At 42.6% G+C, this 71,203-nt stretch overlaps 5 protein-coding genes across 12 annotated transcripts; 3 read left to right on the forward strand and 2 right to left on the reverse strand.

Annotated features, from left to right (window-relative positions):
* Positions 1-2,267: 2,267 nt before the first annotated feature.
* LOC127319691 (uncharacterized) lies at positions 2,268-6,320 on the reverse strand. The gene is made up of 4 exons (XM_051349658.2): positions 6,152-6,320; positions 2,922-3,065; positions 2,728-2,820; positions 2,268-2,645 (listed from the first exon to the last, which is right to left on the reverse strand). The coding sequence occupies exons 1-4, from the start codon at positions 6,239-6,241 to the stop codon at positions 2,613-2,615; spliced, it is 360 nt and encodes a 119-aa protein (XP_051205618.1). The 5' UTR covers positions 6,242-6,320; the 3' UTR covers positions 2,268-2,612.
* A 12,328-nt stretch (positions 6,321-18,648) lies between these two features.
* Positions 18,649-24,071, forward strand: LOC127319684 (uncharacterized). Its single transcript, XM_051349651.2, has 4 exons — positions 18,649-18,896; positions 20,849-21,084; positions 21,641-22,923; positions 23,660-24,071. Exons 1-3 carry the CDS (start codon positions 18,737-18,739, stop codon positions 22,223-22,225), a joined length of 981 nt encoding a protein of 326 aa, XP_051205611.1. The 5' UTR covers positions 18,649-18,736; the 3' UTR covers positions 22,226-22,923; positions 23,660-24,071.
* A 689-nt stretch (positions 24,072-24,760) lies between these two features.
* On the forward strand, positions 24,761-25,758 carry LOC127319656 (F-box protein SKIP19-like). Its single transcript, XM_051349626.2, has 2 exons — positions 24,761-25,092; positions 25,443-25,758. Exons 1-2 carry the CDS (start codon positions 24,761-24,763, stop codon positions 25,756-25,758), a joined length of 648 nt encoding a protein of 215 aa, XP_051205586.1.
* Positions 25,759-31,551: 5,793 nt separating this feature from the next.
* LOC127319697 (uncharacterized) lies at positions 31,552-35,995 on the reverse strand. The gene is made up of 4 exons (XM_051349666.2): positions 35,679-35,995; positions 35,050-35,414; positions 32,925-33,160; positions 31,552-32,372 (listed from the first exon to the last, which is right to left on the reverse strand). The coding sequence occupies exons 1-4, from the start codon at positions 35,861-35,863 to the stop codon at positions 31,785-31,787; spliced, it is 1,374 nt and encodes a 457-aa protein (XP_051205626.1). The 5' UTR covers positions 35,864-35,995; the 3' UTR covers positions 31,552-31,784.
* A 192-nt stretch (positions 35,996-36,187) lies between these two features.
* On the forward strand, positions 36,188-44,250 carry LOC139830457 (uncharacterized). 8 transcript variants are annotated; one of them, XM_071818533.1, is made up of 9 exons: positions 36,188-36,388; positions 37,461-37,554; positions 37,983-38,483; positions 38,655-40,621; positions 40,908-40,978; positions 42,027-42,092; positions 42,204-42,304; positions 42,586-42,940; positions 43,102-44,250. In XM_071818533.1, the coding sequence occupies exons 3-4, from the start codon at positions 37,989-37,991 to the stop codon at positions 39,705-39,707; spliced, it is 1,548 nt and encodes a 515-aa protein (XP_071674634.1). In that variant the 5' UTR covers positions 36,188-36,388; positions 37,461-37,554; positions 37,983-37,988; the 3' UTR covers positions 39,708-40,621; positions 40,908-40,978; positions 42,027-42,092; positions 42,204-42,304; positions 42,586-42,940; positions 43,102-44,250. The 8 variants fall into 8 exon arrangements, with proteins under 8 accessions (XP_071674634.1, XP_071674632.1, XP_071674635.1 ...); XM_071818531.1 differs by having other exon boundaries at positions 42,610-42,940; XM_071818534.1 differs by having other exon boundaries at positions 42,207-42,304; positions 42,610-42,940.
* The last annotated feature ends 26,953 nt before the right edge of the window (positions 44,251-71,203 follow it).

Here is a 71,203-nt window from a genome sequence, read left to right on the forward strand (position 1 = left end):
TCCAAGACACAAATATAAAACAAAGTACTGTAGCAAAATAACACATGGGTTATCTCCCAAGAAGTTCTTTTCTTTATAGCCATTAAGATGGGCTCAGCAGTTTTAATGATGCACTCGCAAGAAATAGTATTTGAAGCAAAAGAGAGCATCAAGAGGCAAATACAAAACACATTTAAGTCTAACATGCTTCCTATGAAAGGGAATCTTGTAAAGAAACAAGTTCACGAAGAGCAAAGTAGCAAGCATAGGAAGATAAAACAAGTATAGCTTCAAAAATTTCAGCACATAGAGAGGTGTTTTAGTAACATGAAAATTTCTACAACCATATTTTCCTCTCTCATAATAATGTCCAGTAGCATCATGAGAAAACTCAACAATATAACTATCACATAAAGCATTCTTATCATGAGTCTCATGCATAAAATTATTACTCTCCACATAAGCATAATCAATTTTATTAGTAGTTGTAGTGGGAGCAAATTCAACAAAGTAGCTATCATTATTATTCTCATCAAGTGTAAGAGGCATAGTATAATCACAACAAAATTTACTCTCCATAGTAGGTGGCACCAAAAGACCAGTATCATTATAATCATCATAAATAGGAGGCAAAGTATCATCAAAGAAAATTTTCTCCTCAATGCTTGGGGGACTAAAAAGATCATGAAAACCAGCTTCCCCAAGCTTAGAACTTTCTATATTATTATCAACAATGGTGTTCAAAGCGTTCATACTAATATTACTACCAGCATGCAAATAAGATTCCATAGGTTTTTTAATTTTCGCATCAAACAATCCATGTTTTAAATCAGGAAATAGAGTAAGAAGATCATTCTTGTCCATTATGCCAAACTAGTGTAAACAAGAAACAAAAAGATGCAATTGCAGGATCTAAAGGAAATAGCTTCGAGTACTTACGACAGCGGAAAATAGCTTGGTAGCCGAGGTCCGGAGTGTGAGTACCTTTTACCTTTCCTCCCCGGCAACGGCGCCAGAAAAGTGCTTGATGTCTACGTTCCCCCTCCTTTCCTGTAGACAGTGTTGGGCCTCCAAGAGCAGAGGTTTGTAGAACAGCAGCAAGTTTTCCCTTAAGTGGATCACCCAAGGTTTATCGAACTCAGGGAGGAAGAGGTCAAAGATATCCCTCTCATGCAACCCTGCAACCACAAAGCAAGAAGTCTCTTGTGTCCCCAACACACCTAATAGGTGCACTAGTTCGGCGAAGAGATAGTGAAATACAGGTGGTATGAATAAGTATGAGCAGTAGCAACGGTGCCAGAAAATAGCTTGCTGGCGTGTAGTTGATGGTGGTAGTATTGCAGCAGTAGTAACGCAAAGAAACAAGAAACAAGCAGTAGTAACTCAGCAGTATTTAGGAACAAGGCCTAGGGATTACACTTTCACTAGTGGACACTCTCAACATTGATCACATAACAGAATAGATAAATGCATACTCTACACTTTTGTTGGATGATGAACACATTGCGAAGGATTACACGAACCCTCAATGCCGGAGTTAACAAGCTCCACAATAATGCTCATGTTTAAGTAACCTTATAGTGTAAGATAGATCAATAGACTAAACCAAGTACTAACATAGCATGCACACTGTCACCTTCATGCATATGTAGGAGGAATAGATCACATCAATATTATCATAGCAATAGTTAACTTCGCAATCTACAAGAGATCATGATCATAGCATAAACCAAGTACTAACACGGTGCACACACTGTCACCTTTACACACGTGCAGGAGGAATAGAACTACTTTAATAACTTTGCTAGAGTAGCACATAGATAAATTGTGATACAAACTCATATGAATCTCAATCATGTAAAGCAGCTCATGAGATTATTGTATTGAGGTACATGGGAGAGATGAACCACATAGCTACCGGTACAGCCCCGAGCCTCGATGGAGAACTACTCCCTCCTCATGGGAGCAGCAGCGGTGATGAAGATGGCGGTGGAGATGGCAGCGGTGTCGATGGAGGAGCCTTCCGGGGGCACTTCCCCGCTCAGGCAGCGTGCCGTAACGAGAGACTCCTGTCCCCGGATCTTGGCATCGCGATGGCGGCGGCTACCAAGGTTTCGTGGTTTTCGCCGAACGTATCGTGGTTTTTGATCCAGGGGCTTTATATAGGCGAAGAGGCGGCGCAGGAGGGTCGAAGGGCGACGACACCATAGGGCGGCGCGGCCAGGGCCCTGGGCCGCGCCGGCCTATGGTCCTGGGGGCCCTTTGGGCCCCCTCTGGTCCTTCCCGGGTGTTCTGGATGCTTCCGGTGAAAATAGGAACTTGGGCGTTGATTTCGTCCGATTCCGAGAATATTTCGTTACTAGGATTTCTGAAACCAAAAACAGAAGAAAACAGGAACTGGCACTTCGGCATCTTGTTAATAGGTTAGTTCCAGAAAATGCACGAATATGACATAAAGTGTGCATAAAACATGTAGATAACATCAATAATGTGGCATGGAACATAAGAAATTATCGATACGTCGGAGACGTATCATCTTCTTCAGTTAAATTTTCATTTTCTTCCGGATTATGTCGGTTGTCATTGCTTGCACTTGTGGATGCCTTGTCATGTGATCCCCCAGCTTTAGTTTGTTATTGATTGTCTATTGTTCCAGCATCATATACCTGCATGTAATGTATTTTTTTCAATAAATATAAATTGAAAGTGTACAATGTATATATGATTTGGTTCTTATTTTTTTTGTACCTCGTCTAGCTGTATGTCGTTGAACATGCTGACATCCCATGGATTATCCTCTTCGTCTCCGAGCATTGTAGCAGAAGAATCTTTAATGTTATCCTTCATATTCAGCATACACATAAATATGACAGATTAGATTTTATTAGAAGCAACTATGAATTTTTTGAAACTTGTGTTTTTCCTGATTAGTATTGTAATACCTGCTCATCTTGTTTTTCATACACTGCAGGATGTGTTATATCACCAAGTAGCAGACCTGTGTAAGTGAATCCTTCCTGTAAGAAGAAGTCGTCGTTCATAGCAATTGATGTTTTGTAGCTTCCCGATCCCGTCATAGATTCTTTCTGCATATAGACATATTTATATATAATATCAATTGAGTAGAAACAAAGGAAACAAAGAAATAGAAACAGATATAATTTTTAGTCTCTGTCCTTCAGAATTCAGTCTTCGGTTTCATTTGCTTAGCTCAGTCCCCAGTCTTCATTTTTAAGTATATTTTCTTATCTCAGTCCTCAGTCTTCAGTTACTCGCTGATTCTTCATTCTTTGTTCGTCATTCTTCATTTTCTTAGCTCAGTCCTTAGTATATTATTTATCTGTGAATCTCAGTCTTCATTTTAAAGTCTATTTTCTTATCTCAGTCTTCAGTCTTCAGTTACTCGTTGATTCTTCATTCTCTGTTCCTCATTCTTCATGCCTCATTACTTGTCACTTATTCATGAATTATTTGCTTTTCTCAGTTTTAGTCTAAGTTTTATTCTTCAGTTTCTCGCTCATTCTCCGTTTCTCAGTTTTGCAGTTTCATTAGTTTTGCATTGTCATTCTTCATTCTTTGTTAGTTTTATTCAGTTTTATCTCAGTTTTATTCCTCATTTAGAGCAGTGGCATACTGTCTATTCAGTTTTCAATCATCTTCAGTTTCTAGTCCCTGAGTTTCTCAGTCCCTCAGTTTTAGTCTAAGTTTTATTCTTCAGTTTCTCGCTCATTCTCCGTTTCTCAGTTTTGCAGTTTCATTATTCAGTTTTTGTTTAAGATCAGTGTCAAGTCTTCATTTACTCGCTCATTCTCCGTTTCTCGGTTTTTATTGTCACTTATTCTTTAATTCTTCAGTTTGTCGCTCATTCTTTAGGTCATTCTCCATCCCTCAGTTTTGCATTGTCATTCTTCATTCTTTGTTAGTTTTATTCAGTTTTATTCCTCATTTATAGCAGCGGCATACTGTCTATTTAGTTTTCAATCATCTTCAGTTTCTAGTCCCTTAGTTTCTCAGTCCCTCATTTAGAGCAGCGGCATTCTCTCGGTCCCTCAGTTTTCAGTCTTTCGGTCTTCTTTGTTTAGTATTTTATTTCCTCAGCTTCATGTCTTTCATTTTTCTTCGCCACGTTTTTTTATTTCCTCAGCTACTTAGCTGCTTGAGCAGTGGCATTGTATCTTTTTATTGTCTCAAACTCTATGTTTACATTTCGTACCAGATCCACTCAGACCTACGGCTGCAGTTGCTTGTCTCCATCCGTGCGCCAACAGGACCCATTGCAGCCCTCCTCAAGGTAGCTCTCTCTCCGATGCTCTCAGTCTCTGTTTTTGTCTCTCATTCTCCACTACAGACATGCATCCAGACAACATGTTATGTCTCAGTACACTAGTTATTTTGGTTTCAGTTTTTTCTTTGTCTCAGTACGCTACCTCCATCTTTGATTTCTCCATCTATAATTTCTAGATCAGCTTACTAAGCATAGAAGACTATTTGTCTCAGTCCTATCCTATATTAAGTGTTTCTCTCTTTCGGTGTATTTATCTCAGTTCTTAGTCTGTCATTATTCGTTAATCAGTCATTATTCATTAGAATAGCAACACTTCTTTGTTTAGCTTCTACCAAGACCAGGCGACATTATTCTTCGATTTTTAAGCTGAATTTTTTTTGACCTCTGCTTATTTTGCATTCAGATGAAACAGAGCAGAGAACACGAAGAACTGGCTCATAGGCAGGAAAGGCTTGATCATCGCTATTATCATGATGATCTTGGCCTTCATCCTCATTACTTCTTAATCTACAGATAAGAGACTTGTGAATTTAGCTTCAGTTTGTTTCAGTCCTTATTCTGCTTCTTCTATCTAAGTCTTTTCCTCCTTTTCCATAGACGAATAAGTTAGTCTTTAACCATAGCTTTTCTCCTTTTCCAAATTTCTCTGTAAATATTCTTACTCTTTTATTCTTTTGCAGGGACAAGGAGTATTCCTAGGAAAAGGAGAAGCATGAAGAAGACGTAGTGCCCGCTCCTAGTCCATCTAGTAGACACCAATGGCTTTTTTTCTCCGTCCCTCTGTTTTTTGCAGTGTCATTCTTGAGTCATGTTGGCCAGGTACGTTATATGTAGCACAACACAAAGGTGAGAGGTTAATCCTAGGCCTGTTGTTGTTTTGGTTGTAAGTTAACTAAAATGAGAATGTCCCTGTACACACAACATATGGGATATCCCTGTACACACAACAGATGGTGGTTTTATCTCTGCCATCTCATTTCCTATTTCTTATCTAAACTCTCTCCGTTTTGTCTTTGTGCACACAGTTCATCTTTTCTTAAGTTTATTTTCATTTTTTCTTGCAGAAAATGCAGGGCATTACAAGATGCTAGAGTGCAAATAAAATTCACCAATGTTTTTCTTTTTTGGCAATGTTTTTCAGGTGAGAAAGTGCTTCGCCCTTATCTACTATCAGTCAAGTTTCCGGTTGTTCCTAGCTTCATGTACACGGTTGTTTCTCAGTGTTGTTTTATTAGCCTCAGATTTTTTTATTAATGTAGCTGCTGTTTGTGTGTTGTTTTGGAGATTTCTACAAGCTGGCCGGAGCGCACTGGACCTGCTGTGCCGAGAACCTGGGCCTGGAGAAGGGATACGTCAAACACATACGCGGTAGTCTCTTCTTTTGTTTCTTTCTTTCCCGCACCGTCAAACACATATGCGGGAGGAGATCCAAAGGGCTCCCCAGCATCATTTTTGTTCTTCAGTTTAATCATTGTTCTCCAAAGTCTAAATAGGCTTTCTGTTTATTCAGTTTTCCTTTTCTTAGTTTGCAATTCACTTATTTTCAGATATTGGAAGGCTTTCATTGTTGCCAGAGAATGGAGAATGTGCAGTATGATAACCAAAGTGAGTGGTCCTATGCTTTTTGTTGTTGTTTTTAATCATGTCATTCAGTGCATTGGACAAAATGGTAATCAGATATGTCTTGAGTTCAGTTTCCATGAGGATATGGACGCCATGATTTGAATCTTGAACTAGTTAGTTGTCAACCCCATGTGCTGACTTGTGTTATCTTTCAATTTTGATTTGAGCAAGTCAGTTTCTGGTTTGGTCAGGTACATGATTTTGATCAAGAAACACAGTTGCACTAAAACAGAGGAGATGTATGAAGAGGAGGTGGAGACACACCTGTGCTGAGACGGGAGGAGATCCAAAGGCCTTCCCAGCAGCATCGTTCTCCATGTCCACGTAGGTCCCTCCCTGCTCGTTGCCATCCATGTTTCTTTCGATCTATCTTGTTCTTGCCCTCTATTCTTCCAGATCTATTTTCCCCCTTCCTTTTCTTGATCGCGTTTTCCCGGCGGCCTGGGCGTCGACAATGTATTTTCTAGATACTTTACGTGAGGAGGAAGAAGGAGAAGAAATGTGACGTGGAGACGTAGTTGTTAGATTTGTTCTACAAGGCCTAGTTCTGGCCGTAGAAGCTACAGCCGGACTGAAAAAACCAGAAAAAAACCGGACTGATGTTTTTGGGCCAGACTGAGTGGTGAATGAAAATGGACTGAAAGGGACTGAACGTGGGAACGCAATTGGGCTGGGGAAATCTGACTTGAATCCAATTGCATTTTCAGCTAGATGATGATTAGACACTCCCTAAAAGAAAGAGAAATTAATTACTTAATACAAACCTTGACTGGATAATAGATTAGTTTCTGGCAAAGTATTTGAAACAAATCCTTCAACTACATCTTCTACAGAATAACTATCAGAGACCTCTGCATTAGAGATAGCTATATTGAGTAAACCATCGTTAAACTCGTTAACTCTTTCACTGGTTCTTACTACACAACAAAAGAAGAATCAGGTTACTTTTACAAAAAGAAAAGACCTACAGAGTAGATATTATAGATATGAAATGCAAAATAAAACATGCACATTATCGGTGTGAAAAAGGAAAGTGTAATGTAAGCTCATATACAGAAACAGCTCAGCACAAATTTGTGAAACCTGCTATTGACCTACAACAAATGCTGAAACGAAGCCGCCAAACGCTTCGCCCTCCTCGCGTCGCCCCCTCCTGGCAACCGAAGAGGCGAAACCCTAGCCCCGCGCCACCGCCGCTCCCCTACCCACTCCCCCCTCCTCATCGCCCCATAGACGCTGCTGAGCTTGTCTCACGTCGCCGGTGAAGGGGGCGGCGGGGATCTGAGCTCTCGCGCCCCGCACAGTGTGTAGGTGGAGGATCGCCGCGCCGGGATCGACTTGACCGAGGCGGCGGCGCTGCAGTCTCCTCTTACTCCGATGGCCGGCGGCCTGAGGTAAGAGAGATCTCGGCGGTTTTCTTCCTTGGTGGGGGCTCCAGATACCAGGGCGGCGGCCCTGGGCTGGTGGGCGGCGTCGTCTCTCCAGCGGGGTGGCGCGCGCGTGGGTGCTGACCGCCGTGCTCGGCTGCGGGGGCAGAGGCTCGGTGGAAGTTGTTGGTCTGGCGTGCTGATCTCTCTGGCGTTGCGCTCACCAGATCTGAAGGCCATACTTTTGCTGCCAGTTCTGTGGTCGCGCCGATCGCGGGAGCTCAACTGGGTGCGTCTCGGTGGGTTGTCGGGCGGGGGCCTCCGGGAGAAATCCCTGGCCAGAGGCCACGACGGCGGTGACGCCTGCGGGCATCACTCCCTCGCTGGAGGCGCGGTCGAGGTGGTTCCCCTCCCCCTACCAATCCCTTGTGCCCGGGTGAAAACCCAATTCCCCCTCGGAATGGGCGGCGTCTACGCCTCTGGCGTGGTGCCTTTCTTAAAGGCGCCGCTTTGGGTAAAGGGGGCAGTGTGATGTTGGTCCATCTTGGAGGCAGTGGCTGGCATGTTTCTTTTGTAGCGTTCTTCTTCGGTTCTCCGGCGAGGGCGCCTTCGTTTGAGCGGCTGTTCCTTCGTGGCACCATTAGCTTGCGTCAGGCCGGGCGAGTTCTCATGTCCGGCGGTGGTGTTAGAATCGTGATGCTCTCGGCTGTTCTTGGTGGCCTAACCTGGCCTCTGCTCTTTGGTCTCAGTGTCCCTGTCTTCCGTTCGAGCTCTAGGGTGAGCGACTCCGGCTGGCGGTACGGCGCCCTTCGATCCAGGGTGAGGGAGCAGGGGCTTCCTTCGGCTTCGGAGACGGACCACGACCTTTGTCCATTTGATGTACGTGCATGACGGTTCTCCTCCTCGACGACGAGCCCCTTCCGAGTGTTAATTGCTGCTGCTCCAAGTGTAGGGCTTTGCCTTGGTGGCTGGGGACTCTGACGATCAAGCTATGTGTCGTGTTTTCGGTGTGTACTTGTGTGTGTCGGTGTCTTGTAAGCTGTTCTATCAGCATCCTGTAATTCTGTGCCGTTCGTGGCTTTATTAATCTAAAGCTGGGCTTAGGCCTTCTATTTAAATGCCCGGCGTTGGAGTGAAGCTATATTGGGTGTGAGATGTTGGGATCAACGGCTGGCCACGGAATAAGCCTAGGGGAACCTCGAAACAGTACACATCCTAGCGAATTTGCACCGCCCACACCCCCAAATTCATCCGAAAAGACCCTAATCAGAACGAATCTTGTAGTGCACATATGGGAAGAAGAAGGGAACTATACTGACCTTCAACCGCCATGGATGGGGAGGAATGAAGTAGAGCCTGATGGCGTGTAACTCACACGTTCGTTGGGAACCCCAAGAGGAAGGTATGATGCGCACAGCAGCAAGTTTTCCCTCAGAAAGAAACCAAGGTTTATCGAACCAGGAGGAGCCAAGAAGCACGTTGAAGGTTGATGGCGGCGGGATGTAGTGCGGCGCAACACCAGGGATTCCGGCGCCAACGTGGAACCTGCACAACACAACCAAAGTACTTTGTCCCAACGAAACAGTGAGGTTGTCAATCTCACCGGCTTGCTGTAACAAAGGATTAACCGTATTGTGTGGAAGATGATTGTTTGCAGAAAACAGTAAAACAATATTGCAGTAGATTGTATTTCAGTAAAGAGAATTGGACCGGGGTCCACAGTTCACTAGAGATGTCTCTCCCATAAGACAAACAGCATGTTGGGTGAACAAATTACAGTTGGGCAATTGACAAATAAAGAGGGCATGACCATGCACATACATATCATGATGAGTATAGTGAGATTTAATTGGGCATTACGACAAAGTACATAGACCGCCATCCAACTGCATCTATGCCTAAAAAGTCCACCTTCAGGTTATCATCCGAACCCCCTCCAGTATTAAGTTGCAAAGCAACAGACAATTGCATTAAGTATGGTGCGTAATGTAATCAACAACTACATCCTTAGACATAGCATCAATGTTTTATCCCTAGTGGCAACAACACAACACAACCTTAGAACTTTCTGTCCTTTGTCCCAGTGTCAATGCAGGCATGAACCCACTATCGAGCATAAATACTCCCTCTTGGAGTTACAAGCATCTACTTGGCCAGAGCATCTACTAGTAACGGAGAGCATGCAAGATCATAAACAACACATAGATATAACTTTGATAATCAACATAACAAGTATTCTCTATTCGTCGGATCCCAACAAACGCAACATATAGAATTACAGATAGATGATCTTGATCATGTTAGGCAGCTCACAAGATCCGACAATGATAGCACAATGGGGAGAAGACAACCATCTAGCTACTGCTATGGACCCATAGTCCAGGGGTAGACTACTCACACATCACACCGGAGGCGACCATGGCGGCGTAGAGTCCTCCGGGAGATGATTCCCCTCTCCAGCAGGGTGCCGGAGGCGATCTCCTGGATCCCCCGAGATGGGATCGGCGTTGGCGGCGTCTCTGGAAGGTTTTCCGTATCGTGGCTCTCGGTACTGGGGGTTTCGTCGCGGAGGCTTTAAGTAGGCGGAAGGGCAAGTCAGGAGGGGGCACAGGGGCCCCACACCATAGGCCGGCGCGGCCAAGGGGGGGCCGCGCCGCCCTAGGGTTTGGGCACCCTGTGGCCCCACTTCGTTTCGTCTTCGGACTTCTGGAAGCTTCGTGGCAAAATAGGCCCCTGGGCGTTGATTTCGTCAATTCGAGAATATTTCCTTACTAGGATTTCTGAAACCAAAAACAGCAGAAACAAAGAATCGCACTTCGGCATCTTGTTAATAGGTTAGTTCCAGAAAATGCACGAATATGACATAAAGTGTGCATAAAACATGTAGATAACATCAATAATGTGGCATGAAACATAAGAAATTATCGATACGTCGGAGACGTATCAGCATCCCCAAGCTTAGTTCTGCTCGTCCCGAGCAGGTAAAACGATAACACAGATAATTTCTGGAGTGACATGCCATCATAATCTTGATCATACTATTTGTAAAGCATATGTAGTGAATGCAGCGATCAAAACAATGTATATGACGTGAGTAAACAAGTGAATCATAAAGCAAAGACTTTTCATGAATAGCACTTCAAGACAAGCATCAATAAGTCTTGCATAAGAGTTAACTCATAAAGCAATAATTCAAAGTAAAGGTATTGAAGCAACACAAAAGAAGATTAAGTCTCAGCAGTTGCTTTCAACTTGTAACATGTATATCTCATGGATATTGTGAACATAGAGTAATATAATAAGTGCAATATGCAAATATGTAGGAATCAATGCACAGTTCACACAAGTGTTTGCTTCTTGAGGTGGAGAGAAATAGGTGAACTGACTCAACATTGAAAGTAAAAGAATTGTCCTCCATAGAGGAAAAGCATCGATTGCTATATTTGTGCTAGAGCTTTGATTTTGAAAACATATAGAGAGCATAAAAAAGTAAAATTTTGAGAGGTGTTTGTTGTTGTCAACGAATGGTAATGGGTACACTAACTAACTCGCCAACCGGACTTTCAAGAGCGGCTCCCATGAATTTTTATTTTTGTGTGGCACTCCTTCCAACCTTTCTTTCACAAACCATGGTTAACCGAATCCTCGGGTGCCTGCCAACAATCTCATACCATGAAGGAGTGCCTTTTTATTTTAGTTTTATTATGATGATGACACTCCTCCCAACCTTTGCTTACACAAGCCATGGCTAACCGAATCCTTCGGGTGCCGTCCAACAATCACATACCATGGAGGAGTGTCTATTTTTTTGTTAATTAATTTGGGACTGGGAATCCCATTGCCAGCTCTTTTTGCAAAATTATTGGATAAGCGGATGTGCCACTAGTCCATATGAGAGTCCGTCAAAAGTAAATGACAAGGTTGAAAGCTAAACACCACATACTTCCTCATGAGCTATAAAACATTGACACAAATCAGAGGTGATAAATTTTGAATTGTTTAAAGGTAGCACTCAAGCAATTTACTTTGGAATGGCGGAAAATACCATGTAGTAGGTAGGTATGGTGGACACAAATGGCATAGTGATTGGCTCAAGTATTTTGGATGCATGAGAAGTATTCCCTCTCGATACAAGGTTTAGGCTAGCAAGGCTTATTTGAAACAAACACAAGGATGAACCGGTGCAGCAAAACTCACATAAAAGACATATTGAAAACATTATAAGACTCTACACCGTCTTCCTTGTTGTTCAAACTCAATACTAGAAATTATCTAGACGTTAGAGAAACCAAATATGCAAACCAAATTTTAGCATGCTCTATGTATTTCTTCATTAATGGGTGCAAAGCATATGATGCAAGAGCTTAATCATGAGCACAACAATTGCCAAGTATCACATTACCCAAGACATTAATAGCAATTACTACATGTATCATTTTCCAATTCCAACCATATAACAATTTAACGAAGAAGAAACTTCGCCATGAATACTATGAGTAGAAACCAAGGACATACTTGTCCATATGCTACAGCGGAGCGTGTCTCTCTCCCATAAAGTGAATGCTAGGATCCATTTTATTCAAACAAAACAAAAAACAAAAACAAACCGACGCTCCAAGCAAAACACATAAGATGTGATGGAATAAAAATATAGTTTCAAGGGAGGAACCTGATAATTTGTCGATGAAGAAGGGGATGCCTTGGGCATCCCCAAGCTTAGACGCTTGAGTCTTCTTAATATATGCAGGGGTGAACCACCGGGGCATCCCCAAGCTTAGAGCTTTCACTCTCCTTGATCATGTTGCATCATACTCCTCTCTTGATCCTTGAAAACTTCCTCCACACCAAACTCGAAACAACTCATTAGAGGGTTAGTGCATAATAAAAATTAACATATTCAGAGGTGACACAATCATTCTTAACACTTCTGGACATTGCATAATGCTACTGGACATTAGTGGATCAAAGAAATTCATCCAACATAGCAAAAGAGGCAATGCGAAATAAAAGGCACAATCTGTCAAAACAGAACAGTTCGTATTGACGAATTTTAAAATGGTACCAGACTTACTCAAATGAAAATGCTCAAATTGAATGAAAGTTGCGTACATATCTGAGGATCACTCACGTAAATTGGCATAATTTTCTGAGTTACCTACAGGGGAAAACAGCCCAGATTCGTGACAGCAAAGAAATCTGTTTCTGCGCAGTAATCCAAATCTAGTACTTACTTTTCTATCAACGGCTTAACTTGGCACAATAAAACACTAAACTAAGATAAGGATAGGTTGCTACAGTAGTAAACAACTTCCAAGACACAAAATAAAAACAAAGTACTGTAGGTAAAAACATGGGTTGTCTCCCATAAGCGCTTTTCTTTAACGCCTTTCAGCTAGGCGCAGAAAGTGTGTATCAAGTATTATCGAGAGACGAAGTGTCAACATCATAATTTGTTCTAATAATAGAATCAAAAGGTAACTTCATTCTCTTTCTAGGGAAGTGTTCCATACCTTTCTTGAGAGGAAATTGATATTTTATATTACCTTCCTTCATATCAATAATAGCACCAACAGTTCGAAGAAAAGGTCTTTCCAATATAATGGGACAAGATGCATTGCATTCAATATCCAAGACAACAAAATCAACGGGAACAAGGTTATTGTTAACGGTAATGCGAACATTATCAACTTTACCCAAAGGTTTCTTTGTAGAATGATCAGCAAGATTAACATCCAAATAACAATTTTTCAGCGGTGGCAAGTCAAGCATATTATAAATTTTCTTAGGCATAACCGAAATACTTGCACCAAGATCACATAAAGCATTACAATCAAAATCTTTAACCTTCATCTTAATGATGGGCTCCCAACCATCCTCTAGCTTTTTAGGAATAGAGGCTTCACGCTCTAGTTTCTCTTCCCTAGCTTTTATGAGAGCATTTGTAATATGATGTGTAAAAGCCAAAATTATAGCACTAGCATTAGGACTTTTAGCAAGTTTTTGCAAGAACTTTATAACTTCAGAGATGTGGCAATCATCAAAATTCAAACCATTATACTCTAAAGCAATGGGATCATCATCCCCAATGTTGGAAAAAATTTCAGCAGCTTTATCACAGGCAGTTTCAGCAGTTTTAGCAGTTTCAGGCAGTTTTTCGCGCTTTGCATTAGAAGTAGAAACATTGCTAACACCAATTCTTTTATTATTAATAGTAGGAGGTGCAGCAACATGTGTAGCATTAGCATTACTAGTGGTGGTAATAGTCCAAACTTTAGCTACATTCTTTTCTTTAGCTAGTTTTTCATTTTCTTCTCTATCCCACCTAGCACGCAGTTCAGCCATTAATCTTATATTCTCATTAATTCTAACTTGGATGGCATTTGCTGTAGTAACAATTTTATTATGATGATTCTCATTAGGCATAACTTTCGATTTCAAAAGATCAACATCAGCAGCAAGACTATCGACTTTAGAAGCAAGTATATCAATTTTCCCAAGCTTTTCTTCAACAGATTTGTTAAAAGCAATTTGTGTACTAATAAATTCTTTAAGCATGGCTTCAAGTCCAGGGGGTGAATTCCTATTATTGTTGTAAGAATTCCCATAAGAATTACCATAGCCGTTGCCATTATTATAAGGATATGGCCTATAGTTGTTACTAGAATTGTTCCGGTAAGCATTGTTGTTGAAATTATTATTTTTAATGAAGTTTACATCAACATGTTCTTCTTGTGCAACCAATGAAGCTAATGGAACATTATTAGGATCAATATTAGTCCTATCATTCACAAGCATAGACATAATAGCATCAATCTTATCACTCAAGGAAGAGGTTTCTTCGACAGAATTTACCTTCTTACCTTGTGGAGCTCTTTCCGTGTGCCATTCAGAGTAGTTGATCATCATATTATCAAGAAGCTTTGTTGCTTCACCAAGAGTGATGGACATAAAGGTACCTCCAGCAGCTGAATCCAATAAATTCCGCGAAGAAAAATTTAGTCCTGCATAGAAGGTTTGGATGATCATCCAAGTAGTCAGTCCATGGGTTGGGCAATTTTTAACCAGAGATTTCATTCTTTCCCAAGCTTGAGCAACATGTTCAGTATCTAATTGTTTAAAATTCATTATGCTACTCCTCAAAGATATAATTTTAGCAGGGGGATAATATCTACCAATAAAAGCATCCTTGCATTTAGTCCATGAATCAATACTATTCTTAGGCAGAGATAGCAACCAATCTTTAGCTCTTCCTCTTAATGAGAAAGGGAACAATTTTAGTTTTATAATGTCACCATCTACATCTTTATATTTTTGCATTTCACATAGTTCAACAAAATTATTAAGATGGGCAGCAACATCATCAGAACTAACACCAGAAAATTGCTCTCGCATAACAAGATTTAATAAAGCAGGTTTAATTTCAAAGAATTCTGCTGTAGTAGCAGGTGGAGCAATAGGTGTGCATAAGAAATCATTATTATTTGTGGTTGTGAAGTCACACAACTTAGTATTTTTAGCGTTGGCCATTTTAGCAACAGTAAATAAAGCAAACTAGATAAAGTAAATGCAAGTAAACTAATTTTTTTGTGTTTTTGATATAGCAAACAAGATAGCAAATAAAGTAAAACTAGCAACTAATTTTTTTGTATTTTGATTTAGTGCAGCAAACAAAGTAGTAAATAAAGCTAAGCAAGACAAAAACAAAGTAAAGAGATTGAGAAGTGGAGACTCCCCTTGCAGCGTGTCTTGATCTCCCCGGCAACGGCGCCAGAAATTTAGCTTGATGGCGTGTAACTCACACGTTCGTTGGGACCCCAAGAGGAAGGTATGATGCGCACAGCAGCAAGTTTTTCCTCAGAAAGAAACCAAGGTTTATCGAACCAGGAGGAGCCAAGAAGCACGTTGAAAGTTGATAGCGGCGGGATGTAGTGCGGCGCAACACCAGGGATTCCGGCGCCAACGTGGAACCTGCACAACACAACCAAAGTACTTTGTCCCAACGAAACAGTGAGGTTGTCAATCTCACCGGCTTGCTGTAACAAAGGATTAACCGTATTGTGTGGAAGATGATTGTTTGCAGAAAACAAGAAACAAAGATTGCAAGAGATTGTATTTCAGTAAAGAGAATTGGACCGGGGTCCACAGTTCACTAGAGGTGTCTCTCCCATAAGACAAACAGCATGTTGGGTGAACAAATTACAGTTGGGCAATTGACAAATAAAGAGGGCATGACCATGCACATACATATCATGATGAGTATAGTGAGATTTAATTGGGCATTACGATAAAGTACATAGACCGCCATCCAACTGCATCTATGCCTAAAAAGTCCACCTTCAGGTTATCATCCGAACCCCCTCCAGTATTAAGTTGCAAAGCAACAGACAATTGCATTAAGTATGGTGCGTAATGTAATCAACAACTACATCCTTAGACATAGCATCAATGTTTTATCCCTAGTGGCAACAGCACAACACAACCTTAGAACTTTCTCACCTTGTCCCAGTGTCAATGCGAGGCATGAACCCACTATCGAGCATAAATACTCCCTCTTGGAGTTACAAGCATCTACTTGGCCAGAGCATCTACTAGTAACGGAGAGCATGCAAGATCATAAACAACACATAGATATAACTTTGATAATCAACATAACAAGTATTCTCTATTCATCGGATCCCAACAAACGCAACATATAGAATTACAGATAGATGATCTTGATCATGTTAGGCAGCTCACAAGATCCGACAATGATAGCACAATGGGGAGAAGACAACCATCTAGCTACTGCTATGGACCCATAGTCCAGGGGTAGACTACTCACACATCACACCGGAGGCGACCATGGCGGCGTAGAGTCCTCCGGGAGATGATTCCCCTCTCCGGCAGGGTGCCGGAGGCGATCTCCTGGATCCCCCGAGATGGGATCGGCGTTGGCGGCGTCTCTGGAAGGTTTTCCGTATCGTGGCTCTCGGTACTGGGGGTTTCGTCACGGAGGCTTTAAGTAGGCGGAAGGGCAAGTCAGGAGGGGGCACAGGGGCCCCACACCATAGGCCGGCGCGGCCAAGGGGGGGGCCGCGCCGCCCTAGGGTTTGGGCACCCTGTGGCCCCACTTCGTTTCGTCTTCGGACTTCTGGAAGCTTCGTGGCAAAATAGGCCCCTGGGCGTTGATTTCGTCCAATTCCGAGAATATTTCCTTACTAGGATTTCTGAAACCAAAAACAGCAGAAAACATCAACTGGCACTTCGGCATCTTGTTAATAGGTTAGTTCCAGAAAATGCACGAATATGACATAAAGTGTGCATAAAACATGTAGATAACATCAATAATGTGGCATGGAACATAAGAAATTATCGATACGTCGGAGACGTATCAGAGCCCCAAGGAACCAGTACTCCAGCGAAGAGAAATCAGAACTCGGGCGAAGAAGGGGCGGATGCGGAGGAACAAACTGGGCGGAAGAATCGGGTGAGGAAGACTCGGTCGCTCAGCGGCGGAGATCGGGAAGAATAAGAATACTAGCGAGATATTGGGCCGGCCGAAAAGGTACGTGGGGGTGTGCGGCACTCCGTATACATCGACCCGACCTGGTCGGTGTATAGGATCCGCCCCTCCCCTCCACTCCGTTTTCTCTAATGGCATCTCCAGCGGCGCGACGCATTTCGGATGCCTAAATTGTCTGCTGGCGTCCGTTTGCGTCGCCTGGCGGACGCCAAAATGATCGCGAGGGACGAAATGTCCGTTTGCGTCGGGGGCTACCTCCAGCGGTCCGACGCATTTTGGACATGCAAGTGTTTTTTTTGTGCTACTTCTTTTCATTTTTGTTGAATGATCAAGTTTAAACGCGAAAAAGTAGTACTCAATGATGTTATGTTGCTCTAATCGAATAGATTATAGCCTAAACAATTAACCGGATACTTCAATGGAATAGATTCAAACATATTTAACATACAAAGAAGAACAAATTTAAAAACATATAAACTATAACTAATTTTTGGCCTTCTTGTTAGAGGCCCTACCTCGTCGTCGAAACTCCTGCGTCTCTTGCTTGTCACCTCGTCGTCGAAACTGGAGGACGACGCGCCCGTCGAGGAGTTGAAACTGGAAGAAATGGCGTCGTCGTCGGTGAACGGACGACGACGCGCCGCCCGCGCCAGCGCCCTTGCCCGGGCCCTGGACTTCTTCCTTGCAGCCGCCTTGTCGTCCGCCGCCCCTGCGCCTCCAACCGGGCGAACTTGGTGTCGGAGTCCTCCTCCTCCTCCTGGCCCTCCTCCTCATCCTCGGCGTCGCTGGCAGCGCCGCCTGCGTCCTCCTCCTGGCCTTCGCTGCCATTGCCGCCTCCGTCCTCCTCCTCCTCACTCGGTGTGGAGGCAGGGTTGCTGGGCGTGGAGCCCGGATCGCTTGGCGTCGCAGGGGATTCCCACCAATGCAGAAATCCGGGCGACTTGCCCTCGCTCTCCGAGTCGGACGGCAGCGTGTAGTCGCTCATGGCGTGCCGGTGTTGGAGAAGAAGAACAAGATGAAGAAGAAGGAGGCGGTTGAACTTGAATTGCCGTAGACGCGGGGGTTTTAATGTGCGGGGATTAACGGCGGCGCGTATAACGAAGAGGCCGGCGGTTGCTCTTCCGCGGCGGTTCGGCGCTCCATTGCGGCAGTTGATCGGCGCGGTTGCCACACCGGCGCGCGTTCTGCATTCGAGGCTGATCGAATCTGGGTCGGTGCCATGAGGACCCGTGGGGAAGCGAGCGGACGCTAGGAGCGACCGCAGAGACGCAAACCTGGCGCATATTTTGGCCAGGTTTGCGTCTCCGCGGACGACCCGGTCACTTTGCGTCGTCCCGCTGGAAGTGGTGCCAGACGCATTTCCGGACCGCGCGGATGCAAACTTTACATCGCGGCGCTGAAGATGCCTGAACGAGGAGCAAAGCCGCCCGGACGTGGCTGTCCTGGGCCTCGTGTTGCTGGGCCGCTGCTCTTGGGATATTTTATAATATACCACGCTTTGCGCCCTATGCCACCCCGCCGCCGCCGTGCGCTCAGCTGCGGAAAGAGACCGGCAATCGAGATACGAGATGGTGCCGTTGAAATTCCTCTCACGCTGGATTCCTCGTCTCTCCAATGTCGCCACCACTCCTGCCCCAGCGAACCGCCTCGCCTATACAGCTCGACCTCTCCTCACTGCATCTGGTAGGCCTCGCTGGAGGCCATCAGCGCTTGCACAACGAGTTCCTCCAGGCTTCCCTGCATTCAGTTCACCTAGCCGTCGTCTTTCCAGGTGAGTTTTCTTCTTCTCATGCCAATGAATTTATTGTTTCCCCGAGCAAGCACTCTGCCATTACCCAAGGCATGGAGGATGCTGATACAACCAAGGTCATTACTCGTTATAGCTATGTCCCTCCCGCCAATACTGTTGAAGATGAGAGGACAAGAAGCGGGAATGTCAGTTTTTGTTATAAAGATGCTTCTGGGACAACCTTGGAGGTCATGGATAGCAAACCTGATACATCAGGAGAAGTTGTGGCTGCAGCAGCGATGCCTGATTATGTAGAGGAGATATTTCCAAATAGCAGCCATCGTGACGGTTCCATATACAGTGGCACAGACCATTGGAAAACTGATTATCGTATTTCTGACCGTAATGAGAGTAATTGATCTTTTTCCCTTTTTATTTTTATTTTGTTACGGAGTATTAGGGAACTTTTCAAGCTATAGAGTCAACTGATATATTGTCTCCTGAAATCTCGATGTTAATTATTCTTTGCTCTGTTTACGCTTTACTAATTGATGGCGGTGCGATGGCACTTATAAAGGGAAATCTAGTACTTTCTCTGTCCCACCAAAAGTGTCTCAATTTTATCAAATTTAAATGTATCTGCTCACTAGATAGCGTCTAGATACATCCAAATTTTGACAAAGTTTAGACACTTTTGGTGGGACGGAGGGAGTAGAATGTTACCTAGGGGTTTCACTGATTGGTGTTTGCAAAAGTTGGAAACATCCACTCCCACGTCCTGAAAAGGATGTCTCGGGTTTGTCTAAATTCGGATGTTTCTAGGCACTACACTATTTAGTTTCTAGATACATATGAATTTAAACAAATCTAAGCCATCCTTTTTAGGACAGAGGGAGTAACAATTGCACCTTTGGCAAATTGCTGCTTGCACCATTGGCCGTTGTCTTTGTCTGCCCCTGTCAACTGTCATTCCTCGTTTCTTGCCCCTAGCCCACCTCGCCCCAAAGCACATGATAGCATACTTTCGGCTGTGAATCTGTGATTCACCAGACATTATATCTCCTCCCTCTTCTGATTGTTCAGATAACTCCCTAAACCATTTTTCAGTTCAGCTTTACCCTGCTTCCATCTCCAATTTTTCCCCCGAAATCGTGTTCAGTTCACTCCAGAATGATGTTTATCTCTTTTTATTCCTCATAAAAGTATCTTTTATGTGAAAATTTGTGTAACAGATTGCATCCTCTCCTCTGCTACATCACTTCATTCCTTTTAGCACGTATGTGTGCATAAAAATTGTTAGCCAGGTTTGGTGCTCCCCACATATGCAGATACTCTTGGGAAACCATGAAAATATTTATATGTAGAATATGATGTTATCTACCATCGGGAAAAAGTCAACATAAATGAGGACTTACAAAAGGAGAAAACAAAAGAAAATAAATTTCATCAGGGGTGAAATGACCAGTCTTGGTAGTTCTTGGAGTGTAGTGAACCGTGGTATAGTTTATGAGGTTGTGCAATAAATGGAAATTTTCTTTCCTGAGGTGATTATATATTACTCTCTTCTTAGAGTTCCAGTCCATTGCATGCCATCAAGATGAAAATAATTACAGCCCCGTTTTTTGAGAGCACATGCCCTCTGCATGATTTGCAGAAGATAGGAAGATACAACCGTGCAGCTCAGAGTGCAGCCAAGCCCAGTTCCTACTTGTCTTCCTCACATTGTTCTGATTCTTCAGTCTTCTTGTCGCTCTCCAGCAAGCATGAACACTGAAAGGTTCTTCATCAAGAGGCACCAGTCTCCATCCATACGAGCATTTCCGGTGTGACTGCCAATGCCTCCAGCCCTGACACCCACTAATTGTAGTATTCCAAATTTCATGCTGGACAAAGCAGTGTGCAACTCTTAACAGTGGGGTCATGTTTTGCCAAATGAGCGACGAGTTCTTCCAGTTTCCATTCCGAAACCACAAACAGTTTCATAGTTTCCAAAGCAACCGTGTAGCTGCTTCACTGAACATTTAAGCACCTGTTCAAAACTACTGCCCACATGGATTCTTATGATTTTAGCTAGAACCGCCCACTTTCTATTAGAGACAGCACACTGGAAGAACGTATGTTGGATGGATTCCTTGTAGAAAACATGATCAAACTTGGACTCCTGGTACTACTTTCTTTTTCCTTGGGTTTCCTAGATTTTTTTTCAACGGAGCAAAATTCTTACTAAAAAGAACAACGGTAGTTTCACTTGGATGAGAGGGAATAGGACCGTGGAATCCTTAAATGGCCTGTTTACTTTTCGTATGGCAAGCATTCGTTTCTTTTAGTACTTTCCAATTCTGATAAAACTTGTTTCTTTAAAGCTTGGATGGAGGCAATGATGTTTTCAGATCCCACAGATTGCAGAATGCGCAATGGAACTTGCATGTCACACACAAGTTGTCACATGTTGCAGTTTTTGTCATTAAGGTTGGCTAAAGTTCCTGCGGAGCTTGGCTCAGTCGAGTTATATGGATACATTGCAGCTCGGGATAATATGAATCCATTACTTAATTATATCGTCAATTTTAGCAGGGATGATCCCATCATGGTGAAGCAGGTGTGTGCATGTCTGAACTTTTTCAATGAATAAGTCTATTAATAACCCATCATCGAAGCAGGCATTTGGGTCCATGGGATCTTTTGAGCCAAGAAAAAAGACCATTAGCCACTTCTATGCCAAGTCTTGTATTATAAAATGATGATTTTCTATAAGAACAAGAATAAATTATGAAACTATGTTTCACTTAGTTCGTTAGTCAATAGAAAATCAAATAGAGTATTTCTGTACTCTTTGTTGCTATCAAGTAAACTATGAAAAATTGATTCCATTCATTTATAGGCATATAAACATGCATAACATGAATGATCCCATCACGACATTTATTACTTACAAGCTTATCTAATTAAGTATTTGCGATTGTAAACAAAATCAAATAAATAGCATGCGCTGATTTTCCTTTCTAACACCGTTATCTTTGTTTGATATGTGGAGAAAATCTTGGCCATCAATTATAGAACATGCCTTTAACTGAATTTCAAATATTGCTACAAGTAAAACATTGTAAAGGGAGTATTCAAATTTAGATATTTCTTACTTTTGTTCGGTTATGTAGGACTCTCTCATCAACATGTCTGGCCCTAAGCGAGGGATCGAATTGGTCGGTACTATTCTAATCGAATATGACATGAAGATCAAGGCAGGCAAAGATGAAAAAGAAGATCTACAGGTCATCGATGGTGTATCATGCTTGGATAACATAGACACATGGGATCGTACCCCGTTCACATTTCGCATTGAGGGCGATTGTGGCGCAATTGATGTAGGTGTCTCACGTCTTAGCTTTGCGTATGAGGCGACCATCGAAGTTGTTGTCTCACAAGTTCAAAACGGTTTCAGCATGTGTGTCGGTTGTTGTACCAGTGGGTTAGATGAAGAAATCCGGCTCTTTGATGGTGCTATTGGTGGGTCATGTGTCCTAAAGAGGTCTGTGGTTGCTGTATCGAGCGATGATGAGATGGAATTGAAGTTGAAGATAGCTCCAGACTCGTGCACCCCTGCTGAATACTGCTGTTGCTTCGAGGCGAAGAAGCATGGGCGTGCTACTCAAGAGATATACACTGGTTTTGCATTAATCACAGTGAAGGTGACTTGGTCTACTCTAAATAAGCCAAGAAGAACAGTAACAACCTTAGCCTGAACTTTTTCAAAAATAAAAAGGTTGGGTCTATGATGAATGAGGCAAGAGTAAGCAAAGAAGCTAAGGTAGTTTATTGTTGTCGGCCTGTGTGGCAGGAACCAAATACTCTACTAATGATGTTACATCCGCCGAGGCCCACATGATCATTTAGTCTCAGATGGACATGGAAGAGAGGATGATTGTCAAGGATTCGGTGACAAGTGTCAGGCAGGAGCTACATCCATAGCCCAGATAGAGGCTGCTCGTGAGGCTGTGACAGAAGAAGTGATAGCAGAAGCCTAAATAGTATAGAAGCAGAAGCTGGTCACGCAGCAGGAGTTGATCACGTAGCTGCAGCCAGACTCGTAGCAGGAGCAGAAGCCGTGATCAGGGTGCAGGATCAGAATGCAGGCCGCGAGCAAGATCTTGCTTAGATGTGCCGCCACTGAAGTGGGGCCTGTTTTAGCTGGGCCCATACCTGTACCTTGACCAGTAGTGGATGTTGCTGCACTCAAACCTGGACAATTGTTTGCCGGCGTATCTGATGTCACCTATGTCGCCTGGTGGCTTGGTTCAGGTCCAGCATGGGTGGGGGCAATTCCAACATCAGAGGTGCATAAACTTACCAGCCTTCTCATGGGAATGATCTTGTGATACCAACAAGCTTTTCTGCAGCTGAAAATTCTGCAGTTCAGCAGAATGCCCCATGATGTAAGCTGGTAATTATCTATACAACTTTGTGTTATACGGGTGCCTTTATTTTCCTGTCCGTTCTATGAAAAGACCTAACAACTGCCATAATTGATGTGTAGGAGTCCCTCAAAAAAAGATATGATTAGGAGGATATATCTTATACTCCGTCAGATTATTATATTTTCTGAGCTTTCACTTCAACCTTTAGGTGGTGCAACGAACGTAATCCAACTAAGTTAAGGTTAAAGCAAACTGAGATATCATATCAAAATCATGCTAACTTGTCATTATTATTATGATTCTTGATGTAAGGATCGGGTTGTAGTTTATGGGACAATTATCTCTGCTACTCTCTCTTTCTGCATGGAAGGCAACAAACTGGACAAAGCAATTTGTAGGGATGTGGAAGTGGGATAATCAAATTCGGATTTATTAAGAAGGAAAAAGAGAGTCTAGAGTCTAGAATGAAAGTCAAATGAAAGTTAGTGCCACGTATCCCACTTCTGCATCCTTGGCAATTTCTCAATACATTGATGTTTAGGAATAAATGTTAAAGTAACTACGGCGGTATACACTTGTCCTAATGCATCTCCATTGCACTCATGAAAATTTTCAGTCTTAAATTCATTTTTTTGCAAGGCATGGCAGTACATATGTATTGGCTGTGTGCAAATATAATGCATTTCTTATAGTATGAATGAAAATTCTCACGAGTTTTCATATTTTAGATAGCTCATATATGATTTTTTCACTGCATTTTAGGTGGATAGACCAGGGGCAGGGGCAGGGGCGGAGCCACACCCTGGGCAACCCTGGCCACGGCCTGGGATGTTACTGTAGCCACAGTCAATGAAGGTGGCCCGGGGCGCTATGATATTCTGCCTAGGGCAGGTTCACCTGGACGGCCATACTGAAAACATTGATATAATTGCAAAGGTTGTCATTTGTGAAACGAGTTGTATTCCTGTTCTCCAGACCTGTACCTCTTATGCAGGTGCCTGATTATCCCGGACTCCTTGTAGATTGTTTTGTTTTCTTCCTTCTCCGGTAGGGATGATTGGTCCATGTGATGTAAATTTCCCCGTAGATGCAGCTGGATAAATGCTGATAGGTTTGAGATGTTATTTCCGTGCTGTTGTGAACTTGTGATTCGGCAATTCTTTGCTCTTGGCGATCTGGTTTGCCGGTTTGTTTCTAGATTTGTGAAACATATGTGGCTCCTAAATTATTGCACCACAACACATATTACTCTTGGTTGTAGTCATTCATACTTCACGAAGAGGTTACACCAGTTCAACTTTTGGAGTGGCATTAGCCATTGCCATGATTGGGCTGCTTGTTTGCAAGAACTTGAGGAGATTAAATTCTAAGCCTTTCACTCTGCAAATCTTTATGACAAATCAATTTGCAGATACTTTCCACACGCAAAAATATATTCTTAATTCTTTGTTGATAAATGAAGTTGGAGCTTTGTAGAAAGCCGTGTATTTACAAACAGATTTACTACTACTACCTATAAGTCTCTCCTGATGCAGAAGGTGACAATGTTTCTTAGTCCACTCCCACTCCCAGTGCTTGTCTTTGTCGACACATCAGTTTTGCTGTCTACGTGGTGTATATTTAGCGAGGATAAACGTGTTAAAGTATATAAATAATCGGTTGGCATGGCTACAGATGGGCTCGACAATTTGGCCCAGAACGCAAGAGGCCGCATGACATGTCCAGTCGAGCCACGTCCCGACTCACGAGCAGGCTCTATAAATAGTTTCAACTAATTACATGCATCGGCTTAAGAAAACCTTCTCGGCGGCGGAGAGTAAGCTCGGGCTGTTTTGGGTTTTCCAAATCGCAGGAGATCCATCGATGGACGCCGCGCCGCCGCCAGTGCCGGAGAAGCCGCCGGCCCAGGACTGGTCGCTGCTGCCCCTCGACTTGCTCTCCGCGGTGTTCATCAGGCTCGGCTTGGTCGAGGTCCTCAGGGGCGCAGGCATCGTGTGCCGCTCGTGGCTCGACGCGGCGAAGGTGCCAGACCTGTGGCGTGTCGTGGACATGGAAAATCACATTATCTCGTTCGAGGACTTAGATGTGTGGCGCGCGAGGGCGAAGGCGGCCGTCGACCGTTCCGATGGACAGCTTCGGGTGTTCGCCGGGAGGCGGTTTGTCAACGCGGAGCTCATGCAGTATATCGTGGAAAGGTGTGTTTTCTTTCATCATCTAGACATCTACGAAATCCTTCCATCCTCAAATAATCCCTCAAATAATTGTATGTTAGTACATGTTTTAAGTCAAACCTTTTTAACTTTGATCAACTCACTAGAAGCAGTTTTTATGACACCAAATTAATATTGCTAGATTTATCTTGACATGTAATTTAATACAATATAGTAATTTGATGTCACATATGTTTGTATTTTTCTGTAAAAATTGGTCAAATTAAAAATATTTGACTTCTAGAAAAGGAAAACGCACACTTATTCAAGAATGGAGAGAATAAATCTATCCTTCGGTAACACTGAAACGGTGCCATACAAACTTTTTTTTGCAGGTCACCTTTACTGACAACCCTTCGTCTTGTATCCTGCTCCTCCGGTGTCTTCAGTTACCGACTCGCTAGTCTTATGAGAGAGTCACCTCTTAGGGAGCTCCGTTCCCTTATACTTGAGAACGTTGATATCACCGTGAAAAAACTGACCTCTATCCTTAAGAGGTGTCCTGCCTTGGAGGCTCTTACGGTCCGCGATTGTTCAGGTATGTACGTGGAAGATGAGGAGACCCTGCGAGCGAAATTCGCCCGGATCAAGACCCTGACGTTCGAGTGTGAGGATGATGATGGAAGCTGCTGCTGCGGTTGTGATTTCTAGAGCCAGGAAGTCGACTTACCATTATTATTTTTGAAGATGAGAGGACAAATTAAGCATGACTTGAGTACTCCCGATCTTTATGATTGGTACCATTTATGAGGCTGCACCCTCTGTGTTTATGATGAGTATGATTTGTTTGTGAATTATATCTTGGTGTTGCATTGTAGGAGTAAAATAAATTGGCATCTAATTAAGTTGAGTTGCGAGTGAAAAATATAGAAGGCTTTGAGTATATTGTAAAGAATGTATTAATTGACTGAACGCTTTCATGCAAGCTATAACACTTATTTTTTCGAGAATATGTCCTGGAAGACATATCAGTCACATAGAAGAAGTGGCTGACCACCGTCGGCAAGCCATACATTATATCATTTGCAAATAAAACACGCACCCAAGTAAGGATATTTTTGGCCCATGGGAGACTTCCTGAGTCCGTTAAGGACACCTAGCTCTCATCAACTTGAATCCGGCAGGAGTCAAGAAAATTCCAACCTGATGAGAACCTGCAAAGCCGTGGATGGTTCGGCCCTAGCAATTGATATCGCCAAGCTGCCGAAGATGCCTCGACTTGGTGGCTCCAAGGACCTGTCCAAAGTTCTAGAGATAGTTCTGCCGATAGCAGCAACACTCATTCTTGTTGTTGGCACCGCCGTTCTTCTACTCCTAAGAAGGCATCTGAGGTATGCAGAGCTAAGAGAAGATTTTTTTTTCGAAACCCACAGGAGATCTATGCGTCATTTCATTGAGCTTGCAAAGAAAGAATCATCATATACATGTCCCATAGGACCAGAAACCCATCACCAAGCCGCAACTCGGCAGGCAAAACCCTACAAAACACCTCACAGACCCACGCCTAGAAGACAACCAAAGGCTCCATTCCTGAAAAATACCATCTAGCACTCTACCGGCAGGGGTCACGACGTTGTCGAACAGACGAACACCCTAGCATTTCGCTCAATCCAGAGCGATCGCAAGATGAGCATGATATATGAGTTCGCCACTTTAGCATCTGTCTGGGAGAGATGATCAACCATGTCAGGCCACCAGGCGGGAAGCTGACTGTCATGGCAGGGGTGGGGAGAACAACGCCAGTATGCCGAGAGAACCCCTTGAGGAGACCGATGAGGAGGAAGAGCTTAGGGGAGGCCATGGCATGTGTGTTTGGCTCTGATTAAGTACGATGGTGCTGGACATATCTTCACCGTTTTGACTGCTCGGAAAGAGATTACCTGTTTAACCGAAAAGCATCGCAATCAGGGGAAGGAAAGAAGAGGGTAACCTCGCGACGGGCAACATTAGAGTAAATCAATAAAGAGCTACCGGAAACTTTCTGGTTACCATGAGTTTAACGTGTAGAAAAAAAAGAGCAGCTAAGACGTGAACAGATGCACAATAGCTAAAATTTTACCAAAGGGGATCAACTTTAATATAGGTAATAATATGGAACAAATGCAGCCTGCCTATTCAATTCCATTCCATCCCCATGTCATTTTTTAGAGATAATGACTATACATAGAATTGGCGTATCTAGTTCAGGTCCGTAGCAGATTATAGTCCTAGAGACCAAGAAAAAATATTATTTTCCATGATGCATGCGGAGATTATCTATTTTTAGAACTTATATTGCTTTTTTAATTTAGGGAAAACTGCTAAGTGGTTTAGCTGACACTACAGCGTCACTATAACTTATATACCTTCTGGACGGGGCATCCGGTAAATTAAATAGTGCGCTATTTTTTTTTCCTTGCTTAAATTGTACTTTGAGAAAGCATACCATCCGGTTAGCTAGGATTTTCTGGCAGAAGTGCTCTGTTGCAAAGGTGTCGATGAAGGTTCCGGAATAAAAGTGGGGTACGGCAAGGGGATCCACTCTCCCCTCTTATGCTCAGCTTCATTAATGAAGCTATATATGAGATGCTCTCAGCTGCGTGTGTGGCGGGTCACATTCACAGAGTGGTGCCCCATCTGATGCTGAGTGGAATCTGACACCTTCAGTGTGCCGACGATACACTAATCTTGGTAGAAATTCGAATGAAGATTTAGCGAACCTAAAGTTTCTTCTTATGTGCATGGAGGACATGTTGGATTTGAAGATCAACTATCACAAGTGTGAAGTTATTGTTATGGGTCAGCCGAGTTCAGAACAAGTGTGTATTGCTAACAAACTTAACTGTATGCTTGGTGCCTTTCCTCTCCCATATCTCTGATCCAAGCTCAAGCACACTCTGATATTCCTTTAGTTGTTTCTTGCTAGGATGTTGTGGGGACACCGACCACTGGGTCCGTTTATTGCTATATTTGACTAAGTTGTACGCCGCATCATGTTTAACTTCGTTTGAAACCTAAAGGGGTTTATCAATTTAAAGTCGGACAGGCAAGCTTCATTTTTGGTCGCACAAAACATATTCCATGACAACTCATTATTATGCAACACAAGAAATTTGTCTGCCCGGTAGTGGGAGTGATGTTTTGACTCATGAGTGCATATGCCCTCTTTATTTGAAATGCAACTTTGACGCATTTTAATTTTTTTAAAAAATTCAAACTAAAGTTTCACGTGTACTTCTTCACATGCTACATGTGTACAAAGTTGTTTCTCCAAAAATCGACTTGTATTGTGGCATATGTAAAAATGACAAAATTCAGTGCCAAAATAAGATGTTTCATGAGACATTTGTTTGTCTTTTTTATTACGGACTACAAAAAAATATAGGTTTTTCACGAAACTTTGCAAACGAACATAGATTGTGGAGATGTACATGAAAAAAAATTGTCTAATTTTTTTGACAAATCAAAATGTGTTTTTTCTAAAAAACAAATGCACCCGGGAGCCGAATTGAATTTCTGACCCAGTAGTGCTCTTGAACAAAAATATGTTTTACTTTTGTCCCAATATATACAACTTTCCTTGGCGGACTTATCTCTTATTTTCTCTCCTCTCAGTATTTTTGTCAGTGATTAAATCTGAATATCAATCTCTCTAAAGCAATCCTCTTCTGCATCATGCTCTGCTCATCCTTTTTTGTGTATCTTTATACTATTTGTTTCATAATAATCCACTAAAGTTATATACACATTGATTGGTCATACATTGATCTTACGCTCTTCTCTGCTCATATATAAGTCTTATGGGTCGGTTGTTAGATATGAGGCGTCTTGGTAGCGAAACGATTGGTTTGGAGGATAGCCCGTTTTTGAATTTAGTTAAAATAAACATTTTGAAGTTTCAAAGTTTTGAAAAAAAAAATCCTAGATGTTCACATCAATGTATTCCAAGGTCATGCAAAATATCAATGTTAAACAGTTTGTATTTTGGCCTACACAATAATAAAAAACTAGCCGGATGACCCGCGCATTTGCGCGGCTAGATATACTATATTTTATTTATTTATCATGTATTTGTTATTGTTTGCAAAGCCTTAGGTACACATGTAGAAATATCGGAAATCTCGCTCATATCCAAACTGCACTATGTGGAGACTTTTACTTAGACTGTATCCTCCTTTTGCTCCTTGTAATTATTGGTCTTACATGTAGTTCCATCTTTAACAGTTTAATTTATTCCTATTTAACAATCATCTTTTATTGCATTAGTGGTCATATCTGATAATATAATTACTATATTCTATATTCATAAATATTCATGAATATTATTCTTCTCACTCACAACAATGCATACCTCACGCACACTGTTTATGCCGATTAATTCTTGCCGCAACACTTAGCTAGTGACAGCTGATGCATATCTTCTCAGATTGATTGGAAATCAAATTTCTCGTTTTTTTTTTTGCTTTCACACACATTCCAGTGTTAGGATGTTTTCTCATAAAGGTCTAATTTATTAGAACGTACAGGGTGCAAACCCGAAGTGTAGCCCATACTATATGTAGCTCTTTTTGTTTAAACTTTAAAACCTTTAATTTCATAGTTTTGAAAAGACTTCTGAATAAAAATTGCGGACAATGTTATATCCTATCAGTGTGTACATTTTCAGGATGAAATATATTATATTTAGCTCTCAGCAAAAATAATAGAACTCACAAAATGACAAAATCGAGATACCGCTACCAACGATAAAATCTCAATTTATCATGCTTTCTGAGCCCAAAATATACATATTTTGTTCTGAACATTTACACACTGGTAGATTATAATATTGTCTATCTCCTATATTTTTATTAATAATAGTATAATTAAAAAAATAGAGATTCAAAGAGGCCTCCATGTACTCCATCCGGTCTCTTTTAATTGACTCAAATTTAGTACAAAGTTGTACTAAATCCAAGTCAATTAAAAAGACCGGAGGGAGTATTAAATTTTAATATGCAATAAGGTCAACATTCTTTGATCCCATATCTCATCTGTGGAGTTAAACCAAAGAATGTATCTCACAAGTACAACTATATAGGCTAGCTTCGATGATTTAGTGGACTCCATTATTCACTATTGTACATGTCTCCGTTGTCATGTCCCTCCCTATGCAGTTCAGGTCCACGATCACATGTGTTTTAGTTCCAAATCGTAAGCGCGTTGAAGCACAGTAGTAAATCCAATCTGAGAAGTGAAACACCGGTAGAGGCCGCCCCTTGCGACCTAGTGGCAAAAATGTTGGACTCGAAATAATCAGCCTGTTGATTTAAGAAGATCTCAACTCCCATGAACATATAAATTTACCATGTAGTTGTATGGGCTTGGGAGTACGGGATGAGGTACTGGCCAACTGAGCCTGTAATTGGACTCGTCGGGCTCCAGTTTCACCAACAGCAGGAACTTCATGGTAGGCGGGCTGCGAGGACCAAGAAGATTCCGATCTTCCGAGAGGAGCTTCATGGGAGCCGTATATTTTCCATCCATGTCGATCTAGACGGCTTCAAGCTCGATTGATCCCACCTTACCTCAGTGTGCCGGAGTTCGTTGCGGATGGCTGCTGTCTCTCTGTACGGTGATGATTTCTATCATTAATTAGCGCACATGCGCCATGGATCGATCAATTTCGAAAACGGTCGCGGACACAGCATCATCTTCCGGACATTAGCATGTCAAGGATGTGGACGTGGCCGCCGAGGTACGGAGATATACTCACGCGATCAGCATAACGATTTGACGGATCTGAGAGAAAACGCGGTCATAATATGTAAAAGAGATGATGAGTATGAATGTCGTTCTCACCTCGACATCTCCATGCATCCCCTCAGGCGACGGGTCGTGTTGATAGATCTCATGCACCAGGTGTAGTTTCGATCGGCCGGATATATAACAGAGAAAAGTTTTGAAGTCGGGATATATTAATTTAAATCGCTTTTATAGTTCACGTAGATATATCGATTCAGTTACGTAATCTATAAGAAGTGGTTATTAATATAGCCTCTTTTTTTACGTATCTGAGACGTGGTTAATCTAGGTCGTTTGTGTTTGCAATGGTTAATCCCCACCGTCATTTGTCTTCTACTTTAATTATGTAATAGATACTGATAAATCTGATGATTTTCGAAATTTACACTGTTCACTACCTTAGATCTGGCAATTTATCATTTTTACACGCTTCCGAATACATAGTATTTCTCTTCGATTTTTTGCACATAGGTTCAAGTTATCATTATCTAAAAGATCGAAAAGCCCATCCTCCAAAATGGCGCACTCCTCTTGGTAGCAATAATCAACACACGTGAAATCGAAGCAAAAGCATCCAGGGTCTCGACCAAGCACACGTGTTGCAAAGCACAATCCTTCTCCCAACGCGTAAGCTTCAGCCATCATAGAATCTGCCACAAACAGCAATTCCTTGCAAAACGCTGCAATGAAATTTCCCTGCATCCTCATTATAGGCTGCATCTACGTTGATTTTCATGATTCCTTCAGGTGGGCATACCCATGGATCTTCCCTCCTCAAACAGCCCCAAGTAGACAGGTCAAACATTTACTTTTTTACACTAGTTCGATTTGATTACAACTCAAAGTTGCCAAATCTAATTCTAAGGTTAATATCATTAGTAGTAGAGTGTTTGGTCGCTGCCAGTCCCACAACACTAAACTGCCTTAGCTTCTTTGCCTTTTCTTGGCTTATTCAAAGTAGACCAAATCACCTTCACTTCAATTAATGCAAAACCAGTGTATATCTCTTGAGTGGCACGCCCATGCTGCTTCGACTGGAAGCAACAGCAATATTCAGCAGGGATGCCCGAGTCAGCCGCTACCTTCAACTTCAATTCCATCTCATCATCGCTTGCTACAGCTACCACAGACCTCTTTAAGGCACGTGACTCACCAATAGCACCATCAAAGAGCCGGATTTCTTCATCTAAGCCACTGGTAAAACAACCGATACACATGCTGAAACTGCTTTGCACTTGTGATACAACAACTTCTACGGTCGCCTCATACGCAAAGCTAAGACGTGAGACACCTACATCAATTGCACCACAATCGCCTTGGATGCGAAATGTGAACGGGGTACGATCCCATGTGTCTATGTTATCCAAGCATGATATACCATCGATCACCTGTAGATCTTCTTTTTCATGTTCGCCTGCCTTGATCTTCATGTCATATTCAATTAGAATAGTACCAACCAATTCAATTGCTCGCTTAGGGCCAGCCATGTGGATGAGAGAACCCTACATATAATCAACTAAAAGTAAGACATATCTAACTCTGAAAACTTCCCTTACCATGATTTACTTGTAGCAATATTTAGATTTCAGTTAAAGGCATGTTTTATAATTGATGGCCAAGATTTTTTCCACATATCAAACAAAGATAACGGTGTTACAGAGGGAAACTGGCCCCTGCTATTTATTTGATTTTGTTTTCAATCCAAAATACTTAATTAGATAAGCCTGTAAGAAATAAGATGTGGTGGGATCATTCATGCTATGCATGTTTATATGCCTATAAATAAATGGAATCAATGTTTTCAAGATTTAATTGGTAGCAACAAAGAGTCCAGAAATATTTGATAGTGATACTTAAGAGTTTCATATTTTAGATTTCTTCTTATAGCAAATCATCATTTCATAATACAACACTTCCTATAGCAGTGGATTATGGTCATGGACGATGTTTTTTCTTGGATCAATAAGAGCTCATGGACCCAAATGCTTGCTTATGATGGGTTATTAATAGACTTATTCATTGAAATAAATTCAGACATGTATAAATGTGCACACCTGCTTCACGATGATGGGATCATCCCTGCTAAAGTGGACGATATAATTAAGTAATGGATTCATATTATCCCGAGCTGCGATGTATCCATATAACTCGACTGAGCCAAGCTCTGCAGGAATTTTAGCCAACCTTAATGACAAAAACTGCAACATGTGACGACTTGCATGTGACTCGCAAATTCCATTGTGCATTCTGCAATCTGTGGGATCTGAAAACATCATTGCCTCCAGCCAAGCTTCATAGAAAAATATAAATTTTATTAGAATTGGGAAGTAATAAAAGAAACCAATGTTTGCCATACGAAAAGTTAACATGACGTTTAAACGATTCCATGGTCCTATTCCCTCTCATCCAAGTGAAACTATGATGTTCTTTTTAGTAAGAATTTTGCTCATGTGAATAGTTTTTTTTTCTAGGAAAAGCCAAGGAAAAAGAAAGTAATATCAGGAGTCCAAGTTCGATCATGTTTGCCTTGTACAGGCAAGGAGTCCATCCAACATACGTTTTTCCAGTGTGTGGTCTCTAATAGAAAGTGGGCAGTTCTAGCTAAAATCATAGATATCCATGTAGTGGTTCAGATTTGGATTAGTAATAAACAAGGTGTGCTTAAATGTTCAGTACAGCTATGCGGTTGTTTTGGAAACTCAGAAAAAATTTGTGGTTTCAGAATGGCAACTGGAAGAACTCGTCGCTCATTTGGCAAAGCATGACCCCATGGTTAAGAGCTGGACCTGGACACTGCTTTGTCCAGCATGAAATTTTGAATACTACAATCGGTGGGTGTCAGGGCTGAAGACATTAGCAGTCACACTGAAAATGCTCATATGGATGGAGACTGGTGCCTCTTGCTGGAGAGCAACGAGAAGCCTGAAGAATCAGAAAGTGCGAGGAGGATGAGAAGGAAGGGGATTTGGCTGCACAGAGTTGCACGGTTGTATCTTCCTACCTTCCTCAAATCATACAGCGGGCATGTGCTCTGAAAAGATTGGTCAGTGGTTATTTTCGTCTTGTTGTCATGCAATGGACTGAAGGGCGGGCCTGGTGCAGCGGTAGAGCCTCACTGCCTGTGACCGAGAGGTCCCAGGTTCGAGTCGCGGTCTCCTCACATTGCACTTCGTGAGGGTAAGGCTTGCCACTAACACCTTCCCCAGACCCCGCACAGTGCGGGAGCTCTTAGCACTGGGTACGTCCTTTTTTTTGTCATGCAATGGACTGGAACTCTAAGAAAAGAGTAATATCTAATCACCTCAGGAAGGAAAAGGTCCATTTATTGCATAACCCCCTAAAACAATTCCTCAGTTCACTCTACTCCAAGAACTACAAAGACAGGTCATTTCATCCATTGATGAAATTTATTTTCTTTTGTTTATCTTTTTATAAGTCCTGTTTTATGTTGACTTTTTCCCGATGGTAGACAACATATCCTACCCTACCCCAACTTGCTTGGGAAAAATGCTTTGATGTTTTCGTTGACTTTGTTGTAGATAACATCATATCATTATAAATGTTTTTATAATTTTCTATGACTATCTGCATATGTAGGGAGCACCAAACCTGGTTGACCTTTTTTATGCAGACATACATGCTAAAGAGAATGAAACGCCCTATCACAGGACATTATGCCATCTATCACACAAATGTTCAACATAAAACAGGCTTTTATGAGGAATACAAAAGATGAACATCATTCTGGAACGAACTGAACAATTTTTGGGGGAATGTCTTTTTTGGAGAGGGAAACAGGGCAAAGCTGAACTGGAAAATGATTTAGGAAGTTATAGTGTCCGGTGAATCACAACCCAAAGTATGCTATCCTGGGCCCCGGGGCATGGTGGGCTAAGGGCAAGAAATGAGTAGTGACAGGGGCAGACAAAGATAATGGCCACTGGCGCAAGCTGCAATGTGCCTTTTGCAAACACCAATCAACAAAACCCTAGGTAACATTCTACTAGACTTCCCTTTGTAAGTGCCACCGCACCGCCATCAGTTAGTAAATAAAGTAGACAGAGGGAGAAGCAAAATTAACATGGAGATTGCAGGAGACAGTATATCAGTTTACCCTATAGCATGAAAAAAATCCCTAATAACAAACATTGTAAAAAGGAAAAGAGATTGAACACTTACTCTCATTGCGGTCAGCAATACGATAGTCGATTTTCCAATCATCTGTGCCGCTGTATATGGAACCATCGCGATGGCCGCTATTTGGGAATATCTCCATTACATAATCAGGCTCCGGTGCAGCCAAGCTCTCTTTGTCAACACTGCTCAGCTTATCCAAAATGGCATCCCCACTTGGTTTCACCTTATGTTCAACACTATCGGCAGGAGGGACATAGGTATACCGAGTAATGACCTTGGTTGTATCGACATCCTTGAGGTTTTCCATGCCCAGGGATATAATAAAATCCTTGGCAGAAAGGGGTTTAGGCAGGTCCTCGCCTTTTACTCTGCTGCTACTGGCCATGTGCCTATGTCGATGAGGAAATCTACCACGAAGAGTACAAAGAGCAGATTTTCAGCATCCGGCATAAATAAGATGGTATCACCATTCAGGATCGAAATGACAGTATCTAAGCTTGAGATAAATTTCGATTTTTTGGGCCTCCCTCTGGTTTGAAAGTCACATGGAATTAATTTTGCCTTGAAAAAAACAATTACAGTAGCATATATAGGAAAAAAGGTTGGCGATCCAGATCTCCCGGTAAGCAACCACGGGCATAATAAGGTTAGTATACTATATGAGAACTCACCGGGAAACACGACGGGTCGGTGGACTGGCTGTAGGGAAGCTGGGAGGAACTTGGTGTGCAATCTCTGATGGCTTCCAGCGAGGTGAAGCAGATGCATTGTGGAGAGGTGGACCTGTAGAGGCGAAGCGGTGCCCTGAGGGAGAGAGGCGAGGAATCAAGCGTGAGATAATCTTCATCGGCGGCATGTCGTATCTCGATTGCTGGGCTCTTTCCGCAGCTAGGTGCGCGGCGGCGGCGGTGGGGTGGGGTGCTTCGCCGGCGCCACTTCCCCTTTACACAAGGGAGAGCTGCATCCGATCCGCCGTTGGTTCACTGCATCCGACGTCTCTGTAAGATAAGAGATCCGATGCCTACTTACCGAGCGGCACAGGCAGGCAGGCCGGCCCATCAATGCGCAGGGTATGTTAGGAATTACCGGGCCGGAAATACCTATTATGGCTCCACCAACGATCAAGGAAAAAAGCAAACAGCACTGACTGAATGGGCCGTGGGCCGGTCGGCCCCTAGGGACACGGAGGAAAACCAATGCATAATAAGGGCAGCTCTCCGTCTCCACAGTCTCCGCTCCTGACGGCGGCCTGCCTCTCCTCTCACCGTCTCACGTCTCTTCGCCTCCTCACTCCTCAGCCCTAGGAAGCTTCGAGGCGCGCCACCTTCCTCCCTCCTCTCGTCGCTGGCCGGATGTAGCCTGCTCCTGCCTACCGGCATTGGTAATCCCATCGCGCCACCTTCCTCCCCCCCCCCTCTCTCCTCTCTGTTTAGGTTTTCGGGTGGCGGGATTTGGATTTTCGGGTGGCGGAATTTGGACTCCCTCGAGGTCGACGATTTATCAGCCATGGCTAGCTGGGGCTGGTCGCTTCGCGAATGATCCTATTTTCTGGGAACAGGGGCGCCGTTGCGTTCAGCGGCCGCTCGCTTCGACTCGCCTCGCCTCGCACAGGGTTTTTTCCCATGTCCATTTGGTTCGTTTGCCCGTATGCATCCCGAGATATTTGTTCCGCACCGCGTAGCATAGATGGATGATCGCCGGAGCCACCGGGCAGGGAAAGTGTTCGCCCCGTATTGCTTGTTTCACGACGCGTCCTAGGGTACTCTGCTTCAGGAACCCCATTAATTGCGGCGTCCCTAGATGGGCTGTGTAGATCTACTGCTCGATTGGTGGCTTGCTGCTTACTGCATTGCTGCCCCAGACTCAAACCAAATCAGGAGGATGGTACTCACTCGGATGGAAGAATCACAGGTCGGCCCCATACCCAAACAAAGGCTAGACGTACCCAAGGTCCTAGCCCATGGGTTAGCTAGCATTGCTTAGCTGAAGGTGGAAATTAAGCGTGTTTGGGGTTTAATTGGGTTCTGCATTGGGGGATCAAGCTTCTAAGCTAGCTTGTATGTCATAGTTCCATGGGGGACATGTAGCTTACCTTGTTGTTTACATGGCATGCTTATTTATTCATCAATTGTTGAGGGGTCAGTTGCAGTTACCATGTATGACCATATAATCGCTTTACCACGGCCAACTCATATTTGTTGAGAGGTTTTGAGGAAACACAGTCCACCCAGGACACAAAAACCCACTCATAGAGTTAGCACCATGGTGTTTGTTTAATGAATAAACACACTTTCTATAAACTACTATGGTTATGAATATGTCACGGTATTGTGCTTTCAGTACATGTTAATACTAGATAATTATAGATAGTCACATACAAATTGTTACAGTTTTGTTGCTATAATAGTATATGCCAACATATCAAGACTCAAGCAAAATATTTTCTGGTGCAGGCTTGGTTAATTGAAGGCACAGTGGTTGGTTGAAATAAAATTGACTTCTACTTTGTTGATCTGCCTGGAAAAGTTTCCCTTGTTCTTCAGTCAGGTATCATCACATCTTTTACTGGACATTTTGTTCTTAAATGGTGGTGGCACACATAGTGCATCTGTATGAACGTAAAATTTACTCTTGGTGATAACCAAACGCATGTTTTTTGCATGTTACTTGAATTGGGCTAGCATTTTGGTGATACTATGTCTTTTCTCATTTCTTTCCGTGATTACCATAAAACCAGTTTGGAAGGCATGAGTTTAGAGCATTCTGTGTATTTCGAGGGCTGGAAATTCCGTTTAAATGTTTGGTGGTTTTGCAACATCAAGTATCTGAGCTGCTTTCTGAATCTCTCTAATTGCTTGTATTGCTGCCATCTATTTCATTGCTTTCCATATATTGTGTATGATTATTCTCTTTGTACATAGGCATAATGGCATATTAATAATAACTATTTTTTTTTTGTTCATATCCTGAAATAGGTTATCATGATGGGTTTCATTCCGTCATTGTCTTGTGTGATCAAAGGGGGACTGAAGAGTATTCTGGCAGGAACCCATACATTTCAGTCGAGGCAGAAGATAGTTGACCTAGTTAAGCTTGGCCAGGGTGTGATGCCTGCACATCTCAAGGTGCATCATCTATTCAACACTACCCAGATGACTAAAAGTTCAGTTGTTGATACTGCTATTGAGAGAGATGCTGATTTTTGGGAATCCATGACAAAACGAATCCAAGTTTTCAGATACCATTCTCAGAGCTACCCCTGTCCTGACTTTCCAAGACTTAATGCAATATACTCGCAGATGGCTTTGAGCATGCCCATTGTTATACCCAAATTGCTACCTAATTGGATGCTTGAATTAATGCCTAGCTGCAGCGGACATATCTTTGGCAAAAGTGGTACTGCGAGGATGAATTTATTTCGCTCGTTTTGCTCAAGTTTTTCGGATGATGACTTCTCCACAATACTCCAGAGAATGGTGGGTCGCTTAACACAGATAGTGCTTAGTATTTTTATTATTTCACTAATATGGTTGCAACATCTATATCATGTACCTGTTTGCACATGGTAGTTATAGTCATAAAGTTCAACTTAATACTTCCTACTTTTTCTTTAAGTTTGAACGTTAAACCCTCCTTGTTTTATATAGGCGAAGTCAATCAAGGAAAATAAAGCTCCCCGTGAGGAAAAGGAAAACGAAGCTGACAACTCAGCAGTTATATCATTGGATGACCTACAGAAGTTCCTTGTTACTTATCTGAAAGGCATCGGACGTCTTCGTAGATGGTGCCAGATGAATGGTCTGCATTTTGACCTGTCTAACTTGTTTGGAACTAATAAGGTGTTGTTTACCACTCCTCCTGCTGGTTGCTTTACCTTCACGTTTCAGTACCTTGGTCGAAAATTGGATATTTGCTTATCTGGAAGGAATCTGTATGTAATGGGTTGGCGGAGCCAGAACGGGACTTTCGAGCTTAAGTTGAAAAGCGAAAAACGAAAAAATTTCATGAGAGGAGAAGGAGTAATAGTTATCCCATGCAAGAAAAACTACAGATTTCTAGCTCCTCAAGGAGATGTTAGCAATGTCAGGTTGGGATTTTTTGCAATAAGGGAAGCTTTCGAGGTACTGTATAAGAGCACTGGTGAAACTGATGAGGCGATGGCAGCAGTGGGAACATTTGCTGTGCATACTTCAGAAGCAGGCCGACTGCAAGACGTCTTGAAGGATGTATGCACCGCTTCTTTACAGAACATCATGGGTACAGTAGGGTCTAAAAACAAATTTTGGATACAGAGGTATGATCATTACGCAGAACTGGGGATGGAACAAATCAACGCTTTACTTCATGGAAAGACAGCAGCAGGTATAGAAGCTTGTGAAAAGGCTGTTGCTGAAGGGGTGGAAATATCACAGGAAATAGTGTTGCACCAAATTCGCATCTTTCCAAGAGATGCCTATAATATCGGTGTTTTTCAGCATGAGCAAGCACCTAAAGATCAAAGTGAAGATGACTCTGTTGATGGGAGTGACAGCAGTTTGAAAAGTTCCAAGGATATGAAAAGGGAAACAAAGGAGAAGAAACGAGATAAAAGAAAAATGAAAGATGATTCTGTTGTGGAGGAAGTTCCCACAGGAGATGGAGGATCTCCTGCAGCAGTTCCTCTTTATTTGCTCAAAGATTGGTTTGCTCCTCAAGATTAAGAACAAGCAGAACTCAAAAGATAATGGAGTATTTTTGAAGTTGGTCGATCAAATTGTCTAAGACTGATATTGAATATTATGCGCATCGCATAGGGTACACAGGAAAGGGCTGGGGCTACTGGAGTTGCTTGCACTTTTTTTCTGAGCAAGATTGGAAATATCCTGTATATTGAGTCAATCTCTTGAAGGGTACTAGTCAGGATGTACCTCCAGCGCTGCAACATATGGCTGCACGGGGTGCACCTGGAGCTCCAAGAAACCAGGCTGGTGGCATGAGCCGTTGGGATGGTCCCTGTGGGGGTAAACATTTTGAATCTGCTGTGGGTGACCCTGGTGGTTATGCTGGAATTAGGGAGGTCCCTGAGGATTTTTCTGGTCGGGATGGCCAAGTTAGATTTGTTGATCGGGATGGCCTGGGTGGATTTAGTGATCGAGATGGCCCTGAACGTTTGGTGGCCTGGAGGCAATGATGTTTTCAGACCCACAGATTGCAGAATGCGCAATGGAACTTGCATGTCATGCTCAAGTCGTCACATGTTGCAGTTTTTGTCTTTAATGTTGGCTAAAGTTCCCGCGGAGCTTGGCTTAGTCAAGTTATATGGATACATTGCTGCTCTGGATAGTCTGAATCCATTACTGAATTAGATCGTCAATTTTAGCAGGAGTGATCACATCACCACAGACAGCTCTGCGAAGGGAGTCAAGCTGGTGCAAGATCGCCACACTCTAGGTGTAGAACTCATCAACAACAGTAGAGTCACCCTAAATATCTGTGGACTTGACAGGTTCTGGAGGTGGGAAAGGTGGTAAGAGTAAGGAAAAAAACAAGAGAATGAAGGATGTTGTCGACTTGAGGAAAATATGCTGACTGGCCCAATTCCATACCTCACCGCCTCTTCGAACCTTTCAATCATGTGAGCCACCTCGCTGATTCTATTTTAACCTCTTGTTAGCTGCATCTTTTATCATGGATGGATACTGAATTATTGTTTTAATGTATACTGAATTGACACTGAATTCCTGTTAACTGCATCTTTTATCATCTACCAACCCTTTTAGCTGTTATGCAAGTTCTAATGTATTCTTTGGAGTCCCCTTGTTAACTTGCAGCTGTTTATTGTGAGTAGACAGTGCATTATGTTGTCTGATAATATGTCTTGCTAACTTGCACATGTAAATTTAGAATAGCCATCGTCGCAGGATTCACATTGGTAATTCACCTGTATCGGCTAAGTGCATAGTACAAATGTTTTACTGTCTACATCAAGCAGGTAATATTTTAGGACAGTAAAAATTGACTTTGATAGTTAATATTTTGGGACAGTTAATACTTTGAAAGCAAAGATGGCCACTTTTTAAAGCGCTACCGCCTAATCATGAACCACCTTTTGGAGCTAGCTTGGTCATCTTCCTTCTTCTCTTACTTAAAGCAGCACCGCTAGCCAGTACTAGCAGCTATGACACAGACTAGCAAATATTTAGAGCCAGAGGTAGCAGATGATTTCCGAAAATGCATTGTGCGATGCACAGTGTGGTTCTTGCCGTAGATTAACAGGAAATGTGTTACGTTTCTTTCTGCGTCTTCCTGTCTTGTCTTCGCATCTCAACATCAGTGGACCATTGCCGTCCACCTCAACGCACATTTCCTTTGTATTTTTTGTTACATTCTTTTTTGAAAAAGAAAGAAAGCAAGTGTCCATCCTTGGTCGTCATGTTGTCCTTTGTGTTAATAGTCTGTGGTTTGTGCTTGCATATACTGAACTCTTAACACAGGAGTGTAACAATACTTAATTCTTAACAAAGACAACAACAACAGAATTAACAATAGTGTCATATTCCTACAGCATCATACTTATACACATAATGTCATATCTGTAGCTATAGCTACTTCTGTTGTAGGTATTGCATGTGCTTGCTTTTGCTTGCGCTTCTACCTTCTTGCTTATGCTTGTGCTTGGGTTAACCTGCTTTCCTTTTTGCCGATGTCTTGTATGTAGCAAATTTGAACAAGGCTTCTTGATTTGACAGGCGTCATATCATCTTGAGCTGTGTACCTTTCACCAGTCAAAAAATTCCCTGTGCTCCTTTGTTGGTGTGTGCATTTTAGAATTTATTCAGTATGGCTTCGATAATATTGCATATCTAACTGTACATGCAAAGGTTCAGAAATGAGAGATTTAGTAGGGGAGAAATGAATTCAAAGTTAAACTGTACCTTTGATGTTCTATTGTTTTTGTTTGGCAAAATAGGCCTTTTCTCGCTGGTACCATTTATAAATTTGTCGTTTAACTTGGTACACTATTTATCGTGTTGTTTCAGGTCAGGAAGGAGAAGCTTGGGGATATAATCAAAGCACTTCATCAGATAGTTTCCCCATTTGGCAAAGTACTACACCAACTTGGCTGCTTTAGACTCCTTAATGTTCTTACTTATGTTGTCACACCATTTCAACTTTCTCATGTTCAACTAAGAGATCTTATCTTCTAATTGCACTAGGAGATTGTGTACTGTTCTGTTTATTTGCTTCTCTGGATACTGGCTGACTAGAGAGCTTGCAACACAACACAAACAGGGAGACCTTGCTTTTTACCTGGCAGGTAAACTCTTATTTAACTTCCCCACTATCAGTTATCTTGCTGTGCCATCTCTTTCCTTGGCCTATTCTGGTCATATGTTTGATAACACGGAAGGATTTAGAGGTGTCTTAGCTTCTCTAATTGAACCTATCAGGCGCTTGCTATATACCAGGCAGAATACATATCTGCTTGTTCCGTTAGAAATTCAGTGATAATGTACCTGCAATAGATAGATAACTTGATGTATTTGAAACTGTAACTTCGTTTTGCATTAGATAATGTACCTGCATGTTCTCCTTCAGGTATATTGACATCGTCTTCTTCAGGTGGAGATCATCGTCGAGGAGGAGGAGAAGCGCACCTGGGTGAGGAGTTGCCTAGGACGGAGGAGATCATCCTCCAGGATGCTCCTTGGCGAGGACCTACCTGGGTCGGAGGAGATTGTCCTCCATTAGCTCCGGGGGAGGAGACCGTCCTCCAGGAGCACCTTGGTGAGGATCTGCCTGGGCCGGATGTGCAGGGGATGGAGGAGAAGTTGCTGGGGCCAGAGGAGGAGCTGTTGGGGGCCTGACGTGGAGGGTGGAGGGCGAGCGCGGAGGCGGAGGGCGATCGAGGACGGGCAGCGATTCTAAATCTGGGCGTACCGATTCACAAAGGGTAGAGTTGTCTTTTTTACCTTTTTCACTTGGTCGGAAACAACCCCAAACATCTTATATTTCTGCACGGAGGGGGCAGTTGCTTTCTTCTTCATGGCTTGGTAGTCTGTTATAGTTACTTGAATGCAATCTGAGACAATTATTTTTTGCCTTTATTTGCAGATCTTGAGGTTTGTGTCTCTGGCTGGAAGAGAAGTTTCAAGTATTTTGACCGTATACTGGTCATCTCACACTCCCAAGATTTGGTAATTATGACCAGTATGTGCAAACCCACTCTGAACTTGAAGAGAACCAAATGAAGCAGTACAAATGGGAGCAGGAACAGATTGCTAATATGAAGTAGGATTACATCACACGGTTTGGTCATGGATCTGCAAAGATTTCTCGTCACTCTCAGAGCAAATAGAAAAACTCCTGGTAAGATGGAGCGTGGTGGTCTTATTGAGAAGGTTTCTCAATGACAAGGTTCTGGTGTTCTGCTTTATAGATGGCAAACTCCCACCACCAGTTCTACAGTTTGCTGATGTCACTTTTGGATATACTCCAGATAATCTCATTTACAAGAACCTTGACATTGGTGTTGACCTTGACTCAAGAGTTGCACTAGTTAGTCCCAGTGGAGCAGGGAAGAGCACACTTCTGAAGCTCATGACAGGTGACCTAAGGACATCTCCAACGCTGCGACCCATCCTACGCCCGCGCGTCTGGATGGGTCGAATCAGACAAAAACGCGGCCCAGCGTGTGAACCCATCCCAAAAACGGATGGCCGCAGCGTTTGGGATGACCCAAAGCCGGTCCAAATCTGGACCAAGGTTGCGTGGCCGCGGACGCCGATCGTTGGCCACTCGCGTCCTCCCCTTGTTCGCCCCTGGCCCGCCTATCTGCCTCCCAAAACACACCTTCTTCACTCCACTCCTAAAACATAGAGATGGCCGATGAAGCTCCTGCCACCGCCACCATTGGAGATGAGGGCCAACTCACCGCCAAACTCCATTGGATGGCATGGTCAGGCGTCACAATCACCTACGCATTGCACAGTTCCATCCACATCTCCGGTAAGACATGATAAGTTGGACCTGGAGCCTTGCAATACATGATGAGGGAATACTCGGAGAAGTTTTTTGTTGAGATGTTACGTGCCATGCTATTGTGATTCTGCAATTCTTTGCTCTCCGTGATCTTGTTTGCCCGATTGTTTCTAGATTTCTGATTCCCCATGGTAATATTGTTGACATTTCACGAAACATAAACCTTTCATTCCGTAAATCTCCATGACAAATTAATTTACAATGGTGCTTTACACATAAAAATATTATCCCCAATTCTATGTTGACGAATGAAGTTCATAATATTTGACCACGTATATAAAAAAATCAGCATCTGTAATGTGTATGTTAATATTTTTATACTTTTTTTAAAGATTATTCTTTGTACTTGGTTGGCACGGTTACATTGACCAGTGGGCATGATAATTTGGCCTAGAACGCAAGAGGCCGCATGACATTCCGACTCCCGAGCAGGTTCTATAAATAGTTAAATACAGATTGCATCGACATTCCCAGAAGCTCATTTAATTAAACACAAGGTGGAGTTACAACTTAAAGTACATACCACAAGGAAAATAGAAATTACAACCAAGACTTGGCATTTTGCACTAAGGACCTTAGATCTAAAGCAGATAGTGCAATCGGGTCCAGCTCGATCTCCACGCATCACATCACAACCAAGAACACCATCGCTGAGGACGCTACCACTTGGGACGGAGCTCCGGGAGCTTGATGTAATGGAGCAAAGAGGCCTCCTTGATGGCATACCTGCCTGAAGGTTGAAGATAACCTGTATCTGCCGGTTGGAGAAAACCGTCACCGGGTGGTGGGGTCGCCCTTCGAGCATCAAAGGCAATATCCAAGATAGGGCTACCGCGGATGCCCTCCCAAGAGAAGCTTTGGAGCTCCCGTGCCGATGATTCAACTCCCAATAGCCAAGGAAAACAAACCTTCTTCTCTCAGTGTCACCATGATGAGAGTGAAGAAGCTTGAGATCTTAACCAAGAACTGGGCCAACACAACCAGTAGGAATCCCATCCAAATCTTGCACCGCTTCCCTCCTTCCACCACCGAGGCGGCCAGGATGAACCAGGCCACAAAAACTCAGGACTCCAACTTTATTGAAAGAAATGAGAAGTGGGGGAAAAGTGGGAGCAGCGGGCGCCGAAGATGCGGGTCGCCGTGGATCAGGCAACAAGGTTCTAGCGTAAGATCCAACACCAACCCAGCTCCATCCCCCCACCTTGTTGCCAACAGCTTGAGAGAGAAGAGACTGAGAAAAAGGTTGATGTAGATCTAGATCCAGACATCCAATTATTTGCCTGAAAAAACTATGAAGAAGCAAACCTACAACTAGAAAGATCGAGGCCCCCCTCCCACTCGCCTCTAGCCACCATGGCCTCCGATGAAGAAGGAGAGAGAGGCCGGTGGAGAGAACTGGAGAGAGGCTCAAGGACAGGAAGGACCACACGGGTCAAGTCTCCACATGGCATCTTTTGCATGTCACCCAAGGTAGTCAGAGTCGGGATTCGGAGTCGAATCGATTTTCGTCGGGCAGAATCGAGTCGTAGTATCGAATCGTAGAATCTGGGATCCTACCATACTTACTAAGAAGATCTTTTATCACACAGGAAGTTCCTGTAATAGTATAATGGAGATAAAAATTATAATACAAAACGTTTCTACCAATAATCTGCTAGCAATAGATCATTTGAGATTTGGTAGGTAAATAAAGGGTAGTAAAGCAAGTGCAAAGGGCTTGGGATGTTTAAGTAGTATCATTGTATGGTTTTGCGGAAGGTAAAAATAATGAGTTAGTAGAATCGGAAAAATCCATAAAAGGGATCGAGATTCTACATTATTATAAAGGATTCTATGATTCGGATCGGGACTCAACATGGATTCTACGCGATTGGGATTCATAGTGGGATTTGGATCGATACGGCGATGTAAGATCGTCAAATCGTAGGATTCCGGTAGTAGGATCGGGATTCTGACTACCTTGATGTCACCGTGTGACATGCGGTCTAAATCCAAATTTAAACATTGCGAAAAAGTTTGAAAAAATCATGCATGTTCACAGCACATATTAAGATAATCCCTGAAAATTTCAGATCAAAATTCGAAACATATATCGAGAAACAAAAAAGAGAAACTCAGATGTGAATAGTCTACAGAGAAACTCAGATTTGAATTCGGAAACTATTCATGATAGATTTCTCTTTTTTGTTTCTCGATGTGTGTTTCAAATTTTGATCTGAAATTTTTAGGGGTTATCTTAATATGTGATGTGAACATGCATGATTTTTTTTCAAATTTTTTTGCAATGTTTAAATTTGGATTTAGGCCGCATGTCACACGGTGACATGCAAAAGGTGCATATCACCTGATCTCTATCCGGCGAGCGGTAGGTGAGCGAATGGTCTTGCCAGAAGAGGACCAACTGGTTTCCCACGAAACCTAGCAAAAGAGATAACCACGTTGCTCAATAGATCGAGAATCAGGAAACTTTCTTGGCGGGGGCGGCGGCGAACGAGCGCACGCTCAAATTAACAGCGCTCTAAGCGATAATTTGCTAGTGTCTTATTTAGTGTCACCTTTTGCTCATATACATTGAGGATTTAATACTAAGGAGTCTCGTTTGATAAGAAACGATTGATACTATGGACACTATGGCATGCTTGTAGATCTTTTTGCTAGCCCAAAATTCTCAAACAAGCTAAGACTTGTATCGAAACATCTCAAACCAAACACCCACCATACCTACCTATGTGACACTTGCTACTCCAAGTATAATATATGTGCTATGCCTCTAAGTACTTGAAAAATCTCTTTTGTGTAGTTTAAAGCTCATGAGAAAGTAGGGCGTGAGGTGACACTACTATGTAAGCTATGTGTTTGACATTTTATAAGTTGTTTGTTAGCTTAACCATGTTATTCTGGAGAAAACTTTCAAACATTGCAATATTAGTTGATATCATGTTAATTTTGTTATGGATGTTCATCGATGTAAAATTAAATGGAACACTCAATAAAGGATTCTGGAGTCTGCATATAATGAAAGAGACGCCTGGGCCGCTAACCAAAGTCATACTATGCATCATGGTGGAAGTTTACAACATGAATCTTCTGTGAAGCCTTTTTATAAAAAGCTATGCAAATAGTAAATAAAAACATTTATCTACTGTCATATCTTCTGAAGTATGGATAAGACTCCCTAAAAGAACGCCTCTCCTACCAAGGGACAAGAGGTACCTCAGTTGACGTTCTTGTGAAAACTATATGTTTACAATGAAAAAACCGCTTAAGTGATCCTAAGTTGTAACATGTGGTGTGGGTACTCATGGTGAAGGGCATGAAACATTCAACTTGTAAGGGCATAAACCATATGAATCTTTGTAACAAAAGATGCTTGGAACTCCATCCTTATGATTACCGTTTACATGAACTACATGCCTCATCTTGGTGGCTCCAAGGATCTGTCCGAAGTTATAGGGATAGTTCTGCCGATAGCAGCAGCAGCACTCATTCTCGTTGTTGGCACCGCCATTTTTCTGCTCCTAAGAAGGCATCTGAGGTATGCAGAGCTAAGAGAAGATTGGGAGGTGGAGTTTGGGCCATATCGATTGTCATACAAAAAAATATTTCTTGTCATCCATGGGTTTAGTGACAAGCACCTGCTGGGAAGTGGAGGATTTGGAAGGGTGTAGAGAGGATTGATTACGAGTAGTAGTGATCACCATGCAGATGATGAGACCGATGAGGAGGAATAGCTTAGGGGAGGCCATGGCGTGTGTGTTTGGATCTTTTTTTTTCGATAAAGGGAATATATTAATATCAAAAAGATACCAATTACACCCAGCCTCTGCAACAACGCACCACCCTAATGGCACTACGGATGCACACAGCCAAAAAAGGAAAAGAAAACTAAGAAACAAAAGTCCCGCTACAGTATCTCGGGCCTAACAACAGCAATACATCCACCGCCAAAACAACACCTGAAATACAGACTCTCCAAAAACGACGCCTCCAAGAAGGGAACAGTGCTCTAACACCGTCGTCGCCCGATCAACGATCTTAGGTTTTCACCCTGAAGATAGTCCCCGCTCTCAAAACAATGCCTCCAACAAGGTCATTGCCAGGCACAACCAGTTAAGGTCAGACCTTGGGTTTTCACCCTGAAAGGTAGGACTCTGAACTTCACCTGTGTTGTCGCCCCCACTTTCATACCGCTGTTGTGAAGCCCGGAACACCAAGCAAGTCCCTCAACAGCGCGGAGACTTGAACCTCCCTTAGCTAGTCCTCCCCTCCGGCCTTCATGAACTTCTCTTGTTCCGACTTTCATCATGGATCCATAGTCACTTGATGTCAACACAGAAAAAGAGCTTCGCGCCGCTCCCTCCAGAACCAATCGGTCGGAATAAAAGCATGGGTGCGCACGACCGAATACCACCGATCCAGCAAACTCCAGGCAAAAAGCACTGTTACATTCGCCGGCGGAGCCTTCCGGAACTCAACACTCCGGCTAGATCACGAGTCCAGGCCTCCGGTAGGTCTTCCTCTTCACGCAAGAGAGACCCTAGGACCACCGCCTTTATTCAGGTCGGACCCCCACGTCGGCGACCATCCTGGGCTGGCCACTCCAACCCTCCACCGGCGACTCCGTCGCCGGCTTCCATGCATCTCCATCTCGCCGCCGGAACGCGGTGATAGATCGATAGATCCACCACCACCAACCGCAGGCCGACCCTCTCCGGCGAAGAAGAGGGCCACCTCCACCGTCGTACCCAAGGCTGCTGCCCCGGGCGACCTCGTGTCGCGAGTGAAGCCCGAGATCGCCTCCACTCACCGGCGAGAGACGGGGGGGGGGGGGGGGGGGGGGATGGGGCAGGCCATGAGCCTGGTCGCCGCCCACCACCAGCCCCTGCCGGAGTGCTGCGGAGAGCCGACGGGAGGAGGGCGCAGGCAGGCCGCCGCCGCCCATCCCAACCGCGCCGGCCGATCCACCAGGGGAGAGCCGACGGGAGAAGGGGGCGCAGCGCAGGCCGCCGCCGCCCATCCCATCCGCGCGTCCGCCATGCTCGAGGGAGGGAGATCCGGCCGCCGTCCACCATGCGTCGACGAGGAAGGGCCCCCGCCGCCGCCACGCCCCGTGGGTCTTTGCCCCGGCGGCGCTACCGGCGGCGGCGGCGGCTAGGGCTGGGAGGCTGGGGGTCGGGAGGCTGGGAGGCTGGGGGTCGGGAGGCTGGGGGTGTGGTCTTAAGTAGTATAGCCATATGCAAATTAAAATTGTAAAGCAAGCTATCAGATTTGACACTTCAACAAATTGTTAAGTATTACCCCTGTTACTTTGTTCCTCCAGGAGCCTTTACTTTTCGTCCTTTCTTTGTCTCTTCGATGCCTGAAGCAAACACAGTTTAAGCTAGCTCCAGTGCATGCTCCAGCATCCGAGGGCTGCTCCGGTTCTCTCCCATAAATGAAGTTGAAGGGTCATAGTTTTTGCTACTTCATCTACTTCACCTCGCTCAAAACCCCATCCGAGGGCTGCTCCGGTTCTCTCCCATAAATGAAGTTGAAGGGTCATAGTTTTTTTTTTCATGTGTTGGGTCCACCGAAACCCATAGCCAGCCCATGTAAATCGTTTGTATTGACACAATATATGTATTTTTTTTCCGAAATGGGGTATATCCCCAGCCTCTGCATCAATCGATGCACACAACTCTCTTTATTACCCAACGTATCAAAATATCAAGTATTAAAGTTTTACAACTCAAAGATCATACAACGTGTACACATAAACTAGCCAACGAAACAATATAGTGGCACATTTATGCATCTTGAAGTCGTTTAGTAGGTCACCAACCAGCCTGGCTGTAAATAGCCTATGCCACCGCTTCCAGTCGGCGGCATCCAGCATGCATAGGCTCTCGTTGCGCCTCCGGCAGTAAGAGAGACCAGTCGTGGATCCAGTGTGATACCATACGGATACGCTCAGAACCCCATACATACCTATACGAATACAATATATGTATGTCGCGTAAGAAAAAGGAAAGAGGTCATGTGGGCAAGATCTTTGTAGGAACTTTCTATTTCGGCACACACACGTGACCGTAGAAACGTACAAAAAACGAGGTACACCACAACGGTGACCATATAGGTATATACAGGGTTCTACAGACGGTAGACCTACCCTGAAATTATGATCGTTCCCCCGCTTACAAACATGTATGGAAAGATCTCCACCGTTGCGTTTGACGCGCCCAAAATTTCCCGGGGGAGGAGCACCGGAGCAGAACCCCATCCTGAGAAGTTTGGTATTCAAATGGATGGTACCAATACTGTTATACTTTTGGTCCCGGTTGTTTTAGAATCTTTTGCTACTCAATTATGTCAACTTCAAATGAGTTGTGTAATCTGCAGAATGAGTTGCAAACTTTGCATGATGGGTCGTTTGATTATCATGTCTCATCATGTTTGGTTTTGGGTGTTGGACTCGGGCGTTTCTTTCCATGTGACATTAGATTGAAATTATTTTGCCCGTGCGGGTAAACCAGGTGAGAGGAGCGTGTAGACTCAACTGTTGAAAAAATCGCGTACTATATTAGTTTTTTTCTTCGAAATGGGGGTATACCCCGGCTTCTGCATCATGACGATGCACACGGCCATTTATTAGATAAAAAGTCGGATTAGTATCGATTACAACTCACGCATTACCAATGATTGATACAAAAATCAACCATCTAAAACAACTTAAACTAGAGCTACACATCAACATAGCCTTCTAGTATGCCGCCAACCAGCCTGGCACAAGATATCCCGAGCAACCATCAGGAGCCGTGTGCAGCCAGTAGCCATAGCATCCCGCTGCCCCTCCGGAGAGAGTAGGGCCCAAAGCTGAACCCAATGGGAGACCATATGGATAACCTGCAAAAAATGAAATGTGACTTTTTTATTAAAGATTATATCATTTCTGACCCTCCAAATAGACCAACATAAAGCAGAAACCCCAATCTGGATAAAAGCCTTAGATTGTCTATCTATTCCATTTAACCAATTACCAAACATATTAGTAATATTAGTTGGAGGTGGAAGATCAAAGGTGAAATTAACCGTACGCCATAAGAGCTTTGCTAAAGGACATTCAATGAAAAGGTGCGGAATGGTCTCTTGTTCCCCACAAAAAACACATTTTGTACACCCATTCCAATGACGTTTAGCTAGATTATCTTTAGTTAATAAAACTTTATTATTCAAAAACCACATGAAAATCTTAATTTTTAGCGGAATTTTAACCTTCCAAAGATACTTCCTCAGAAAAGGGGTGTGGTCACACATAAGATCCTCATACATCGACTTCACTGTAAATAAACCATTTGATGAAATTTCCAAACAAAACGATCATTCTCTTCATTCAAATATACCATCATAAGTTTCCTACATAATTGCAACCATGAATTCCATTTATTATCATTTAGAACTCTTCGGAATGTAATATTCAGTGGTGTATGGGCTAATACCTGTGCAACTGTTACATTCTTATGGTGTACAATATTATACAATGATGGATATTGATGAGCCAAAGAAGTATTTTCTAAGCACGTATCTTCCCAAAAGCGGGTATTCATACCATTACCCACTTTGAAGAAGCCCCTGGAAAAAAACTCCTGTTTAACGCCCATCAATCCTTTCCAGAAAGGGGAATCGGTAGGCCTAGCTTGAACCTCCGATAACGTCTTATGTCTTAGGTATTTATTTTGTAGCAATTCTTGCCATACCCCGTCTTCATTAAGAAGATTAAAGAGCCACTTACTCAATAAGCATCTATTTTTGATTTCGAGGACCTCAATACGTAAATCCCCTGATCTTTGGGTCGACAGACAATGTTCCATTTGGTAAGCCGGTATTTTCTTTTGTTTTCATCGGACTGCCAAAAGAACCTGGATCTATAGAAGTCCAAACGTTTCCTTACCCCAACAGGTATTTGTAGGAAAGACAACATAAATATTGGTAGACTAGTTAATACTGAATTAATAAGGACTAACCTATCACCATAGGATAGTAACTTCCCTTTCCAGCATCCTAATTTAGTCTCAAATCTTGTTTCTACCGGGTACCAATCTGAATTTCTTAGTTTTTTTTGTAGTGGATTGGAATACCCAAGTATCTAAAGGGGAGTTGTCCAGCATCACATCCAAAGATCTGCTTATACTGGTCTTCTTCCTCCTTTGCCTCTCCAAAACAAAAAATCTCACTCTTATGAAAATTAATTTTTAGCCCCGATAACTCTTCAAAGAGGCACAAAATTAATTTCATATTAACCGCTTTGTTGAGGTCATGTTCCAAAAAAAGGATAGTATCATCAGCGTACTGTAGTATAGAAAGTCCTCCCTCAACTAAATGTGGGATTAACCCTCCAACCTGACCATCCTCTTTTGCTCGTTCAATTAAGATGGCAAGCATATCGACTACAATATTAAACAGCATTGGAGACAAGGGGTCTCCTTGCCTTAATCTTTTTTTTTCTGGAAATAATGACCAATGTCATCATTCACCTTTACCCCAACACTACCTCCTTGAACAAAATGTTGCACTAATTGACCCCATTCCGGGGCAAAGCCCTTCATTCGCAAGGTTTGTTGTAAAAAGGCCATTTAACCTTATCATAAGCTTTCTTGAAGTCTATTTTAAATAACACCCCATCCATTTTCTTAGTATGTAACTCATGAATTATTTCATGGAGTATGACTACCCCTTCCAAAATATTCCTACCTGGCATAAAGGCGGATTGGGTCGGCTTTATGACTCTTGGGGCAATCCCCGAGATGCGATTCGTACCAACCTTAGTAAATATCTTAAAACACACATTTAGTAAGCAAATAGGTCTGTATTGCTGTATTTGGACCGCATTCTCTTTTTAGGTAACAATGTAATAACCCCGAAATTTAGTTTATAAAGGGGCAAATCCCCTTTGCTAAACTGCGAAACAAAGCCATCAGATCATCTTTTATTACCGTCCAAATTTTTTGATAAAAATCAGCTGGAAAACCATCTGGTCCAGGAGCCTTATTCAATTCCATCTGAGAAATTGCCTCAAAAACCTCCTCTTCCGTAAAAGGGGCCGTTAAGATGTCATTCTCAATTGATGAAATTTGCGTAATATCATGGATTTCCTCTTCAACTAGAGAAATATTGGTTGGTGCCGGTGCCCCAAACAATTTCTTATAAAATTCAGTAATGTAAACCTTCAAATTATCTTCCCCAACAATAGTCCCCTCTTGTTGTTCTAATTGGAAAATTTTCTTTTTTCGATGCTTACCATTTGCTATTAAGTGGAAATACCTCGTATTATTCCCCCCTTCCTGAATATGTTTAACTTTCGCTCTTTGGGCCCATTTAGACTCCTCTTCTCTTCTTAATATGTTTAGGCTCTCATTTGCCTTTTTAAATTCCGCTCTTTCATCTAAATTTAAAATATTTGTGTCTGCTTTCAAATCAAGATGATCAATGATATTTAACAATCTTTCTTTTTCTTTCTTATACTTTCCACTTTGATTTTTTGCCCATCCCTTAAGGAATCTTCTTATACGCCTTAACTTATTCAACCAAACCTCCATCGGACAAGCTCCACCCATAACTGAATTCCACTCCTTTACTATCATGTCAAAAAAACCTTCTTGTTGCAACCAATGTAGCTCAAAGGAAAATTTTGCCTGATTACCCAGATGTGCTTTCACCCCTGAATCAATCAGTATTGGAGTATGATCAGAATTAGCTCTAGTTAAAGCTCTTACCGTGACCAATGGAAATTTTTGTTCCCACGATATTGATGCTAGTACTCTATCAAGTTTCTTGTATGTAGGTTCTTCTCTCCTACTTGCCCATGTAAATTGTCTTCCAGTTAGAGAAATTTCCCGCAAATTCAAATGTTCAATGATTGCATTAAAAACAAAGGGCCAACATGCTTTGAAATTATCATTATTTTTCTCCTCCCTCTTGCGAATAATATTGAAATCACCGCCTACCAACATAGGTAATGTTTCCGTTTCACAAGTTCTAACTAATTCAGACAAGAATTCTGCTTTGTACGAGTCTTGGGCCACCCCATAAACCGGCACCAGAATCCATTCAAAACCATCTCTCTTACATTTAATATGAAGCTTAACGCAGAAATCTCCCGTGCTTACATTTAACAGCTGTAGCGTATCAGAGTTTATTCCCACTAAAATACCCCCCGAACGACCATGTGGTGGTAAACAAAACCAAGAGAAATTATAACCCGTAGCTAATTGATTCAAAAAAGGAATCGAGAAATTAGATCTTCCAGTCTCCAACAAGGCTATGAAGTCTAATTTATGTTCCTGAATCGCCTCTTTGACAAACAAATGTTTAGCACTATCACCAAAACCCCCTGGATTCCAATTAATTCCTTTTAAATTCTGCATTATGAAAATTGTTTTTTAACTCTCTTCCTAGTGCTTTTGCGAATATTATTAGTATCATACACTTTTCTCTGTCTAGTCTTCTTAACCTTGACAACTGGTTTAATATGATCCAAGTGATCCTCAAAATCCAAAGAAGTATCCTCATCGTCCATCAAATCCTCACAAAGGGTAGAGACTTTTGACAAAACAAGAGTCTCCAGACCTTCCTCTTTATTCTCATTCTCAGTTTCTTACTTTTTCAAAATCGTTAAAATTCGATCCTCTTCCACCATTTTAATCCGTTTAATAGATTTGTCTATCTCTCCTGCTGAGGTTCCTAAGGACACCCCTATCCGATTTGCTCTCTTAACTTCCTCAGAATCTGGAAAATTAATAATAGAGTACATGGGGATCGCCAACTGACCTGTAGTGAAAGTCTCATCCCGCAACTGTGCATTCTTCATCGCCTTCTCCAACTGAGGCATGTCGGCATCAGGCTGGCTACCGAGTCGTGTACTCGACCTCACTCCAGCGGTGGGCTGTGGGATCCCTCCAAAAGCAATAACCTCCTCTATAGAGGGATAAAGAGGCACATTGTCATTTTCAATTACAGATAGCGATAAAGTTGGAATAACAGTATTAGGTTTAAAAGAGGTAAATGACTCACCAGTAGTCTTCGTAGGTGAGGCATTCCTCATCCTATTTTGGAGATCTACTGTATTCTCCAACCCTTTATTCTCCCACACGACATTCTCCATTTTATCAAAAACGGCATTCCCCATGGTACCATCCACCTTTTTCTCCAAAGAGCCAACTAAAGTTGAGTATGAAGAAGGTCCTGCATCACTAATATCATTCCCATGAGATGCAAAATGAGATGAAACCCTTGGCATAAACAGATCAATGTCACTAGAGTTACTGTTTAAAAACAGCTCATCAGGAAACACACCTTTGCTCACAGCATTCACATTCACAGAGGATCCCGCCATGCAGGACAAAACCGGCCCAATCATTGGAATATTATTTCCCGAATGATGAGCAGGGTCCCCATTGGCAGCAGCAGGTGCAACAGCATGCCCTGCCCCGATCTTCTGTGGCGAAGAAAAAAACCCCGGCTGCTTGGTGGCGTTCCGAACACCCGCAAAGAATCCCCCGGCCCTGCTCCTCTGGTCCCGCGCAGTCCCGCCCGTCTGCGATGTCCCCTGCAGCCCATTGGCTAGCAGTGGTGTCCCCTGCGAGCTGTCGACGCAGACGGGTGGCAGGATGTCCGTGGGTCCCTGCTGACCTTGAGCGAATGGCATCACGCCAGCTCCCGGCCCAGCTCCCACCTCCGTGTCAGAACAACACGTGGGCGTAGCGGAAAGGTGGAGCTGCTGCTCGACGATGGCAGGCGCGCCACTGCTGCCCATACATGCACGTGATCCAACCTCCGGCAATCCCGAGGAGGATCCAGCTGACAACGAAACTGCATGGGAATCAGGGAAAAACCTGTTGTTTAGTGGCAGATTTTCAACATCAAATATAGGCTTATAAACTCGACTTTTTCCACCCGAATTTTGAATAAAAGAAGCACTACCTTTAGGGGATAGCTGCAACTTCATTGTCCCAATAAGAATATCATAAAAGATTTGGCATTGCTCTTGCATCCCTTCAACTCCATCTTTAGTATTATTTTCTACTTGCCCATTATTGTTGGAAGTTGCAACTTCCTCCGATCCTTTAGCATCCATATCCATCTCATTGCCACCATCCACATTACCTGCACCATTATTTGGATCTCCTCCCCCATCCGTACTAACATTTACCGCATCCATATTCACCTCTTGAGAGACAGCTCCCTCAACCTCAAAGTGAAGTTTATAGAAACCTTTCCTAATAAAAACATCACTATCTGCAGGGATAAGGTGATGATCCAAGCACCCAATCTTGATTCGTGGTAGCTTATTCTTTCGAGTAACTGGCATGTCCACATCTAGTGTTTTTCCAAAAAGAGACCCAATTCCCCATAAAGACAAATAATCGGTTTTCATGTCAGAAGGCATCCCTCATACACGTACCCATACTTCTGGCAACATATATAGTGGCTCCTCCACTGAGGACCAAAGATCAAAGAACAAAATAGTTTCCTTCTGTGGGCATATGTAAGAACCAAAATTCTTGAGTCTCTGAACTTCTTGCTTGCTTGGTAATTTCACTCTATAAATATTATCTTTATAATGAAACACTTCCCAATGAAATTTCTCGTACGGTACAATCCTCTTCAACTGTTCGATTATCTCCGGTATGGTCATTACCGCTCCCTCCACAGTCACTTTGGCAAGCTTAGGATTCTCCACCTTGGCTTTGAAAGCCCCACATGGCATCTCAAAGAACATAAGAGCTTCATTGGCATACCCATGCATAATGACTGTAGGTTTAGGAGCTTGCAAAATATGACATGCCGAAGAAATATGATGAACTGACTCACAAATGTCACAGAAAGGTGTGGTACAATCATCAATATGGTGTCCCGGTTTCTTGCAACGAAAACAAGCATCCTTATCCCCTTTCTTCTTCTTCTTAGCTGGTTCAGGTCCCTCATTTGTCTTTGCAGGAGCATGAACCACCTGAGGCTCTGCTGCATCTTTGTTGGTCTCGATTGGTTATTGCAAAACCTCAGTAGGTTGTGTCACCAGCATTACCTGAGCATGAGGAGCTGCCCCAATAGCAGTTGATGAATTGTTTACTTCGGGAACCTTCTGAGCCGCTGTCACCGCCGCAACAACAGCCTGAACGGTTTGATGAAGCAGATCAGTGATACGTCTCCAACGTATCTATAATTTATGATGTTCCATGCTAGTTTTATGACAATACCTACATGTTTTGCTCACACTTTATAATGTTTTTATGCATTTTCCGGGACTAACCTGTTAACAAGATGCCGAGGTGCCAGTTCCTGTTTTCTGCTGTTTTTGGTTCCAGAAAAGCTGTTCGGGCAATATCCTCGGAATTCGACGAAACAAAAGCCAAACCTCTTATTTCACCGAGACGGACCCAGAACACCGAAGGAGAGACGGAGAGGAGGCCCACAGCCTCCAGACCACCAGGAGGCGTGGCCTAGGAGGGGGCCGCGCCCAGGTGTGGTGTGGGCCCCTCGGGACCCCTCCGACGCCGCCCTTTCGCCTATATATTCCTCGCGACGCGAAAACCCTACATGAATCAATCATATTCCAGAAAGACTCCAGGGGCGCCGCCGCCATCGCGAAACCTAGTTTCGGGGGTCAGGACTTCCTGTTTCGGCACCCTGCCGGGACAGGGATCGACCCCCGGAGCCTTCTCCATCGACGCCACCGCCTCCATCATGCTCCGTGAGTAGTTTCCCCATGGATTACGAGTTCTAGCAGTAGCTAGTTGGTACTCTCTCCCATGTACTTCAATACAATGATCTCATGAGCAGCCTTACATGATTGAGATCCATCTGATGTAATCGGTGTTGTGTTTGTTGGGATCCGATGAATTGTTACATTATGATCAGTCTATTAGATAAAGTTTGTGAAGTTATTGTTGCTGCAATCTTGTTGTGTTTAATGCTTGTCACTAGTGCACGAGTGGCATGATCTTAGATTTAAGCTCTATAATTATTGCTTAGATTGTATCTACAAGTTGTTTGCACATGTCTATGTCCAGAATCCGAGGCCCCAGAGTGACAGCAACTGGGATAACTGGAGGGGAAGGCTTAGATATGAGATCACATGTTTTCACCAAGTGTTAATGCTTTGCTCCGGTGCTCTATTAAAAGGAGTACCTTAATTATCAGTAGATTCCCTTGAGGCCCGGCTGCCACAGGCTGGTAGGACAAAAGATGTTATGCAAGTTTCTCATTGCGAGCACGTATGACTATATATGGAAAACATGCCTACATGATTAATAAAATGATGTTTGATGTCTACGGGAGCTTCTATTCTTGTAGACAGTGTTGGGCCTCCAAGAGCAGAGGTTTGTAGAACAGCAGCAAGTTTCCCTTAAGTGGATCACCCAAGGTTTGTCGATCTCAGGGAGGAAGAGGTCAAAGATATCCCTCTCAAGCAACCCTGCGATCACAATGCAAGAAGTCTCTTGTGTCCCCAACACACCTAATACACTTGTCAGATGTATAGGTGCACTAGTTCGGCGAAGAGATAGTGAGATGCAAGTAATATGGATGAGTATGAGTGGTAATAGCAATCTGAATAAAATATGGCAGCGAGTAAACATGCAACGAGACAGTAAACAAACGGAGATTCGATGCTTGGAAGCAAGGCCCAGGGATCCTGCTTTCACTAGTGGACACTCTCAACAATGATCATATAATAGGACTACTCTACACCCTCTTGTTGGATGATGAACACCACTAATTGTGTAGGATTACACGAACCCTCAATGCCGGAGTTAACAAGCTCCACAATATTCAATGTTCATATTTAAATAACCTTAGAGTGCAAGATAGATCAACACAACCAAACCAAGTACTAACATAGCATGCACACCGTTACCATCACACTATGAAAGGAGGAATAGATCGCATCAATACCATCATAGTAATAGTTAACTTCATAATCTACAAGAGATCACAATCATAACATACGCCAAGTACTTCATGATGCACACACTGCCAACATTACATCATGGAGAAGGAATAGACTACTTTAATAACATCACTAGAGTAGCACATAGATGATATTCAACTAGATCACAAAGAGAGAGAGATGAACCACATAGCTACAGCGGAGCCCTCAGCCCCGGGTGTAAATTACTCCCTCCTCATCATGGGGGCAGCGATGGCGGTGAAGATGGCGGTGGAGACGGCGGTGGAGATGACTCCGGGGACAATTCCCCGTCCCGGCGGCGTGCCGGAACAGAGACTTCTGTCCCCCGAATTGGAGTTTCGTGATGGCGGTGGCTCTGGATGGTTTTCTCTGGTTTCGTCGAACTGGGTCGAGGTTTTAGGTCAGGGACGACTAAATAGGCGAAGAGTCGGAGTCGGAGGGGCCACAGGGGGCCCACACACTAGGGGGCGCCCCCCTTGGCCGCGCCGCCTGATGACCCACAAGTATAGGGGTGTATCGTAGTATCTTCGATAAGTAAGAATGTCGATCCCAACGAGGAGCAGAAGGTGTTGACAAGCAGTTTCGATGAAGGATTCACTGTAAATGCTCACAGACAAGTATTCAGGGGGTTTTGATGTAACAGTTGAATAAAGTACGAGTATGTAAAGTGCGAGAGTAATAATTGCAGCGAGTGGCCCAATCCTTTTTAGCACAAAGGACAAGCCGGTTTGTTTACTTATAATGACCAAGCGTTCTCGAGGACACACGGGATTTTAGTCTAGTGCTTTCGCTACATACGGCTAAATAATCTTCATTGTTGTGATAAGTGTTGTGTGGGTGAACCTATGCTAATGTACCGCCCTTCCTAGGACTAATACATACTTGTGATTATACCCCTTGCAAGCATCCGCAACTACAAGAAAGTAATTAAGAATAAATCTAACCACAGCCTTAAACTCTGAGATCCTGCGATCCCTCCTGCATCGATATACCAACGGGGGTTTAGGTTTCTGTCACTCCGGCAACCCCGCAATTAGCAAACGAATACAAGATGCATCCCCCTAGGCCCATAAATGGTGAAGTGTCATGTAGTCGACGTTCACATGACACCACTAGAAGAATAACACCACAACTTAAATATCACACCATTGAATATTACTCATCCATAATTCACTACTAACATTTAGACTTCACCCATGTCCTCAAGAACTAAACGAACTACTCACGAGACATCATACGGAACATGATCAGAGGTGATATGATGATGAATAACAATCTGAACATAAACTTGGTTCAATGGTTTCACTCAATAGCATCAACAACAAGTAGGAATCGATACTGGGAGAGTTTCCCCTATCAAACAATCAAGATCAAACCCAAATTGCTACGGCGGTGACGGTGTCCAGCGGTGATGACGGCGGTGATGATGGTGGAGATGATGATGATGGTGATGGCGATGATGTCCAGCTCGATGACGGTGACGATGGCGTCGATTTCCCCCTCCCGGAGGGAATTTCCCCGGCGGATTCCTGCCCGCCGGAGAGCTCTTTTCTCTCTGGTGTTCTCCGCCCCGCAGAGGCGGCTGTAACTCTTCGCGAGGTACCCCTTCTGGCTTAGGTCTTCGGGACGAAGGGTTTGGCGAAGAAAAGGAGGCGAAAGGGGTCGTGGGCCCCCCAGACCACAGGCCGGCGCGGCCAGGGCCTGGGCCGCGCCGCCCTAGGGTGTGGGCCCACCCTGGCTGCTCCTGGCTCCTCCTTCTGGCTCCCTTCGTCATCTTGAAAAATAGGATTTTTGGTATAATTTCCTTCCAGAGTTGATCTTCCGAAATATTGCGTTCTGACGGTGCTTTTTCCAGCAGAATCCTGGCTCCGGTGTTCGATCCTCCAATAATGATGAAACATGCAAAATAGATGAAATAACATAAGTAATGTGTCCCAATATGAAATATATCAATGAATAACAGCAAATTATGATATAAAATAGTGATGCAAATTGGACGTATCAACTCCCCCCAAGCTTAGACTTCGCTTGTCCCCAAGCGAAACTGAGCTCGATAAACATGACCACACGTTTATGGAGTGAAGAGTCGATAAATAAAATACGGACAAGAAGCATCATATTCATTCACACAGGACATTATAGTAGACAACCTCTTATAACTCATATTGAAACAAGTATAGGGTAATCACAAGTAAAGGTGCACGAGAAATCATGGTTGGTGATGGCAAACTTCGTTCTTGGTCAGAGAACAACTAACAGATTATATTTATCTTATTGAGCAGCGCTCTCATGTTAAAGTTTATAAGGCACAACTTGCATACTCAATCATAATGGTCTTCTCATGATCATTGATAACTTGCAAAGCTATATTCATTCAGATAAAACTTGTACTAAACAAGAAAGAATAAAAAACATGATGTAGCAAATCACAATATAATGGTTTGATCACAACTACTCAAATGCTTGCTTGAGATGGAGAGAAATAGGTTTACTGACTCAACATAAAGTAAAAGACAGGCCCTTCGCAGAGGGAAGCAGGGATTAAATCATGTGCTAGAGCTTTTTCAGTTTTGAAATCATATAGAGATAATAAAAGTAACATTTTGAGAGGTGTTTGTTGTTGTCAACGACTGGTAGCGGGTACTCTAACCCCCTTGCCAGACAACCTCCTAAGAGCGGCTCCCATATTATTTTCATTTTGTGTGGCACTCCTTCCAACCTTTCTTTCACAAACCATGGCTAACCGAATCCTCGGGTGCCTGCCAACAATCTCATACCATGAAGGAGTGCCTTTTTTTATTTTAGCTTTATTATGATGATGACACTCCCCCCAACCTTTGCTTACACAAGCCATGGCTAACCGAATCCTTCGGGTGCCGTCCATCAATCACATACCATGGAGGAGTGTCTATTTAGTTTAATTAATTTGGGACTGGGAATCCCATTGCCAGCTCTTTTTGCAAAATTATTGGATAAGCGGATGAAGCCACTAGTCCATCGGTGGAAGTTGCCCAACAAGATTGAAAGATACCACATACTTCCTCATGAGCTATGAAACATTGACACAAATAAGAGATACTAAGTTTTGAATTGTTTAAAGGTAGCACATGAAGTATTTACTTGGAATGGCAGAAAATACCATGTAGTAGGTAGGTATGGTGGACACAAATGGCATAGGTTTGGTTTAAGGTTTGGATGCACGAGAAGTATTCCCTCTCAGTACAGGTCTTTGGCTAGCAAGGTTAATTAGCAAGCATAAGAGTCGAGGGAAACAAACAAATATACATATGATAGAAACAATCATGCATCTTCCTTGTAAGCACAAACAAATTTAACTTCAGAATAATGAGCTATGAGCTAACAAGAAAGACAATGAAACATCTACATGTATTTCTCCTTTCTATTTAAATCTCAAAGTGTTGTTGCTATTGACCAATGCTAAGTTTGCCAAAACCAAATAGATTTATTCAATGCTCCCAAAGTGATACCAATACTAACAACAAGATGAATCATAGAGATTGCGAACTAAAATAAGATGTGCAATATGTAAATGATAAGACTTCTCATTAATATTCCATAACGATAACTCACACCAAGGGATACATAGAAAACCAACTAAAGGAGAGATACTTCCAAACGCAACCCATCTTATATGATAACTTCCCTACTCATGATATGACACTACTTGACAATAAAAGTAAAAGGTAGTGATAATGTGATACCGCGGCACTCCCCCAAGCTTGGAACAAACCAAGGGGATGCCAATACCGATGATGAATTACTCCTGCGGCGATGGTGGTGATGAATTCCCGTCATCAAACTTCCAAGGAAGAGGCTCTCCATCAAGAAACGACATCTTGGTCTCGGGGATCCTGAAACTAGCAGCACGGCTTATGTATTTAAACCTGTTTTCATACTCACAGTTCTGATTCTGAAAATCATAGAGTTGTGCTTGGAGCTTGTTGGTGGTGTCGTGAAGTGAGAGGATGTCGCTCCAAAGCTTTGCAGTTTCCTTCTCATGTTCAGCAATGAGTTCAGACACAATCCTGTGGAAGATATCCACCTCACGCTCAGCCATCTTCTTGTATTTGAAAACCTCTTGTTCTAGCTTCTCCATCCTGTCTTCCAGGCTTCCTTCTCCTTTAGGACCCTGGACATCCTTGACCTGCAGTTCTTCTTCAACGAGCAGCAACTCCTTGGGGTGCATCTTCAGCTCCTCCATGTACAAGTTGCCAACATCCTTGCTGGAGTTGTCCTTCGGAGTTTCCGACGAAGACATGATGGCTCTAGATCCGAAGCAAATCCTGGCAGAAACAGCTCGAAACAAAACACGTCGAAAACACGATATACGGACCTCCAGGGGTCCGGGGGATTATATAGCAAAATTTTTCACGACATACGGAAAGTACCAGATCGAACCAGAGTCGGAAAGGGGCGACGGGGCGGCCAAACCATAGGTCGGCGCGGGCCCAGGCTTGGCCGCGCCGGCCTATGGTGCCGCGCCCTCGTGCGTCCTTTCCACTCCGTTTCGAACTCGTAATTTCTCATATTTTCCAAAAACAGCAAAAATATAGTTCGGAAAGTAAATTGCGTACTTTTCATTACCAGTACTGTTACCTATTCAAAGTCGAGTTCTGGCGGACTGTCAATTTGCCCTTGAATGAAAGCTTCCGGTGTTTCCACTTGAATAATATCAACATCAACATTATAGGAATCACCCGAGATATAATGCTTGAGTCTTTGTCCATTCACCACTTGCGTAGCATTGCCTTGGAGAGAGCTAATTTTGATTGCTCCTGAACGATACACCTCCTCGACAACATATGGTCCTTCCCATTTCGAGAGTAATTTCCCTGCAAAGAATCTGAGACGAGACCGATACAATAGGACTTTATCCCCAATATTAAATTCTCTTTTGATAATCCTTCTATCATGCCATTTTTTAACTTTCTCTTTAAAGAGCTTAGCATTTTCATAAGCTTCACTTCTCCATTCATCTAGAGAACTCAATTGCAACAACCTCTTATCACCGGCAAGTTTAGGATCTTTATTTAATTCTCTAACAGCCCAATAAGCTTTGTGCTCTAGTTCTAAAGGTAAATGACAAGCTTTCCCATAAACCATTTTATAAGGTGACATTCCCATGGGATTTTTATAAGCAGTTCTATAAGCCCAAAGTGCATCCTTCAATTTACTAGCCCAATTCTTTCTGGTTTTATTAACGGTCTTTTGCAAGATAGATTTAATCTCTCTATTTGATAATTCTACTTGGCCACTAGTTTGAGGATGATAAGCAGAAGCGATTCTATGATTAATACCATACCTAGCAAGAGTTTTTCTAAAACCTCCATGAATAAAATGAGAACCTCCATCAGTCATAATATATCTAGGTACTCCAAATCTAGGAAAAATAATATCTAAGAGCATTCTTAAAGAGGTCTCACCATCAGCACTTTTTGTAGGTATAGCTTCCACCCATTTAGTAACATAATCAACAGCAACAAGTATATGAGTGTTACCTTCTGAAGACGGAAAAGGTCCCATGAAGTCAAATCCCCAACAATCAAACGGTTCAATAACAAGAGTATAATTCATGGGCATTTCATTGCGTCTGGAGATATTACCAACCCTTTGGCATTCATCACAAGATAAAATAAACTTTCTCGCATCCTTGAAAAGAGTTGGCCAATAAAAACCTGATTGTAAAACCTTTTGCGCGGTTCTTTCTCCGGCGTGATGTCCTCCATAAGCACTACCATGGCATTCACTCAATATCTCCTGTTGTTCATATTCGGGGACACATCTTCGCATAATACCATCCACTCCTTCTTTATATAAGTGTGGGTCATCCCAGAAATAATGCCTCAAATCATAAAAGAATTTCCTCCTTTGCTGAGCTGAAAAGGTTGGAGGCAAGTACTTGGAAACAATAAAGTTAGCATAATCAGCATACCAAGGACTGTCTCGCGAGTTCACCTTTATTACAGCCAATTGTTCATTTGGAAAACTATCATTAACAGGAACAGGATCATAAGCAATATTTTCCAATCTAGACAAATTATCAGCAACAGGATTATCAGCACCTTTCCTGTCTACAATATGTAGATCAAATTCTTGCAAAAGAAGCACCCATCTAATAAGCCTAGGCTTAGCATCTTTCTTTGTCATTAGGTATCTAATTGCAGCATGATCAGTATGAATAGTAACTTTTGAATCAACAATATAAGATCTAAATTTATCACAAGCAAAAACTACAGCTAATAATTCTTTTTCAGTTGTAGCATAATTTCTTTGAGCAGCATCAAGAGTTTTACTAGCATAATGAATAACATTCAGTTTTTTATCTACCCGCTGTCCAAGAACAGCGCCTACAGCAAAATCACTAGCATCACACATAATTTCAAATGGTAAGTTCCAATCAGGAGGTTCAACTATAGGAGCAGTTGTTAAGGCTTTCTTAAGAGTTTCAAAAGCTTCCTTACAATCATCATCAAAAACAAATGGTACGTCTTTTTGAAGAAGATTAGTAAGAGGCTTTGAAATCTTGGAGAAATCTTTAATAAATCTCCTATAAAACCCAGCATGACCAAGAACACTACGAATACCTTTAACGTCCCTCGGATAGGGCATCTTCTCAATTGCTTCAACTTTAGCTCTATCAACTTCAATACCTCTCTCAGAAATTTTATGTCCCAATACAATTCCTTCATTAACCATAAAGTGGCATTTCTCCCAATTAAGAACAAGGTTAGTTTCTTCACATCTCTGCAAAACTTTATCAAGGTTTCGCAAGCAACTATCAAAAGAATTCCCATAGACGGAAAAATCATCCATGAATACCTCTACAATACTTTCACAAAAACCATGAAAAATAGCAGACATGCATCTTTGAAAAGTAGCAGGAGCATTACATAAACCAAAAGGCATGCGTCTATAAGCATAAGTTCCATAGGGACAAGTAAAAGTGGTTTTCTCTTGATCTTTAGCTTTAATAGCGATTTGTGAAAACCCGGAATAACCATCAAGAAAGCAAAAATGAGTATTTTTAGATAATCTTTCTAGCATTTGATCAATAAATGGTAAAGGGTAATGATCTTTCTTAGTAACTTTATTAACTTTTCGAAAATCAATGCACATTCTATACCCTACAACTACTCTTTGAGGAATGAGCTCATCATTATCATTAGGCACAATAGTCATACCTCCTTTCTTGGGAACACAGTGCACAGGACTAACCCATCTACTATCAGCAATAGGATATATAATACCAGCTTCAAGAAGTCGTAATACCTCATTCCTTACCACTTCCTTCATCTTTGGAATTAGACGACGCTGAGGTTCAACAACAGGCTTTGCATCATCTTCCATATTAATAGCATGTTGGCAAATAGAAGGAGAAATCCCCTTCAAATCATCAAGAGTGTAGCCAATAGCGCCTCGATGCTTCTTCAATATTTCCAATAACCTTTCTTCCTCAATCTCTGAAAGCTTAGAACTAATAATAACAGGATATATTTTCTTATCATCAATATGAGCATATTTAAGATTATCAGGTAAAGGCTTTAAATCAAAAACAGGATCCTCCTTTGGTGGCGGTGTTGTACCCAAATCTTCCACCGGTAAATCATGCTTGAGAATAGGTTGGCGAAGAAAAATTTCCTCAAGCTCATCTCTTTCTTTCCTAAAAATTTCGCTCTCGCTATCCTCCAAATGTTGCTGCAAAGGATTATTAGGAACAAGAACAATAGATGCACATTGCTCCATTTTAATATCATTACTAGGCAAATCAGCTTTATAAGGAGTTTTAGTAAATTTAGAGAAGTTAAACTCATAAGATTCACCAGCAAATTTAGTCAAAATTTTCTCTTTCTTGCAATCTATAATAGCTCCACAAGTATTTAGAAAAGGTCTACCAAAAATAATAGGACAATAATCACTAGCAGCAGAGCCAAGTACCAAAAAGTCAGCAGGATATTTAATCTTACCGCATAAAACTTCCACATCTCGAACAATACCAATTGGAGAAATAGTTTCTCTATTAGCCAGCTGAATAACCACATCAATATCTTCAAGTTCACAAGAATCAATTTCGTGCATAATCTCCGTGTAAAGCTCATACGGAATAGCACTAACACTTGCACCAATATCACATAATCCATAATAGCAATGATCACCAATTCTAACAGACATCATAGGAACACTAGCTTGTTTGGGTTTATTAGGATGTGAAACAATATTAGAAGCATCTTCACAGAAAATAATATGACCATCCTCCACATTTTCAGTCACAAGATCTTTAACTATTGCAACAGCAGGTTCAATTTTTATTTGTTTTTCAGGTTCTACAGGTTTCTTTTCACTTTTATGAACCGCACTATTTATAACAGAGTACTCTTTCATTTTGGCAGGGAAATGAGTTTTTTCAATATAAGCTTCAGGAATAACATGATCAGCAGTTTCAACTACAACACATTTATTAATAGATGAATCAATTTTATCTTTATACGGTTCATGATACTTATCAAAATTCCTCTTTGGCAATTCATAATGAGAGGCAAAAGCTTTATAAAGATTTACAGCAACTTGAGAATCAAGACCATAAGTAGCACTCATATTACGAAATTTATCAGTATTCATAAAAGCTTCAATGCATTTATAATCATAAATTATACCTGATTCTCGATCTTTGTCGTTCTCCCAACCTTCAGTATTTTCTTGGATTCGATCAAGAAGGTCCCTTTTAAACTCTTCTTTGTTGCGTGTAAATGATCCAGAACAAGAAGTATCCAGCAAGGTCTTGTCTTGAAAAGAAAGTCTTGCATAGAAATTATCAATAATAACATTACCAGGAAGCTCATGAATGGGGCATTTGAGCATTAAAGACTTCAATCTCCCCCAAGCTTGGGCAATACTCTCTCCATCATGAGGCCAAAAATTATATATGCGATTCCGATCCTTATGAATTTCACTTGGAGGATAGAACTTAGAATAAAACCGGGGCACAATATCATTCCATTCAAGAGAATCCCCATTATCCAGTAATTTATACCAATGCGCCGCCTTACCGGACAGCGATAAAGAGAATAATTTCTTCCTCACTTCATCCATAGCAATACCTGCACATTTGAATAACCCGCATAATTCATGCAAAAACAGTAAATGATCACCGGGATGGACAGTTCCATCCCCTTCATAGCGGTTATCCATAACACGTTCAATAATTTTCATAGGTATTTTATATGGTATCACTTCCTCACCTGGCGCTTCATCCACTACCGTTGCAGTAGTAGTAGATTTCCCAAATAGAAAATGAAGAGAAGATCTCTCCATAATGACTTATAGCAGCAGGCAGAAATAAAATCAGCACAACAGTAAAGGTTTTCCTTACCAATTCCACTTACCAATAGCGCTTCACTCCCCGGCAACGGCGCCAGAAAATAGTCTTGATGACCCACAAGTATAGGGGGTGTATCGTAGTATCTTCGATAAGTAAGAATGTCGATCCCAACGAGGAGCAGAAGGTGTTGACAAGCAGTTTCGATGAAGGATTCACTGTAAATGCTCACAGACAAGTAGTCAGGGGGTTTTGATGTAACAGTTGAATAAAGTACGAGTATGTAAAGTGCGAGAGTAATAATTGCAGCGAGTGGCCCAATCCTTTTTAGCACAAAGGACAAGCCGGTTTGTTTACTTATAATGACCAAGCGTTCTCGAGGACACACGGGATTTTAGTCTAGTGCTTTCGCTACATACGGCTAAATAATCTTCATTGTTGTGATAAGTGTTGTGTGGGTGAACCTATGCTAATGTACCGCCCTTCCTAGGACTAATACATACTTGTGATTATACCCCTTGCAAGCATCCGCAACTACAAGAAAGTAATTAAGAATAAATCTAACCACAGCCTTAAACTCTGAGATCCTGCGATCCCTCCTGCATCGATATACCAACGGGGGTTTAGGTTTCTGTCACTCCGGCAACCCCGCAATTAGCAAACGAATACAAGATGCATCCCCCTAGGCCCATAAATGGTGAAGTGTCATGTAGTCGACGTTCACATGACACCACTAGAAGAATAACACCACAACTTAAATATCACACCATTGAATATTACTCATCCATAATTCACTACTAACATTTAGACTTCACCCATGTCCTCAAGAACTAAACGAACTACTCACGAGACATCATACGGAACATGATCAGAGGTGATATGATGATGAATAACAATCTGAACATAAACTTGGTTCAATGGTTTCACTCAATAGCATCAACAACAAGTAGGAATCGATACCGGGAGAGTTTCCCCTATCAAACAATCAAGATCAAACCCAAATTGCTACGGCGGTGACGGTGTCCAGCGGTGATGACGGCGGTGATGATGGTGGAGATGATGATGATGGTGATGGCGATGATGTCCAGCTCGATGACGGTGACGATGGCGTCGATTTCCCCCTCCCGGAGGGGAATTTCCCCGGCGGATTCCTCGCTGCCCGCCGGAGAGCTCTTTCTCTCTGGTGTTCTCCGCCCGCGCAGAGGCGGGCTGTAACTCTTCGCGAGGTACCCCTTCGGCTTAGGTCTTCGGGACGAAGGGTTTGGCGAAGAAAAGGAGGCGAAAGGGTCGTGGGCCCCCGGACCACGGGCCGGCGCGGCCGGGGCACAGGCCGCGCCGCCCTAGGGTGTGGGCCCACCCTGGCTGCTCCTGGCTCCTCCTTCTGGCTCCCTTCGTCATCTTGAAAAATAGGATTTTTGGTATAATTTCCTTCCAGAGTTGATCTTCCGAAATATTGCGTTCTGACGGTGCTTTTTCCAGCAGAATCCTGGCTCCGGTGTTCGATCCTCCAATAATGATGAAACATGCAAAATAGATGAAATAACATAAGTAATGTGTCCCAATATGAAATATATCAATGAATAACAGCAAATTATGATATAAAATAGTGATGCAAATTGGACGTATCACCGCCCTGTGGGGTGGGCCCCCCTGGCTCCCCTCTGGCCCTTCTTTGGTGCTCTGGAAGCTTCCGGGAATTCTAAGATCTTCGGTGTTGATTTCGTCCGATTCCGAGAATATTTCCTTACTAGGATTTCTGAAACCAAAAACAGCAGAAAACAGCAACTGGCCCTTCGGCATCTCCTCAATAGGTTAGTTCCGGAAAACGCATAAAAACAACATAAAGTATGCATAAAACATGTAGATATCATCAATAATGTGGCATGGAACATAAGAAATTATCGATACGTCGGAGACGTATCAGCATACCCAAGCTTAGTTTCTGCTCGTCCCGAGCAGGTAAACGATAACAAAGATAATTTCTGGAGTGACATGCCATCATAACCTTGATCATATTGTAAGCATATGTAATGAATGCAGCGATCAAAACAATGGTAATGCAATGAGTAAACAAATGAATCATAAAGCAAAGACTTTTCATGAATAGTACTTTCAAGACAAGCATCAATAAGTCTTGCATAAGAGTTAACTCATAAAGCTATAATTCAAAGTAAAGGTATTGAAGCAACACAAAGGAAGATTAAGTTTCAGCGGTTGCTTTCAACTTGTAACATGTAAATCTCATGGATAGTTGTCAACATAGAGTAATATAACAAGTGCAATATGCAAGTATGTAGGAATCAATGCACAGTTCACACAAGTGTTTGCTTCTTGAGGTAGAGAGAAAAAGGTGAACTGACTCAACATAAAGATAAAAGAATGGCCCTTCGCAAAGGGAAACATCGATTGCTATATTTGTGCTAGAGCTTTGGTTTTGAAAACAAGAAACAATTTTGTCAACGGTAGTAATAAAGCATATGTGTTATGTAAATTATATCCTACAAGTTGCAAGCCTCATGCATAGTATACTAATAGTGCCCGCACCTTGTCCTAATTAGCTCGGATTACCTGGATTATCATCGCAATGCCTATGTTTTAACCAAGTGTCACAAAGGGGTACCTCTATGCCGCCTGTACAAAGGTCTAAGGAGAAAGCTCGCATTGGATTTCTCGCTATTTATTATTCTCAACTTAGACATCCATACCGGGACAACATAGACAACAGATAATGGACTCCTCTTTAATGCATAAGCATTCAGCAACAATTAATTTTCTCATATGAGATTGAGGATATTTGTCCAAAACTGAAACTTCCACCATGGATCATGGCTTTAGTTAGCGGCCCAATGTTCTTCTCTAACATTATGCATGCTCTAACCATTCTAGCGGTAAATCTC

The sequence above is a fragment of the Lolium perenne genome, chromosome 4 (assembly GCF_019359855.2).
Source record: "Lolium perenne isolate Kyuss_39 chromosome 4, Kyuss_2.0, whole genome shotgun sequence".
In the NCBI taxonomy this organism is placed as follows: domain Eukaryota; kingdom Viridiplantae; phylum Streptophyta; class Magnoliopsida; order Poales; family Poaceae; genus Lolium; species Lolium perenne.

Excerpts from the sequence above, each read along its gene's own strand:
- LOC127319656 (XM_051349626.2), top strand. The coding sequence starts at position 24,761 with ATGGACGCCGCGCCGCCGCCAGTGCCGGAGAAGCCGCCGGCCCAGGAC. Across the intron at positions 25,093-25,442 it reads ATGCAGTATATCGTGGAAAG|GTCACCTTTACTGACAACCC; the intron begins GTGTGTTTTCTT and ends TTTTTTTTGCAG.
- LOC127319684 (XM_051349651.2), top strand. The coding sequence starts at position 18,737 with ATGGATAGCAAACCTGATACATCAGGAGAAGTTGTGGCTGCAGCAGCG. Across the intron at positions 18,897-20,848 it reads TATTTCTGACCGTAATGAGA|CTTGGATGGAGGCAATGATG; the intron begins GTAATTGATCTT and ends GTTTCTTTAAAG. Across the intron at positions 21,085-21,640 it reads ATCCCATCATGGTGAAGCAG|GACTCTCTCATCAACATGTC; the intron begins GTGTGTGCATGT and ends TCGGTTATGTAG.
- LOC139830457 (XM_071818533.1), top strand. The coding sequence starts at position 37,989 with ATGATGGGTTTCATTCCGTCATTGTCTTGTGTGATCAAAGGGGGACTG. Across the intron at positions 38,484-38,654 it reads CCACAATACTCCAGAGAATG|GCGAAGTCAATCAAGGAAAA; the intron begins GTGGGTCGCTTA and ends TGTTTTATATAG.
- LOC127319697 (XM_051349666.2), bottom strand. The coding sequence starts at position 35,863 with ATGCCGCCGATGAAGATTATCTCACGCTTGATTCCTCGCCTCTCTCCC. Across the intron at positions 33,161-35,049 it reads TATTGCTGACCGCAATGAGA|CTTGGCTGGAGGCAATGATG; the intron begins GTAAGTGTTCAA and ends TTTTCTATGAAG. Across the intron at positions 32,373-32,924 it reads ATCCCATCATCGTGAAGCAG|GGTTCTCTCATCCACATGGC; the intron begins GTGTGCACATTT and ends GATTATATGTAG.
- LOC127319691 (XM_051349658.2), bottom strand. The coding sequence starts at position 6,241 with ATGGATGGCAACGAGCAGGGAGGGACCTACGTGGACATGGAGAACGAT. Across the intron at positions 3,066-6,151 it reads CTCCTCCCGTCTCAGCACAG|AAAGAATCTATGACGGGATC; the intron begins GTGTGTCTCCAC and ends GTCTATATGCAG. Across the intron at positions 2,821-2,921 it reads ATGAAAAACAAGATGAGCAG|GATAACATTAAAGATTCTTC; the intron begins GTATTACAATAC and ends CTGAATATGAAG.